This window comes from Cinclus cinclus, chromosome 7, assembly GCF_963662255.1.
Source record: "Cinclus cinclus chromosome 7, bCinCin1.1, whole genome shotgun sequence".
NCBI lineage: Eukaryota > Metazoa > Chordata > Aves > Passeriformes > Cinclidae > Cinclus > Cinclus cinclus.
In genome coordinates this window covers 17436200-17508288 of record NC_085052.1, presented here as the reverse complement: position 1 = coordinate 17508288, position 72089 = coordinate 17436200, and the positions used below count along the sequence as shown (strand labels likewise).

The following is a 72089-nucleotide window of genomic DNA, read 5'->3' as shown; positions in this document are numbered from 1 at the left end:
AACAATATTTAATTGAGCTATTTTTCATTATCATATTTTAATGACTTTGCACTGACAGTTCGCCTGCTTCTGAGGAAAGAGCATGATGAAGTCGTTTATTTCCCTATTTAGTTATTGTTTGACAACATCATCTTCGATTAAGACTCTGCTTTATAGCACATTAATCATATTTGAATGAGCAAGGGGTATAAATGTAAACATATCTCCCATCCTCTGTGTTTCCCCATGTCCCTGCATGAAAGCAGGCTAAACAAATGCTTGCATCTATTGTCTGTTTGCATAATGGCCAACAACAAGGCTAAACACCAGTCCTCAGCAATCTAATTGTCACCACCCCTATCTCACCCTTGCACCTTTCAGGAAGAAGTTATGATCTTCCACTTCTGAATGCTCAATAATTGTCCCATTTATCTCAATTTGCAGTTCAGTCTTTAGGCACCAATAGCCAAAATGCCATTTTTTATTATTTTTTTAAGCCGGTACCTACAATGCAGTGGTAAAAGGAGATTTTCATTTCCAAATAATAATCAGTTTAATTTGTCCACATATGACCAATGATTCATGTTCAGATTTAATAATCAGGATCACATAATCTGATTATAGGAGAAATAATTTGTTTACAATCCCCAATTTACTGTGGTGAATTCCATTATCTCTCTTCAGCCATTGGGTTTTAAGAGATACTAACATGACCCTAGGGAACAAAAGGCAAGCTATTATATTTCCTACAATTAGATCTTTGCATAGTCTTAACCCCAAGCACCTAAATAAAAAAAAAATAAAAAGAACAGCATGCAGAAAAGCCCCATAAATAAAAATTAATGCATAATTGTGTTCAAAAAATGGTTTGCAACTCTGTGGTGGATGCCTGAAGAGTTACAGGGATCCATCTCTGACAACTGCAGGACTGCTTCTCTTAGCAGAGCATGTGCACATACATATGGACTGGATATGGAAAAACAAACATGGAAAAAAGAAAAAAGAAACAAGGAAAAAAGTGAGGAGAAGGAAGAAAGGAAGGGATGGAAAAGCCTGGCTGTGGAAAGCACAGTCGTGGCAAATGGCATTTATTGGATCATATTAAAGGTCTGGGAATTGCTCTGCAGGCTCTTTAGCTGCCTAAATTAAGTGTTTAGAAAGAAGGAGAAAGGGAGAAAAGTTGAAGAGGTGCAGAAGCTTTGTTCCAGGCAGCTGGGCTCCCTGCAGTTCACTAACCCCACTGCTCGACACTGGTCATAGTTGCTTTGGAGAGTCACGTCTCAGCTCTTTTCTCTGCACCACGCCCCCCCTCCAAAAGCAAGGAAATGGATGTGCATTGATGTAATTTAGTACCTTGGAGACGCGGACAAATTAGTGTAGAACATTATCACTAGTTAATTATGAATGACCGATTAATCAACCTAATCTAATATTCCACATTATGTTGATGTTATTAAAGTGCATCATGAAAATGACAGATCGTCTTCATTTGCGTTCTTTGGCCAAATGTGCACTCTGCAGTCATGATGTCAAATAAGAAAAAAAAAAATTAAAAAGTTTGCCAGTTTGAATAGCTGAGTTCAGTAATTCCCCAGGATGTTTACCTGCACCCTGGCCTCCGTGAGGTTGATTTTCAGAGCCAGCTCTTCACGAGTGAACACATCTGGATAATGGGTTTGAGCAAAAACAGCTTCCAGGGCCTCGAGCTGATGGAGGGAAGGAGAGCAGAGATCCGTAAGGGATCCATGAGAGATCTGACCACCCCACAGGGGTGTCTGCTGGGCACGGATGAGGATGGGATCTGCCCTGCAGATGGGCAGGCAGGATGGGGCTGGCATGGCACGGGGCATGGAAGCAGGCAGGAGCAGGCAGGGAGCAGGCAGGGAGCAGGCAGGAGCAGGCAGGAGCAGGCAGGGAGCAGGCAGGGAGAAGGCAGGAGCAGGCAGGAGCAGGCAGGAGCAGGCAGGGAGCAGGCAGGAGTAGGCAGGAGCAGGCAGGGAGCAGGCAGGAGCAGGCAGGAGCAGGCAGGAGTAGGCAGGGAGCAGGCAGGAGCAGGCAGGAGCAGGCAGGAGCAGGCAGGGAGCAGGCAGGAGCAGGCAGGAGCAGGCAGGAGCAGACAGGAGTAGGCAGGAGCAGGCAGGAGTAGACAAGCAGGGGGCAATGGGTGCAGAGGCCAAGGGCAGAGAGCAGCGGGCTCCTACCTGCTGCAAGGTGAAGGTGGTGCGGTTGCGGCGCTGCTTCCTCCGCAGGAACCCGTCGTCGAAATCGCCGGCGGAGTGACCTCCGAAGGGGGCAGCGCCTGCGGGGCACAGAGAGCCGCCTTAGGGGCCGCAGTGCCCGGGGGCACAGAGCCGGGGCACGGACCTGTCGGGCGGGCAGTGCTGCCCCATCTCCGCTGTGCTCTGGGGCGCCGTATGGTTCTGCCTCCCGGAGTTCACCCCAACCCGGGAAAACAACATTTTTCGGGCCAGCTGTGCTTTAAAGGGACGAAGAGACGAAGCTTTGACCGAGGCGTGCGGCCGGCAGCTCCCAAAGGCCCTGCCCGGGTGCCGAGGGAGCCCTGCCCGCAGGGGAGGCAGCAGGACCGCTGGCAGGTTCCTCCCCATGCACCCCGCGGGAGCGGCCGAACCGGACCCGTCTGCTCGCCCTGGCTTCTGGAGGAGAACGGGAAGCTCGGGACAGGGCAGCTCCGGGGGTTTGTCCCCAGGCAGAGGTCGGGAGAGGGCAGATGGATGCCCACCGGGATGCCAACCACGTTCCATGGAGCGGAGCCTGGCCTTCGTGGCTCTCCCGGTCACACATCGTCCCTGCGTACCCGTGTTGAAATGTGTCACTCCCTTTCTGTTCGCTGACAAAACAGGCTACAAAAACCACAAACAAAACAAAGCAGACCAAAAAACCGCTCAAAACTTAAACCAAAGAAAAAAAAATAAAAACAAACCCCCAAAAAATAAATAAAACAAAACAAAAATAAAAACCCCAAACCAAAACCCACACACGAACAAACAAAACCAAACCAAAATAAACCCTCATGGAAGAGAAAAGTACCCGAGCCCCCGGAAGCGCTGCTGAGTGTCCCCATGACCCCACTCGCAGACCTGACCCTGGAGTGCTCTGGGGTACGTGGGCTGGAGGTCATCGCTCATCTTGCAGCATCATTTGGAAGATAAACACGGCCCCGAGCCCTCTCCCCGCACATGTGGGCCTGGGAGAGGCTCATCCGGGAATAAAGCACTGTCCCTGTGACCCCCAGAATGCGGTCTCTTCCCCGCGGCACCGGGACTCCCCGGCTGCCCAAACGCTGGCCGGACAGAGCATTTCTGTTTCAGCTTCTTTGGTTTGATGATGGGCGGGTGGGGGGGATCTGGACAGAGGTGTATTTTTTCTTTTTTTCTTTTTTTTTTACTTCTGATGCCCAACGCTATTTTCACCCTTTGGCAGGACAGATTGTCCTTTCCTCCCGCCCAGCTGCTGCCCAAGCCCGGGAGAGCGAGGGGCCGGTCCCGGACACCGCCGGGAGAGGCTGCAGCCTGCTCCCCGCCGAACATCCTGCTCGGGCCGCCGAACACAAGCACCGGCCCCTCGTGCCACAGGAGAAATAAACACACAACAAACAAACAAGCAAAAACAAGAGCACTTTTCCAAAGCTGTCTACCAAAAAGTTGCAAACAAAACCGCCAGAGAGCTCGGTGGCACCGGCGGGAGGGACCCTCGCCCTGTCCTGCCTAGTCCGGCTCCCCTGTCCCGCCCGGAGAAAACTTTGGGGAGCGAATATTCCAGCCAGGACGCACAGACCGGGTCCGCTGAACCTCGGGAGCTGTGCTTAAAGAAGGGCTGACCCTCCCCCGAAGTGGGATGAAACAGCTGGACCACTTCTTCCTGCCGCGCCGCCGCAGGAAAAGCCCCTTTCTGGGCGGGTGAGGCCCGTGCCAGGAGCGGGGTGGCCGGGCCAGGGGGTTTTACGGGTCGCTTTCCCCGCCGTGCAGCCCCGGGAGCGCCCGCCGGGAGCTCCGGGGATGCTCCGCGCACTACTACTGCCAGGGGGCCCTGGGCATCTGCGGGGGTGGGTGACACCGGGAAAGCCTGAAGGCTGCTAGTTTTTTTAAAAAGGACATCAACAACAACAATAATAATAGTAAAATTTAAAAAGTCTCTGACCAATAACACAAAGAAAAACATCCTCCTAAATATTTATTTTCCGCCTTTTTTTTCCTTCTGTTGTACCTCATTTTTCCCCATCCTCCCGCAGAATGTTTGCAAAATAGCATTAAAGATTTATGCGGTCCCTTTGGCTTGAGGGAAGAGGCGTGATCACGTCCTGAAAGTGTCCCGATTACAGCCATGACATCAACATCTGTGCTGGGAGGGGAGAAAAGCATCTCTCTCTTAGCCTGAGGCTCAACTGCGGGATCGCTATCCACAGAGGGGAGGCAGGTGGCAAAATGACAGGGGTGGGGGTGTAAAACCAAGCCCTTTCCAGCAGGCATTCAAATTAAAAAAAAAAAAAAAAAACCAACAAAAAACGAACACGTTAAAAAAACAGTCATGCAATCCTTCTTTCCTTTCTCTGACAGAAGGGGAGAGCTAGGAGGGGGAAGGGGGATAGGGTTGTATTTTCTTGAGGAAAAAGATGCTGTTTAGTTGTCTCTGTAAATTTGCATCTTATCCCAGCACGTATTTGCACGCGACAGTCGTGGCGCAATTCCGGTCACAGTTTCTCCCTCCGTCCCTAGCGCACCCCCCGCCCACAGACACCTCGAAGTTCATCTGCTGTGCTTAAACATCTCTGTGCGACAACACTCACCCTCTAGTTGCGGGGGGCAGTGGAAGTAGAACATGGCCCTGCGGCTGGGTGGGCGCCCGCTGCTCGCAGCTGCGAGCCCGACGGCGGCCGGGAGCGGGACCGGGAGCGGGACCGGGAGCGGGACCGGGAGCGGGACCGGGAGCGGGGCAGGGATCGGGGCAGGGAGCGGGGCCAGCCCGCGGGGCTCCCGCGCAGCCCCCGCACCGACGGACCGGCACCAGCTCCCCGGTCGGGCACCGCGATACACCGCCGAGGTGACTCCTGCAGACCTGGAGACACAGAGGGAAAGAACGGAATAGGTGAAGAGCCAGAAGAAAACACCTGAGGAAACTAATTGACAACCCTAAAGCCCATCCCAGAGGAAGAAGAGAAAGTAGTGTCTAACCCTGAGCAACGAATTAAAAAAGCCAAAGGCAGAAAACTCCGTGGTTGGTATACAGTAATCAGAATCGGCAAAACTTTGTTGGGTGTTTTTGTTGTTTTGTTTTTTGTTTTTTTTTTCCTGCCCAGAATAGCAGACTGTGCCTCACTGTGTTCTCCCATCCATCCATCCATCCATCCATCCATCCATCCATCCATCCATCCATCATCTATCTATCTATCTATCTATCTATCTATCTATCTATCTATCTATCTACCTACCTATCTCAAATATGCCGTTACGGAGCAAGTAGTTACATAAAGAAAAAAAAAATGTTTGTAGGTAAGATTGAACTGCTTAATAGAAAATCTAAATTATTCTGCCTAAATTAAACAGCAATAAAACCTAAAAGCTGCCTTCTTTTTAAAGCATCTAGCACACTGGGAGCCAATGTCCTCAGCAAGGAAAAAAACCCCAAACAACAATTCAAATTTATATGCAGTCATATTAAAAACAAACAGACAGACAAAAAATCCAGAAGGTACATTAATATAGTAATCCATACCTAAACCGAACAGAAGTAAAAATCACCGGTAAGGTTTGGGGTGTTTTGCTTTAGAATAAGGCGCTGTGAGTTGTTGGCTGCAGAGACAGAAGGGCTCTGTGGAGTTCTGGAAGTGGCCAGATGTCTTTATATCTGTCTACAGCATGCTCTGCCTCTCAGCACTTGCCTTTATAATCTCACGCATAATTGGCCTTAATCTGATTATTTCCAGCGCTGTCTACAGTGAGTAACTTGGATAGGTCTATTGGGCCCTACAAATGGCCCACGTGGTGTGCCGAGCAGGGGGGTGGAGAGGATGAAAAGAAAAAAAAACCCCGTAATTTCTCAGCAAACGCCAGGAATGTGAACGGCAACAACACAGTCCCATTATTTTCTGAGCGCTGGCGCTCCGGGGCTCGCAGCCCCCCGCGTGTCCCCCCAAGGGCCGGGGTGCCCCCGCCGCACCGAGCGCTGCCCCGCCGCCCGCACCCCGGCGCTGCCGGAGCGCCCAGTAATTGCCGCCGGATGGGTTTTGGGGGGGCCGCTCTGCACACGCCTCGCCTTTCCAAGCGATCGTACCACGGCAAAGTTTGATTTTGTTCGCAGCGAGGGGTCTCTGGATTTATGCTCGCTTCCCGTCTGCAAATGATATGCGGCGGGACCCTTCGCAATTACTTTTAAAATGCATCCGAGACATAGGCTCAGCGGAGAGAGATGGCCCTTGCCTCAGCCCGGGTGAAAATTAGACTTTAAAGTACCCAGATGAAATTTTCAAGTCAGGGACGCGGGATTGGATCAAATCACATAAACTGCAAAAAAAGCAAGTATAATGGCGCATAATTGGTTCTGTAATAGCATTACACAAGGATAATAGCCTGTTATGGCCCCCTGCACATTAAGTGCTTCCCTGGCGTAAAGCCTTTATGATATTAAAGGGGGAATATAATGATATTTTGGTTATTAAATGCGTGTAATTAATTTATGCACCACTGAAAATAAAGTTGGTATTATGACCCACTCAAGATGCATCAGAAGATGTAAGTCAGACAACTGTTGATAAGTTCTGGTGTCTATGTTTCGTCTAGACTGCTGATTTTATTTTGGAACAATTGCTTCTCCGGCAGACTACACAAATTTAATATTTTATAAAGATTGTAATGTTCTGTGCAGGAAGGGCGAGCAAATCTACACAGGCTCTCTTAGATCTGATGGGAGTTTAAAGACAGCACATTCATACCAGAGCAAAGGAGATGGATACAGGCAATACAGGTGCAGAAATAGTGATTTTGAAGTGATGATGTCTTTGGAAAGTTGATTCTGTGTATATGATCTCATTAAATAAACACTAATAAGCCTTAGAAATATCACCTGCTCTGTCTTTTACATTAGGCATAGTTGTGGAAATTCCCCCAATGCATATTCAAGTTGAAGTTATGTTTCCATTCTGTGAAGCATTATTTTAGCAAAGCAGGGCAAAAAATAATTTGACTGGAGATACAAATCCGTTTGATCTGATCGTATCTTATCCATTCCCTTATAATTTTAGCATAGTAATAACAGATGTAGAAGGTAGTCTTCATGTGTTCTTTATATGTTTACATGTCTACAGACACACTTTTAGGAATATCTTTGTTTGACAACATATATTTGCTCACCATCCAGGCAAGTCTCTGAGCAGTAAAGTGTACTATGAATTGAGATGGCTTTTACAGCACCATGCAAAATCGAAGAACCAATGTTCTGAATCTGACTGCACTCGATAAAATAGCAGCACAAGCTTTAGGTCAAGTAACCTTAAAAAGAAGGCCATGACGCAGGGGTGCTGCCTGGATCTCCCCTGCCAGTCTCTGTCTCCTGAGCTTTAAAATCCACACAGGGCCAGTACTGCAGGATCCCTTTGCACAGAGACAGATGTGCATTTTCCTTTTTCTCTGACGTTGGGAAGAGAAGAGTGAGATAGTGTTTTATCATAAGAACCCCTGATAAAATAATAATAACTTCATTATGGCGCTCTCAGGCCTTGCTCTACTGAGGGGGCTGCATTGCTGTTTTGGCTCCAAGGTTCACTTTCCACAGCAGTTTGAAGCCTGCAAGTTCAGCGTATTACAGGAGGGGGAGAAGGCGGAATGGAGCACGGGGAAGGGCTCCAAGTCTCTGCTTTTTAAATTGAAGCAGAAGAACGCTGAGCAGGTCGAGACTCAACTTTCTCCCACGGACCAGCAGCTGCAAAACAAGGAGATAACTAAGCAATATATAATCCCCCACCCCTCGCCAGCTCTGTGTCTGTTTAATTTTAATGTTTGAAACGCGGGGCTGACATAATTAAAAGTTAGCGCTGGGGCGACCTGGGCGCTACTCTCGGGCGGACGGAGCCCCGGGGCGGCGGCGCTTCAGCACCACGGAGAGCGCCCGGAGCTCCGCGCCCGGCCCCGCTCCGTGCTCAAACCCCGCTCTGTGCTCAAACCCCGCTCCGTGCTCAAACCCCGCTCTGTGCTCAAACCCCGCTCCGTGCTCAAACCCCGCTCCCTGCTCAAACCCCGCTCTGTGCTCAAACCCCGCTCCGTGCTCAAACCCCGCTCCGTGCTCAAACCCCGCTCCCTGCTCAAACCCCGCTCTGTGCTCAAACCCCGCTCCGTGCTCAAACCCCGCTCCCTGCTCAAACCCCGCTCCCTGCTCAAACCCCGCTCTGTGCTCAAATCCCGCTCTGTGCTCAAACCCCGCTCCGTGCTCAAACCCCGCTCCGTGCTCAAACCCCGCTCTGTGCTCAAATCCCGCTCTGTGCTCAAACCCCGCTCCGTGCTCAAACCCCGCTCTGTGCTCAAACCCCGCTCCCTGCTCAAACCCCGCTCTGTGCTCAAATCCCGCTCTGTGCTCAAACCCCGCTCCGTGCTCAAACCCCGCTCCGTGCTCAAACCCCGCTCCGTGCTCAAACCCCGCTCCGTGCTCAAACCCCGCTCCGTGCTCAAACCCCGCTCCCTGCTCAAACCCCGCTCCGTGCTCAAACCCCGCTCTGTGCTCAAATCCCGCTCCGTGCTCAAACCCCGCTCCCTGCTCAAACCCCGCTCCCTGCTCAAACCCCGCTCCCTGCTCAAACCCCGCTCCGTGCTCAAACCCCGCTCTGTGCTCAAACCCCGCTCCGTGCTCAAACCCTGCTCTGTGCTCAAACCCCGCTCCGTGCTCAAGCCCCGCTCCGTCCCCCGGCCCTCCCTGGGGAAAGGCTGCGGACAGAGCTCTTCTGCGTCCCTCCGTATCCCCCAGCTGCAGGCGCCTTTCTGCGAATCTGGGACCACAGAGGGAAAAAAAAATGAGTAAGCTGTTTGGGATCATGTCTAGTATTTCTCTGGTACTACTTCTGATTCAGCTACCAAAGGCAAGCACTAAAAACAGGAATGAAATAACGTACAGAGCTACAATATTTCAGGGAAAAATACTTTTTTTAATGTAAAGTGCTTAAAATCTCCATCATAAGCTTAATTTTTATTACTATTATCAATACTGTAGTTATTACTGTGACTATTGTGACATCAATACTAGTTACTAGGCCTGCAAGAAAATGTCCAGGTGAGTATAATTCTGGATAGACAGTTTGCTCATGGTGTCTGTCTTAGAGCAGAACTGTTCCTCTGTGTGCTGCACACACAAACAGACCTCATCTTTCACCCATGAAAACAAAACCTAGGGCTGAACCCCTGAGCAAAATCACTGAATGGATGTTTTCCTTGGAAGAACTGGGCTTTAAGGGGATCATACGTGAAACTCAAGGAACAGCTCAGTTTGATGAAGTGGCTCTCTTGCCTCTCCATGTCCAAATGCTTCCTTTCCCATGATCCTCAATACCTGACCACAGAAAAAGGCTAGCAACTAAAAGGTTATTTTACCCTAATTCATGTGCAGTAAAATGTATTTTCCAATTAACCAAATTTGCCGATTTGTCCCGCTTGGACACTCTTATAATTTATAATGTAAAAGTGTTCTTTCTTTATCTAAAGACCAAGGTGACTGCTTTTAATTTTCTGTAACCTCTTTACACTTGATGTTCACCAGACTCATAATGTTAATTGGCTTCATATACGGATCATCAGTTTAATGAAGGAATAAATCCTATGTTGCTTTATGTCCCTCTGTTTTAACAATGATTGCTTTAATGAAGAATGTGACGTGTTTGAAATCAAAGCTGCAGGAGACATTAGAGGTTTTGTTTTTTTCTTTTATGATGACTGAAATGCTTATTTAAAGCTAAAACCATGAGGGTTTAATATTTCAAGAGCTTTTCTTGAAATATTTTTCCATGAAAAATACTGAGACATTCTTCACCAGAGAACTCTTTCTTTGCAATTATGGGCAGAGACTGAGAATAGCACAGTCCTGCCATATAAACACCCCAATTAGGTTATGAAATTATCTCTAAGCCGATTTTATATCACTGCAGTTTCCATTCAGAGTGTAAGTAAAACTCCCCGTGAGTTACAAGTAGTTATGCCTACCTAAATAAGGAGTATTTTGGGGTAACTAATAAACCTCCTCGTCAACCTATTATATTTTCACTGTTCATGGGTAGATGAAGAAATGTACAGGGGAGAAAGAATTGTCAGTTCATACACAAAAGATCTAGATTGCTGTAGTCTGTTTTACCCCAAGGGAGTTTTAGGATTTCAGGGGCAAGGGTAAAATGTAATGAAACATGGGCTCACAGGGGTAAGGTGACTGCAAATCAGAGCCTCAATTAGGTCAAGCAGCAATTAGACCCAACTGCATGTGCTGGTTATAGTAGCTACAACAGGTTTAAAATGTACAAAGCAAATGCATTCTGGTAATTGAACTTTTATGTTCCCGGTCCCATTTATAATGAAAGTAAGCCTTCCTTCTCATTCTTCCCTCTGCCTTTAATGGAGACTTCATATACTGATGGTATGCATATACTGGTATATATTTTCTTTTCATTTGAGAGCTGTTGTTGACATTAATTACATGACCCTTAGATAAAGGAACATGCAACATCAGAGAGGGAAGTCTCTGATCAGAGCCTGGGCAAGGGCTAAGCAACAAATTGGATAGAAATTTCATGACATGGCAAAAGAAGTGCATGAGACAGAAAAGGATATTAGCTTAAATTACTTACCACCGAGAAGTCATTCAGTATGCCAGGTCTGATCCTATCCTATCCTATCTTGTTTTGTTTATGTCCTGGCAAGTGTTATACTCCTTCAATCCAGGTCGCAAAAAGCTTCATGTAGGTACACGCAGACCTTCACCACTGCCCTCTATATAGCACTCTTAGGCACAGTGTGTATGCTTCTTTTCAGAGCTGGCCAGGACCCTGTGAGCACCCTATGAACAACCCATAAATCACTCTTGCCTTCCCTCTCAATGGAAAACAAGAAGGTACCTTGTGGCACCTCCAGTGGCACACAAGATCGGTCTGCCAGGAGCCTTCCTCAGTATTCACTGTTCTCTGCCTGGAGCTATGCCTTTACCAAACCTATGCTTAGCACAGCCTGGATCTCTGCAGGATGAGGCAAAGCAACACCGGTTTTCAGGGGGATTTTCTGGGTTTTTAGTGAAGATATAATAAAAAGGTGCTTCTTCCTGGATAAAACAAATTTTCTAACCAAGAGTTGTGAATGAAGACTTCCAAGGGAAGGTCTTTCAGTCTATGGCTTTCAAGAACAGTTACTTGGCCACAAACACTGGGTCAGTGCATTCAGCAGAAAATTTCATACAGATGAAGAACTGATTACAGTGTGGATCACAGTAGAAAGTTTATACAGATTTTTAAATACAACACCAGTTTGTGCTGCTTGACAATTCCATGTAACCTGATGGTTAAGCAAGCAAGGTTTCTGTGAGCAGATCTGAACCAGCTTACTGTGGTTTATGCCAAAATGCTGCTTTGTGTCACAAGGCCTGAATGTACAGCATCACCAAATTGGGGTTTCAGTTAAAGTTCACTTATTTCTCAGTATCAGGTCATTTTCTCAGGGAAAATCTGCAGCTTTTGTTTTCCACAATAAGGCAGGCCATGATCTAGCTCTGAATAAGGGTAGTTAGTATATGCATGAATCTAAAGCTGCACACTACCTGTGACAACAGAAAGTGTGCAGTCTCCCTTATTCTGGGAATAGCTTCTAGCAATAAACCCAATAGGAAGAAATAAAAACATTTTATTGTCTGCTTTAATGCACAGTTGTCTCACCAAAGCAAAGGCAAATTCACACCTACTAACTACTCTCCTCCGAGGTGAGCTGCACTCCAGGGCAGGAGTGAAGTGGCCTAGGTGTGACATACTTTTGCACAAAGCCATTGAAATGCACCCTCTGGACGTGGCAATGTTCTCACATTAGCCCAAGCACTCCATCTCAGTTCCTGGAAAGTTGCACCATCCTCTGAGATGTACCAGGAGTGAAGCTGCCTCTGAACATGAATGCATGTGCATATGGGTGTACATAAGAATGAACCCACAGGTATATATGCATTTGCATGCGCAATCCTGAAGGAAGGGAATGGTGAAGTCTGAAGGGTTTGGTACCTGTGGGGAAGCCCTGGAATTTACCACAGACACCCAGTCACTCCTCTTTCCCGGAGACAAGCTCCAGGACTATGAATAAATACTATCCTCCATGGGTCTTTCAAATAATTGCCCCATTTCCTACACCAAAAACAGGAACCATAGTAATTACCCCCGGCAGTCTGGAAGAAACACTGAGCATTCCTAGAAGATTGCCTCATACTAAACAGCATTTTCAAGCCTGCAGAGTGCATAGAAATGAGCTTACAGCAATGCCGTGCTCCAGCTTCCTCAGGGCAGGCACACAGAAGTTTTCTCTTCCTCCCCAGCCCATCCCCACCCCCCAACCCTCCACCCCCCCCCAAAAAAAGGAAACCACTTCAGATCAATTTCCCCAAGCCTATCCACTCTGCCTCACTTGTTCCAGGACATCCCCAGCATATCCTTTCTCCTGCTTCAGTGTCAAGAAGCATCTATATTTTGTGAAAGGAGCACTACAGAAGTCCCTTAAAACAAACATTTCTACAAACAGGAGACCACTCTTGTGAATTTGTGCCCTTTACCATTGGCTCTCTCCCACAGCATACTCAGACCCCACTGCCGTGTTGTCAGGACAAGGCTTAGTGCTCTCCCCACCTTAGGGAGCAGAGTGTGACTGCACATCCCTCACATGCCTGGACCACCTCAGTTCCAAACTCAGACCAAACGCTTTGTCATAGGGCTGAGCACAACCCTTCCGCTTTACCATGAGTAGGATTTTCTTCGTATTTTGGAATTGGAAATTTTACATGTTTCAGTTAATGAATCTGAAGAAAAATCTCCTTTATTCTAAAGCAAAACAAAACAAAACCAAACCAAAAAAAAAGAAGAGCCTAGTTGTGCTTCATTGTTATTCTAATTACAAGTTGTGGTGTAGTGTAAATTTTTTCCCTTGGCATTATTATGAACCTCATTTCCTTACGAAGTCCAGGATAAACAATTCCAATATATTTTGTTTTAATTATCAGGGTTTAATGGGGCATAATAAGACAAAGTTGAGTGGTGCAGAAAAAAAAAATAATTTAATGCGTGCAAAACTATCTAGTGCTCCTAGCTTGCCTGTGCATATTTCACCTATTGTAGGGCAGCACTATGTTATCTGATATTCAGTGTGCCCATTATTTATTTATTAATCATACTTGCTTTTCAGTAGAAATTTTGCTTTTTTTTTTCCCCCATGGCATCTGAAACAAGAAGAAACACATTAAGATATCCTGGAAAAACAATGGGCAGTTCTCTGGGCTGAGCAGTGAAGGATGAAGCTGATACACAGCTGATGGTGCTGGAAGCATTTGTCATGCATGGACAGAAGATGCTATGCTGGACACAAAACCTGCTTCTGCCAATGCACTCCAAATGCTGCCAGTAAAAACTTCTGGCTTCAGTTCTTAGGGCCTCTACCAAAAGAAGCAGAGATAAAACGTCAGCTGAAGTCACCATTCAGAAATAACCTCGTCCAGACTCTCACTGTAGATACATCCTGCCACTCTCAAGGTGTGGTTCCTACAGAATTAAAATACCGCAGGTACTTCTGCAGTGAAAAGTGCAAAAGAGCAGCGTGAGAAATGAAACAGTAAAAAGAGATCCTTCATGGCCCTCTGCGATTCCCAAGGTCCCTTTGGCAATGGCACTGAATCCCATGGCTGGGTGTGGCTGATGCAGCAGTTAGAACCACCCTGCTACGGGATTTACATTCCACTTTAGCAGGGCAGCCACATACCAAGATCAAAATGCTTTCACTTGAGAAATAACCACTGGATCTTCCCTGAAGGGAAACATGTCTATGCTCCTTATCTGTTATACTCCTTGAGGCACAGGACTTGATACAGTATCCACTGAAGTCATTGGGAATGTCCTCTCTTCTGGAAAATTATTTGATTCACGACTCTAGGAAAGAGGTTCAAATACAACATATGAACCACACCAATGTTACACTTATTTAAAAATTAGCATTTTATATATTACACATTAATTTAATGTACCCCAAGTGTTTGGGTTTTAAATAAAATAAATTTATTACAGATATCAATATTTACATAAAGAAAAACATTACATTTTTTTCTTTTTTTTAAAATCTCATTAGAGTAAAAAAATTCTCCATGAAGATTCTGCCCATGGAAGATGTCACATTCTGTAAGAGGCCAGCCTCCTTCAACGGACTCATCTCACACACTTGACCAGGCCAGTATCTAGCATATCCTCATGGACCTCCACAGCTTCATGGGTTTCTTTCTTTTTGCTAACTCTCGAGATTCTGACCCAAGCTTAGGATCCCACAGAACAGCAAACACACAAATGCAATCTCTGGTGCCACACACCCAAACAGCCCTTAGGAGACACAGAGTTGCAGCCCTGAGTTCGAAGACATGTATGCTGATTCCCAGACAGATACTGGCCCATGGGCTCCTTCAGACTGACTAGCAAGTCCCTTAGGGACTTATGAGGAGGTCTCTGCATTTGGCAGAGCTGCACAAAGCTCAGGGGAAGAAGTCCATTTCCTGGTAATGCATGATCTGCAAGTGGCAGAGACCTCAAAAATTAGCTCTGGGAAAATACTTACCCTGAGAGCTGAAAGTAGGACTGCACATCCCCACTAGAACATGCAGTCACAACTGATTAAGGCTGTGCTGTTCAAGACACCTGCATCCCATCCTGGATTGAGGCAGGATGCCATGCCTGCTAAATCACTGGAAATTCTGAGCCTTGGTATACAGAACAAGACCTTAATTTGAACAGTCAACTTAATGTGTTTCAATTCCTTCATGTAACAAGTTCCTGATTTTAGTAGTTTCCTTGGTGTACGGGTACTCAATGAGCTCTTCATGGAGGCCTTAAAGTCCTCAGCTCCTCACAAGCCAGTCACCTTTCCACACAGCCATGGTGAGAGGAGAAGGATTTGAAGCACAGTTTTTGTCTCTCCTGCCATGTAAACTGAAATGCCATCTCCTTTGGTATCTTCAGTGGCAAATGGGGAACTGAATCCAGGTGTACACCAAATGCAGACAAAAAAAAGGTCTCGCTAATGACAACCACACCTTGTTGCCACCATGTCTTTATAATTTTTAAGGACAACATTTTGTTTGTCATCAAAGTAGAGAAGATTGAGGGACTTCAATTCATCTGGCACACAGCAGGGCATGCTGACATCTTGAGACAGTTTCAGTGTATAAACAATGGACTGAACTGTAGCATGGTTTGTTGCATTTAGACTTTCCCCCATAGGGAAGATGCAGGATCCTCTGCAATAAAATGCATTGTATCCACTTGGGTGAATAATCCATCCTGACCAGCCAATAGCATGGAAGTCTACATAGAGCTCCCTTCGGTGACAGGCTGTTGATGAGCCTCTGGCAGCAGCGGCTGCGGCAGCGCGGGGTCTCCTGCTCATGCTGGCACTGCTGCTTTCCATGACACCAGTGTCACGAGAAACACGTGAGGCTTCAGATTTGGCACGGCTTGTTTCTGATTCTGAAAGGAAGCTCCATGTTAATATTAACAAAGAAAGTTCATTTCCTAAGTACAATATTCTGCATGAAAGTCTATTAAATAAATCTACATCAAAGTTTTCAGAGCAGATTTTAAAACAGCACCTAACCTGTGAATGTACCAGAAAGAGTGTGCATTCAATTGCCATTTCAGCCATACTTCCAAATCTATCAAACCTTGTGTTTCACTTTGTGTCCTGGAAAAGGCCCAATTCATCAGAAACGGAAAAGAAAAATGCAGTGATCTACCAAATATTTTGTGAACTCCACAGTCCTTCTTCAAGGCTGAATCTGGTCAGAATGGTATTAAGTGTCTTCATACAGCCACTCCTACCATACACATTATTCTGGGCAGGGCTACCAGAGGGTGGAGATCACAGCCTTTTTCTCTCCAGTATTCTCCCAGGAACTCTACCCATCCGCTTGCAAAGCAGAATGTGCAGTAACCTGGTAATGTGTAAAGTAACATTGTAAAAAATTTTTGATCCTAAAAAAAACCCACCACCAGGTTTACAGACATTGCTAAGGAATGAAGCCTACTGACAAAAGGATGCTTTCTCAAAGTATCTTCTGAGAAGCCCTGAGGTCCATGGAGATCCATGGAGACAAGCTGAAACTCACTGATATGCAAAACAATCTGTGTGGTCACTGACCACTAAGCAGGGACAGGTCTGGAGAGTTTCTTCGTTAAGAAATTTCTCAATCCTGACACAGTATCCCGTGAAGAGCATGATGCTCATTAAACTGGATCTAGGATTTCACGATTTATTGTTATTTGGAAAACAAAAATAAACAGGCCAGGCTCATTTTTATTTTAATTTTTAATCAATTTCACCACCTACTTCTTAATATAGTCCTACCTAGCTTCTTTCTGATATGCAAATACAAGCGTTTTCAAGAAAAGTCTGGAAAGCTAGAACAGCGTGATTTTTTTCCCCCTCCTTCAAGCTTTTGCTCTTTGCATTTATCAGGCCCTAAAATCCAGCCTTAGCTGATTTTACACCAAGGCCAGTGGGAGAGGTAAGACACTGTTTTGTATTTTAAGGCACTAGGGCGTTGTCTTTGATGAAAGCAGCCTTTATACACAATGCTAATTAGTCATTGAAGTTAAATAGGTGCTTAAAAAACATGCCAAGGACAGAGAAGTTCAAACTGCTTATTTAACAACCTTTTTCACTCTTAAAATCACACTTAATGACTCTACTTACAGATACTTTACCAGAATTTTGACAAGAGTATTCCGGGGTCATGGAGTTTTTTTCAGCATAAACCTAACATACAATTTTCACGCAAATTTCACCACCACAAAAATAATATAAGTAGTACTTAAAAAATAGAACTCCCACCTCTTTACAAACTAAATAAACCAAATTCCCCTTAGGATTAATGAATATTTCTGGCACACACAGTGCTTGTGAGGGGAGGGTCAACTTCGGATGCTGGTGACATACTAACAAGTACTATCAAACCAAATTTTGATCACTGACAAAAGCTGAACTTCGAACCTGTTCAATACTGCAAGTAAATAACTGAGGTTAGGTCTACATGAGTTAGCAGGAGGTAACAGAAGATGAACAGGCAATTCATATTCTAGAAGTGCACTTACTTGCAGCAGAGGGTACAAAGCTGTGAGACCTCCGTTTGTTACTGTTAGTGAAGAGGATAAGGAGAGCATTTCTACTCTCCTGAAAAGCACCCTGGCTCTTGGCAAATGTAACCACGTCGTCTTCCATTCCATTCTTGGAAACACGTGTCGTCCTTATCCAAAAACCATGGTTGGAGCTGCTGTTTCCAACCCACTTGGAAACCTGGTGAAGACAGGGAAAAGAAAAAATATTGTTTGAATATTCTAACTACAGCATTGTGATTATGCAACATTTATATTAGAAAAAGAGAATAAGCAACAAGCTATGAGAGCATAAGGACATATAACAGAAGTGAAATAACTGTATAGCTGAGACTCCATTGAGTTTAATATTTAAACCAGTAATTTGGCACTTAAAAATGCAAAATAGTATATGCATTCCCCAAAGCTACATTTGCAGAAAGGTAATTAATTTCATAGAATTTACCAGTGAACACTGGAGTGTAGAATTAATATTAAAATAAACTCTCTCTTTCATAAATTTATTTTTCATAGCAATCTCAACACAGTAGTATGAACTCTCCAGACTTTTCATGCCATTAAGACTCCTGTAAATCTAAAAGACATGGCATTTGAAGAAATTCACAATCAAGCAAATTTACTTATCTAGTTGTTGTAATTACACACCAATAAATATGGCCAGGTCATTCTCTAGCAGGAATATCATGACTTGAGACAGAGCTCCACCAATCATCCAAGCATGCTGTTCAGTCTGATCATAAAGCTTAGGCAATGAAAAACAGTGTCCCAGAGTACAGTTTTAAACCATGTGTGGGCTCTTTTGTTATGGAAGTGCATTCACCTACTTTTATAATTTACGAAACAAATCTTGAAGCTCACAAATACAGGAGTCTATGGGGGAAGTTGAATGACAGGCAATGCAACCATGATAAAGTCCAGAAACACCACACTGAAGCATACTGCTGTACAGAAATGTTGCCAGAATAAAAAGGAGAAATGAAAATCTACTCCTAGTACACAGCTAATGCCAATTGCTTTGGTGGTTCAAGGACAAACACAAGGTTTTAACCACAACGAACTATTTGGCCTGACTTCCCTCTATTGACTGGTTTTGGGTTACTCAATTCCCACCATGCTTGTGCTCCTAGCAGCTCATAAACACTTCTTTAATTCAGGTAGCACCATGTGTACCCATAAGGGTAGCGAGAAAGCTTCTCCCTCTGCTGCCGACCTTCTGTTTGAATTGACCTCAAAATCCAGCTTAATGGCAATGCTGGAGTTATAAGGTGACACCCTAAAAGTTTAAAAAATAAAACTAATTCAGACTTCTCTGCTTACTGTCTGTGTGACGTTGAACACTTCCCAGCCTTCTCCGTAGACTGACAATAACCTTGATGCAATGAGATGTTTTTTCTGTGGCTTATTTTCACACTCCAAGAGCTCATACACTTCCACCTAAATAACAGCAATACCACAAAACCGATAATAAATTAATTTGATTGTTCTTACAGCAGAATAGGAGGATGAAGATTATGAAGGCTTCTGTTACATCACAGCTGTAAAACCATACTGTCATTCTAAAAGATGTAAAAAGTAGATTTTGGACAGTTTAACAGAAAAATAGTCATTGCTACACACATGTACTTTTAGATGTGTTCAGGATACCAGACTATAGATACTGAAATATACCCTGATATAGATACTATATTCTGATATATAGATTCTGAAAAATATCCTGACCCTCCTTATCCTATTTTGAACACCTGATACCATCAAAGTCTTCTGTTCTTCCACATACGTGTCTTCAGGTTTGCAAAAAGCCCAATCCTGCCCTTTGTCAGAAAAACAGATACATTTAATTTCCTTACCCGCCCTGTTTTCCCATCAATCCCTGGCTTCTATCACCATTTTTCGGAGCAGATAAATTTCAATTCGAATTTCGAAACATCTCAAATCCCAGAAGAGTACAGTTGATTTGGTATAGGTCTGACATTGGCATTTTTAGGGAATGCTCATTGCCATAGCACAAAGGACAGCGTACTGCCAAAGTCAAAACTTTGCATTACTTCTCTCCGTGCTGGAGGCAAAGAAAAAGTGAGGATAACAAAACAAAAATAACAATAAAGAAGGTTTGTGTGGTACGTAGTTGCGCTCCTTATTTTCAGCACTAGTAAAAAAGACAGCAGAATTAAGTGTTTAACTATTTCCCCACTTACTCTGCAGATGTGTTGCACCTCGGACCTTTTGGACCGACGTGTCCTCTTGAGCTTGAAGACCCTGAACTCGGCTTTCAGCATCTGCTCGCCCTTCTCCATCGCGCTGATGTCGAAGTAGAAGCGGTGCTGGTCCACGTGAACTGCAAAAGACCCTTCTTTAGGAACCACGCCAGCCCCGCCGGGCGTGCGCCCGCCCAGCGATCCGCGGGGATTCACCGCGGGCTCGGCCCCGCCAACCCGGGCCCACCTCGGTCCTCGAAGCTGCGCACCACGTCCCCCTGCAGCAGCCCCGGGGCGCGGGTGATGCCGTTGGCGTCGGCCACCTTGTTGAAGAGATCCACCATGAACTGGGGCGGCTTCTTGCGGGGCAGCACGTCGGGCGGCAGCTCCTCGATGTCGAAGACCTCTCGCAGGCGCTGCAAGGCCGCCGCCAGCACCTCGTCCCGCGGGTCGGGGCGCAGGGGCAGCGCGTTCGCCGCCCGCAGGCTCAGCAGCCCGGCCAGGCACAGCCACAGCCACAGCCACAGCCACAGGCACGGCGGGCGGGTCGCCATGGACGGCGGCGCGGGCTCGGCCCGGCCCGGCTGGGCGCGGCCCGGCGAGTGCGCGCAGCGCCGGTCGGGGCCGGCAGCCCTGAGGGCCGAGGGCCGCGGGAAGGGGCGGCCGCGCCGCGCCCGGGCCATCAGCGACGCTTAAGGACTCAATGGGGCACGGCCGTGCGCTCGCCGGGTCGGAGCGGCCGCCGGGCCGGCTCGGGGGCTCGGGCTGCCGGGGAAGGGCCGGGTGCACCGCGCTTGCGAAACCCCTGTCCTTTAAATCGGCCGTCTACTTTTTCAGCCGAAAAAGGCTTTGATTTGGAGACCGCTGAGCCCGTGTGCCGTTTCCTGTCCTTTTAGCAGCAGTGAAAAGCATACTGGACGTGGGCTTGAGCTTCTGTACTTCCCTGCCTGAGGAACGCGCGGGATCCCCGGTCCCTTCTCCTCTCACAGCCTGAGGAATCGCCGCTGGGACGGCCCCAGTGCCGGGGGCTGCAGTTCCCCAGGCTCAAACTCGGGCCCTACAGCTGCCCAGGGGAAGGAGGAGGCTTCAAGGACAGAGTCCGGGGTTCTGCTAGTGCAGAGCAGCAACAACAGCCAGGCTTCGAAGTATTCAGGGGTAGGGGCAGGAATACACATTCCGAAGAGTTATTTTAAGGTTTAACTATTTCCCAGAGTTAACCAACTTTCAATAATTTGCCTTTTTTTCCACCCATTGGTTGATGAAGGGGATTCCACACCCCCCCCCATCTCAAAGAAATACTAAAAAAAACCAACCCAAACGAACCCACCCCAGCCCTAAGGATCCTGCACAGTCATCCTTTTCAAGGCAGTTCGGCAACTTGCAGAGGAGCAAATAGACCTTCCTGATGTTTCATGCAGCAGTGCCTGTTCTGCTTGTGCCACACTGCACTGGGTTCTCTTTCCATGCAGGAAAGTATTGGGAGGTATTTTGTGGAGCAGATAAAAATGTCTACTGGCTCCTCTGCTTAGCCACACGATGTAAGACAGGAGTACATGCATTGAGCAACCAGGTGGACCTATAGGAGAATAAGGTGGGGACAAAGAGGCCACAGCTCCACACAGTCACACATTTTCACCCCATGAAGTGCAAAAGACTAGTGGAGGAAAATAAGAAGCAGTGATGGGTTAATCAGACCAGGGTAGAGAATACTGTTGCTGCACATAAAGCTTCAGCCAATTTTGATCCTCAAAATTCTCCAGTTGTCTTCTGGGACTGCAGGTATCTCAGCTCATGCCTAACAACAGTGCTGGATAAAATAATACCCATTCAGCTACCTGCTTGACAGCTGGGAAAGAGACTAGTAAGATCGGAGAAATCATCACTAAACTGTTTTACAGTCAACCCTAAAAAGCTTTGCTTCCACTCCACTGCTTCTTCACATGCTTATCACAAACCCTACCCTGCCCTTGGGTCTCTTCATTTACTCCCAGTATGCTCCCTAGGCATATACCTTCATTTTTATTCTCAGGGTGCTGCTTCCCGACATTAATGTCTGGGAACACATAGCTAGGGTTTCCAAAGAACCTTAACTCTGCCCCAGCGGCAAAGATTTATGAAAAAAATCCACTCTGCTTAATATAAGCTGGGACCACAAACAACGAAATGCCTCTATCGTAGTGCAACTACAGAAATTTCAGCCTACAGTTAGCCAAACGTAACCCACTGAGTGCTGTGTTCTTTTATTTTCATATTTCTGATTAGGCAAACAACATAATGAAAGCCTCTCTCCCTATTCTTTTGTAAGACTGCATGACTCACCAATTATGTAAGCCTTATGCAGGAGCTGGTCATAGCTCCTCTGATGATTCTAAGTCCCGATTTGCAATTAGTGCAAGGCTTCAACCTCCCTGTTCTGTACAATAAAAATAGGTTCTCTCAACTTACGTGTTGTGAGCAGTGTGGCTTTGGGAGCCCAGGAAAAGCTGTGAATCTGTAGGGAACTATGATAGACAGTTAACTTAAAATTTTAGGTGGATTCTCTAGAGTTCCAGAGTTTGGCATTGGCATTGCTTTCCTTTCTCTCTCAAATGACTGAATAAACAGCTTGTTGGGTCCGAAGAGCTGACAATCACCTGGCTTTCACTTATAATGCATGGGTAAGAATGGGGGTATTTGTTATACAGCCTGTCACATCATGTTTGATGCCATTGTGGTGAATATAGGATAGCAATGTTGAAAAAGCATGGTTATTGCATGGTATCATTAGTGGGCAGAGCAAATTTGGGAGCCTTCATTGTGCATTTCAGAACTTGATAAAGTTTGGACAAATCCAACCCTCCCGTTCAGAAAGGAAGAGCTCAGGTCAGAACACACCCTCCATTCTCTCATTTGCGTCTCATTAACATGAACAGTAAGAGCCCATGGGTAGAGCAGGCTGGCAGTTGCTTCTTAATACAATTGCCTGACACTTCCTAAGTTTTCTGTGCTGGTTCTGTAGCTCCTAATTTAATGACTCACTACAGGTCTATTCTCTCTGGGGAAAAGAAGATTACTTTCCTGCTCTGTGAATGAAACAATGATGCTCTACTATCTTTGGATTTTTTCAGGCAGGGAGCAAGAACATAAGGTGTTTCACTCAGTTCCATAGCAGCTTAGGCCCATTTGAAAAAGAAAAGAGGAATGGCCTTGGCATGAAACACGTCAGACTCCTCTTTACTTTTAGTGGTAGGAGAGGTACCAAAACCACGGCAACCAGAACAAGTTTAAGAATTACTAAGGAAAGCTTCATCTACTAAGTCTCAGCTGAAGGCATAGGACTGTACCACATCAGCAGTACTGTGTGAAGTAGGAGTGATGACATCACTCTAGAGCCTAGAATAGCAATCCCGGGAGGGCTGGGTAGATGGAGAGAGCCACTGAGTTAGTAAGAATTTAGTATGTTCAGCATTTAGCCTGACTGTTGGAACATGGACATTATAAATGGCCCTAAGTAGCAAAGTGTTTTTACCACGTATCTAATATATAAATACCTCTCCCAGAGGAGATAAACTCCCCAATGCAGACTTGCCAGCACATCCTGACTCCTAGACATGTGCCCTATGCAAGCCCTTCAAAAACTGCACTCTCAGCAATTTTGTATGATAGTTTTGTGTGAATTAGAGTTCCTGAATTAACGATCTAGACAATAAAATTCCGTATTACTTGTTTTTCCAACCAGGACTTCTTTGTACTGTGCTATTGTTTCTTGAAGTTTTTTTGAAGGACCTGAAAGATGTATTGCTTCCCTCTAAAGACTATCCATCAGATGGAGAAACCAATGCAAGAATTAATGTTGCATCCAAAGCTACCCAGAGGTTTATAGCAGGAAATTGCAGACATTCAGAAATCCCCTCCTCCTAAAAGACCAAGCACATTTTTAATCATCTCAGTGACTATGTCACCCAATGTAAAACATGAGGAAAAATTAGGAAAAATTTAGTAATTTCTTAGCCCATACATTGGAAATAAGCTGAATTTGGATAAAGTTGCTAGAGTCCCTTCATTCCCTTAATATTTAAAATTTTCACCATCTTTATATATCTTTTGAGAAGGCACATCCACCAGCAGCACAAGAGACATTGCATCATTCTTCCTTGCTGAATCACTGAGATGCAGCTGTTCCACTGTTCTTAACACCTCCTCCAAGAGAGAAAACTGCTTAAGCTGTAATGACTGGATTTTACATATGAATCACAGCAGTATGCAAAAAGAATTCAAGTTAGATATTATCCCACCAGATTAATTATTCATCTACCCAGTTCCTTACTTTAAAAGTAAAATTATTTTAGGAGAAAAAAAAATAACATTCAAGTTTGTCCCTTCTCTTACAGCCTATTGAAAGGCAGAGGATTGCAGTAGTAGAAGACAGTAACATTTAGCCAAGTTTAGCAATCTTGGAATCAAAAGCAGAGCTGACCTTATGACCTGAGTACAATTGTCTATAGGTGACTGTCACCTGAAGTCAAAACTTGCAAATGTAAACCCCCACTTTTTTACAGCTTTATTTGGGAGGATGACATTTATTATCTGCAACAGACTCAATTCCACATGGGGCAGCCCTTTGAGAAGAAGCTGAGCCACAAACAGAAGTTAGGCATTTAAAAATACCGTTTTAAATCACCATTTCTAATCAGTCTATCCAGCCAGCATCTTTCATTTCTTTTGTGGTGAGTCATTATAGTCCACAAAAGTCAAAGGCCTACAACCTTTAGCTAAGGTTGTCAAAATTTAGTTCTATACCAGAGATGTATTGGTTGGCTATACATCTTCAGCAAAAGGGTGAACACAGGAGAGTAAGCACCAGGAATAATGTGAAAGGAGAATGGGATGGGAGGACAAAGGAAAACATCATCATGAACAAGGTTTTTTTACCTCCCCCTTTACAAATATGGTTTGAAACCAGAAGGAACAATTATGATGTTTTAACTTCTGCTCTTAAAGTATCAATTCAGCATGTTTTACCTAAGCAGTATACACAGTTTCCACAACTGCTACAGAGTAATCAAAGTTTCTACTATTCAGCTTTCTAGATTTTTATTCAAGTGCATTTGTCTGCTCAGCTGTGTGGATGGTAGGTCACATCCCACAGTAGCATGGTGCTCAGCTTTTAGTGTCTTTACAGGGAAGAAATTTTCAGTAGTTCCCTGTGGTATGCTTTTTTAAATTTGAAGTTTATAATCACTGCTCTATGCTGACATGTCTTGCCTTGGTAGGATTTAGTGTTGTTTTTTTTTTTCCCCAGCTTGATTCCTAAATTAACATCTGTATTTTGATTTTTCTTTATCCCCTCCTTTTACTGATGTAAGAAAACAAGAGATAAGAACACATGCATTCCACATGAGTGGGCTCTGGAATAATGAACAAATAAAGTAGCAACTATCCACTACAGCATTGAGTACTTGGAAACTGAGACAGATAAAATACAAGATTTGTTTGACTATGCAACACTGTTATTGAGGAACTGCTTCAGATATTCTGTGAAGATGTGAAAGGAATTCACTTTACATAGGTAAAGCTAACCAAACAAAAATCATATGTTTTATGGAATAAAGTACAATTTTTCTGAAATAACTCTTCTATAATAAAATTCATAGTAGCTATATTATATTCTATAACTTTTACCTATAGATCAGTCTGTAAACCTTTAATCTCATATACTTTTGAGATTAACTGCTTACAAATATTTTTTTAGTATTACATTAGTACTAATTCAGTCCTCAAAGATTTTCAACAAATGCAAGTACTGGGAAAAGGATAGTTAGGATGCATAATTTTAAATTGTATGAATAATGGAAATATAAGTAAAGATAATATGAATTATTTGGTCAGTGCATAGCATCCATGAGAAGATGCCTCTCTGCCCACTCTTCCCAGTGCCAACAACTTCTAGAACACACTTTCATTTTTCCTTTTTTAATAAGTCCATAAAAGCCAAGAATTCATAAAATGTACATGCAAATCTATTTACATTAACAGATCAAGAATCTGCAAACTCTCCTTATTATACAGGAACTACGTCTTTAAAATTGGGAGTATAAATAAAACGGGACACCAAAACCAACAGATAAAGTGACAACAGCAGTTCTGCTGACTGCTGAATTCCTGGTTTCTTGCTGGGATAGGTAGAGATGCATGGGGACATTACACACATATCAATTCAAATTCCCTACAGCTTTGAAGATGACAGAAAAATCTGGTTGTTTTTACTCTTTTTCTAACCCATTTCAATTCATATCAACAGCAATTGCAGCCCAAGTTCCTTGTTTCACTTTTTCTTTGAAAGAGGGAATGTAAATGAACATAAATGGGATCAGAGAAAGAGATGGTAGAAGTCCCATTTTCAAATGCTAGTAGGAGAACAAACGAATTGTCCACCCTGTCCAATTCCAGCTTCTGAAAAGCCAAGAAGCATCACTTCTTGCAAATCTCTATCACTGAGCAAAAGAAGAAAAGCCATTTTAAGTCTCTAAAAGGTTTCTTATTGCAAAGTCTGTATTCTTGCTTCACCATTCATCTTTGCATATTTGTACTTCCATTTAAAGTAAACAAGATAATTTCACAGTGAACAAAAAAGTTAAAAGTAACTCAACTTTCCATAGCTTAGGGATAGGAAAAACATTAGGCATGTTTAACTACCCCTAGTTTAAGCCATACAGTAATTTAATGTTGCTGCAACCATGTGGTTTTCTTCTCAAAATCTGTCCACATTTTCCACCTTAAAATTTCCTTGTGTAGCACACGAGTACCTTGAAGACAGACTCAATGCTGTACTTGGATTTTCTACAAATAACTGGTATTAGAACTTACCCAACTGTCAGGAAACTTTAAGTTTTCCCTACTCATAGAAGAATGACATGTAACTTCTATATATGATCCAACTATGCCCAAAAAGGATTATGGTGAGTAAAACACAGTGACACTCTTCTCAGCATCTCTACAGTGACCCTCTCAGCAGCTAACACCCCAATCTAAGTTAAGGTATAAAATTTTAAGTGCTAGGAGGTAACTGGACATTAATCACAGCGAGACGTATGAACATTTAATGAGATTTCAGTTTTAAGTGCACAACCTGTGACAAACATAACAGTTACTGTCACCTCCATTTTAAGGAATACAGTAGAGGGAGCACTTGCCAGTGGTGTATGAGACTGCAACTGGCTTGCTGATTATGGTGTTAATAGGTGTTCTGGAATTACAGTAAGTTTTCCATAATTTTCAATTGTCAGTTAACTCAGTGTCCTGACACACTTTCCATTTTTTGTGATTAAACCTCCATGGCATTAGAATTATTTCCCAAGTTCGTTAAACACTACAACAAAATTCTCACTACTGATGAAAGCTACATAAAATTATTCTGACGTACTTGTCAATACAAGTGAACCTCTCATGCTAACTACTGTCATCTACCCCCATGCCCTTTTTTTTCCCCTCTTTTTTTTTTTGATGGCACACTTGTGTGCCCTACGACCATTCAAGTAATAAACTGAAAATCAAGGAAGCAGTTCTCTGGAATTTCACAGAAATCAAAGTCTTTCAACCCATGGCAATATCCATGTTTCTTACTCTAATAAAAGCTCAGCATATGTTTTTCATCCCATTTATATTAAGATTTCTTTTGAAGAAAAGGTGCTGATACTTTGTATTGTTTCATCTATGAGGTAGATGGCACTTTTATATAAATAGTATAAATCAGAAATTAAGTTAGCTTTAAGCCTGCAACAAGTCCTGCACCACTGACTGTTCAAGGCATTAATTAATTCAGGAATACAAAATACTTTCCAAGTCACACAATGTCCCTCCTATGAGAGGAGAATGGTGGTCAGCTGGACACAAGAGAGGTGCCTTCACAGATCAAGGGTCACCGGAATTCTGGCTTTAGCCTCCAGACCCCTTCCCCGTTTGGGCTCCTGTGGAAGGTGCAGATATTGCGGAGCAGTTCTCTGAAGACACAGGAGTGCTCTGCAGGCAGCTTGGACTCAAATTCCTGCAGCAGCTCCCGAGTGCTGGCCTCGCCGTCCGCGCGGGCCTGGAATGCCAGGAAGTTGCGCAGATCCACAAGCAGCTCATCGTATTCTGTCGAACCCTGGACTGGGGCGGGTGCTGGCTGATGATTCTCATCACCCTCATTCCTTGTCTGTTGGGGTAAAACAAGGTGGTTTCTTGCCCTCATACGAGCTAGTAAAGATGAAGAGTCCAGAGCACTAGATGACGATTCTCCAGATTTTCCACTGAAGTGCTCACTGGAGCTACACTTCTTTATATTTTGTTTCCTTACTGTATCTCCATCCTGCAAATAAACATACAGACTCTGGGTAAAGTTGCACTCTGAGACCCACAGAATCTACTCAACAAAATATGCCTGTTGTTTAGACTTAAATAACAAACACTACCACTCAGAACTTGGTCATCTGAAATACACAATAAAGAGGTGATGTATTCTGGTCTCAACTGTAGAACTTAGGAAGCAAAACAAAAGCATTGCTGGTCTTGAGACAAACAAACAAAAACACAGTGCAATTTGTGACTGCTGCATCTAACTAGACTTCATCAAAACAAAAAATCAAATTCACAGGTAACTAAAAATTCTAGAATCCTTCACAATCATACAACAAATGTGCATGACACATCTACAGTATAAGTCAGATGTATTGCATAAATCATAAAACTGTGCATATATCCGCTATTAAAACAGAAATGTTAGCTTGTGTTTCTTACCTTGTGCTTCTTTGCAGGTGATGCACAAGTGGAATGTGAAGAAAGAAGCATGGAGTTTCTTTTTTGACCAAACCGACTCCTAAAAACCCATGAAAGAATTAATTCCGTGAAATATCCTTCTCAAAATGACTAGGACACTTTTTTCAAAGACAGAAGGGTTTGTGTTTTAGGGTTCTCAAGAGCCCTCTGCTAAGCTCTCTTCCACTGTGCAACAATAATGCTTTCTTTGTACTTCAGAATGGACTACCTAGGCATGTAATATGCTTTCATGTCTATATTAAATATAAAACATGCAGATGACTTCAATGCATGTTACTCCAAGACAAAACATGTAAATCTTTAACATCCTAAGCAACTCCTCTGTCTCTGGGAGAGCAGAGTGAGAACTGAACTCACTTGATTCCTGATGGTGCACCTGCAAGACCACTCGTGCCTGTCCAGGTTGGCACACCAGAAGCAGCTCCTAAACACTGCTGACGAGAGAGTCTTAAGGCTCTCAAGGCGTCCTGGGCCACTCTGCTCGCTTCTGCTTCCTCTAGCACATGATCTGGATTGGAAGCATCCATAATGGCATCATGCTTCATAACACTGTGTACCCCTAAAACCAGAGGATACAAAAGGTGAGGGAGGACATCTCTTAATTTATGAGAAAATCAAACACTTTTTCAGTGAATGCCACAATGGCACTTTTCCTTCTTCAGGTTGATTATATTAAGCACATCAGTGTAGTAATTTCTAATGAGAGAACCCCCTTCTTTATCAGTTAAGTAATCAATCTGACAGCAAATCACTTCTGGTGTGCTGATGAGGTCATTATTCACAACAGACCTGGCAATTATGTGGGCAAATTGATCATTTCATTGTTACGGATAGGAAAGACAGAAGTGAAACCCTGGTGTAAATGAAGGTTGATTATATCCTGGAAATATCCAGGAGAAACACTGCCTATACTTCTATACTCAGAAATGCGGATCTCTCTGAACAGTTTGTGCCAAGGTAATTAGCAAACTTCTAAATGGAATTAAAGTCAACTGGAATTAAATTTAGATTAAATTTTAACACTGAACATTTTATGTTCTACTAAAGTAACAGAACAAAAATGTTTTGTATTGTAGATCTAACCAGCAGAGTAACAGATCTGCTCTTTCCCTCATTTGCCTCTGTTTAGTACACACCCAAACAACAACAGTTACCTGATTTTTTGAAAAGTTTTTGCAAGACATAATCATCATTTTTCTTTGAGTCTTGCTCGTCACAGTTCTCCCTTCTGTATTGCTTTTGTTTGACTAGATGAGGAATGCGCTTTCCTTCAAATTTGGCATCTTTGTGATGTTTCTTCTTAGACTTATCTTTGTGGCTGTCATGTGACAGCATATCCACCTTGTGCTTTGTTTTTGAGATACACTTGTAATGATTATTATCAAATTGCCCATCTTCAGTTTTAGCATCCTGGTTTTCCCAAGAGCCAGCTGCATCACTGGTAAGGCTGAGATCCGTCCTGGCATCTGCATGAGCTGCTTCACATCCTTCAGCAGCCACCATGGCAGTCAGACATTTGGCATTCTCTGAAGACCCTGCACTGCATGGCGTCGACTGGGACGTGCATTTGTCATCACTTTCCAAGCATTCCTCCTTGCTTTTATTGAATGAATTTATATCAGTAGCAGCTTGTGCATTATCTTTTGCACAGCTATTTGGGTCAAAGGCTTCCACACTTCCCCTGGTTTCCTCACTCATCTCTATTGCTTTAGAAGGAGAATCTTTCATGTGTGTGGTGGAATAGGAATTGGAGGATTTGATCTTCTTGTGTAAGCTATTTTCTGCAAGATGGACATCACGTTTAGAAGTGCCATTATGAGGTGGCTTTGGGACTTGAACATCTGAACCAGTACCTGAGGGATGAATGAAATTAGTTTCCATTTAATTAACAATTAAGACATTTTTTCTTCCAAACAAATAGGAAAAAACCACGTACCTGCAAAAATTGCACTTGTTTCGGTCCCCTGAGACACATCTGGGCTGTTCAGAGTAAATAGTTCATAAAGGTCATTGGATTTGAAGAAGCGATTCTGCTTGGGGTCTTTCAGCACTCTGTTTGTTAAGAACTGTTTGAAGATTTGTCTAAAAGAGAAAAAAAAGTATTTTGTGCATGAAACAATGTCTAGCTATGTTTAAGTACTGAGTACAGTACTTAAACAGAAAACTATAAGCACAAACATTACCCTGCAGAACAATTAAGCAGTGGGAAGATGATGTTAGTTTCCAAAAGACCATCTTGAGTTAGTAACTTTCAAATAACCAAGTAAATTGCTAAACACAGGGATTTATTATTTTGCAACAACCCCATAACACAACAGGTAACCACCATCCTGAGATATCCTATGAGGCATCCTTTAACTAAGCAATAAATAACTTCACAGCTCGAACTTTTTTGTCCATTAAAATTGAAAAGCTTGCATATGTAACAATAAAACAACCAGAAAGATCCTGAAAGAAAAACAAGAGCTTTTTAAAATGACAACATTGTATGGGTTCAGTTGACTGGAGGAAACAAAAGCAGCAGAGTAACTCAGTCTGATGGTGATGACTGGATGACAGGCACTGGAAAAGGGGAATCAGACTTGTGGCTGAGAAGAGCCCACCTGCAGAGAACCAAAAGGAACAAATCTGTAGGAGAACAAAGCTGCAAGAAATCTTCTAGTACTGGTAAAACTGCTTCTGCGTCACATTTGTACTGCACAGTGCCTAGAGCAAAAGCTGTTTTATTCTGTACAAAAAATGCATCCCTAAATGAAACTGGAAATCAGTTCTCTTCGACAGTTTTTATCACACTTTTGGTTCTACTGACATTAAGCAGGGAAACTATTTTTAAACCCAGTGGTCAAAAGCTAAGTTTTCATTTGCAGGCAAGAAAACACAGGAAAACAGAGAAGACAACTTCTTAAAGTTCAAGGTCCACTGCATTGTTCTGGAAAGAAATGAATTTCTGATGGCTGTCCTGACTATTAAGAGTCTAATTCCTTGATGCAGTCAGACTTGTTCAAGCAGAAGTGTGCCAGAGGGATGCAAACCAAACAAGAGCATATGCTTTGCGTCCATGTGGCAAAACAGACTAAAAAAAGGCATTCAGTAAGTGTGGGAATTTCATTATTTAGAGCTTTTTGTTCATCTGAATTTTCCAAGAGGGTATTTCAGTTCTGGAGAGTGAAGTCTAGACACAGGATTCCCATATACAATCGTCTGGAATTCATGTGAGCGAAGCTAACTACTGAGAAAGCTGAATGGGAATGCAAACCAAAAAGATTTCATTGATTCTGAAATACAAGCACATTAAAGGCTTTAGCTACATTTTGGAATAAATAACATGAATATGACTGGTAGTTATTGGGATTTAATTCTTTCACTTTGGAATGAATTGGGAATAAAATCAAATTGGGTTTGCACAGTAGTAAATAGATATATGTACCATATACATCTTGATACATCCCAAGGAGAATATAAAGAACTTGATGATTTGAATCTGCATTTCAGACTTGTTGAGTCTCATGTTCTGAATAAGGTGCTCACTGTTTTCTGTCTATGCTTCATACTCTGTTTTACAGTGAATTCCAGATGTGCTGGACAAAGCTGCTGAACAGACTGTTAAAGTACACTTAGCATACGAGCCTTGCAGCTAGGGATGGAGCAGTACAGCTGGGAGTCTAGTATAAGAAAAAGGTTCCCCATTTCTCAGAAGTAACTTCTGGAAGTTTTCTGGAACATGCCCATCATGACCAAGGTTGGGGATTACAAGCAATGGGTGCACATGCACAGGTATGTGACTGCTACACCACTCTGGATTTGCTACAAAGATTCTCCTGAGCATGCAGCTGTATCCAAGAAATCGTTCTGACTGACCTGTGGTATATCTTCTCCTCAATAGTACCTGCAGTGAGCAGCCTATACACAGTCACCTCTTTCTTTTGGCCTATTCTCCAAGCACGCTCCCGAGCCTGGAACACAAAAGGTTTGGTTACCAGACATGAGCCTCTCAAATGTGTCTGACAGAGTGGTAGCACTCTTTCAAACTTAGTTTGGACATTTAACAAATACTTCAAGAAGTGGTAGTTCTAGAGCATAAGATTACTAACTCAGCAGGAGAGGAAAGAGATCTAGAAAGTCTTGTAACTGTACCAAGAAATCTATGCAAAAATTATCAATAGCTTATGTTAAAATTGGAACTTTTACCTAGAATATGTACTTTATACAGATTTATTCTAGAAAGAAGTTTCACAATAGAGCTTTAATACACTCCTTTCCTTTGAACTTTTCTTCTTTAACTTAAATCTTTCCTACAAACATCTTGAACCAACCACTAATACAGAGCACTCTAAGTCAGACACTTGCAGAACTCAGAGCTACATAGGATTTCTATAAAAAAGCTTTTTCCTCTCAAACTTGTAAGCACCACATAACTGCTGCATGATTTGATAAATCAGAGTCTTATCCCACCCTGAGATAGTGAACAACTTCTAAAAGCTTAGAGCAGCTCTCTAAGGTCACGGCTACATATCATTATCTAGTGAGAAAGCCAATTTGAGCAGCATCTGTTCTCCTTTTCTCACCCTGCACTGCCACCACCAACAGTCCTGCCTGTTCAAGAGCTTGCACAGCTCTTTCCCTTCAGAAGCATCTGGTTTATTTCTTTTAAAAACATAGGCCATTTGAACTGTTTGTTTAACTGCACGGTAACTGACTACATGAATCAACAATACTGAAGAGTGGTAAGGTATAACAGCATATAGGGGATGTGGTGGGAACCACTTAAATTGGCTTTGCCACAAACGTAATCGTAATGTGGAGCTGCACCCTAAGTGATCATTGCTGGGAACAGCAACTTAGGAAAGAGCAACATAGTGCTTTAACACTATTTGAAGAGATAAGTGTCATTTCGTCTTCAGTTTTATTTCAACTTAGCTGGTAAATGAAATGTAATAAATCAAACTCACCTGTGTGTCTACACTGGGATTCCAGTCAGGATCATAAATAATAACCCGGTCAGCACCAACCAAGTTAACTCCAATGCCACCAACACGGGTCGTTAGGAGAAAAAGAAATATGGATTCGTCCTGTGACACAAGGGAGAATTTACTAGAGCAAGAATTACCAAAATGCAACATTAAAATATAATTATTTCCTGGATTATTGTATCAGCATTATATGCAAAGGATGCCAAGAGAAGGAATACATTTTCTTGCTCATCTAGTATTTATTTTGACAAATAAATGTAGTCTGATCTAAATTTCATTTACTGTCATCCAATAAAATTCCTTTTCCCCCTTCTCAAACTTGTTTCTTTCCTAAGCAGAAAACCCAATTTAAGTGTGAAATAAGAGATTACATTTTCCACTCTCTCACAGAGATAGGAGTTTCATTTCACTGAACTCCCCAGTTTTGTGTCTCCAACATGAAGTAGAATACTTATAACCAGAACAAAAAGGAATGGAAGAACTCAATCATATTCATTAATATGTGTTCATGTGTGGGATGGAACATCTCACCTCATTGTATTTTGTTACAAGAGGCTGTCTGGAAGCTACTGCTGTGGTGCCATCCATCCTGAGGTAGGAATAGTTTCTGTACCTCACAAAGACTTCAAGTATCTGCATCATCTGTGGTGATGGAAAAGATTTAATGAAATCCACACATGAAGACTGAGCATGTGTGTGACGAAGCTATAGGAATTTCTGGTACTAATGCAGTGTCAATCAAAAAATTATGATATTGAAAAACTTGAAACTTTCTTAAATGACAGAAAACCAACTTATGTAAATGGAGAAAAATTATTTCACAGCTGAATGCAGCAGAGTTTTTGTGCTTGGTTTGGAAAGCCCAGGGCCATAGCTTTAAGACAATTAAACAGACTGACTGCAGCATCCCAAGGAAATCCACAGAAGGAAGACAAAACTGCAAGTACACAGGGAAAGCAAATTAAGGTCACTGCCTATGTATGCCACTGTCCCAGAGGGAGTGATTCTGAGGATCAGACCTGCACAGGCACTACACAGAGCATGCAAACTGACCAACCCTGAAACTACCCAGCAGGGACAGCCTGGTAGCATATGGGCACAGCTGATACAGCTTGGACCCAGTATACTGAAACTGGGCCACTGCCACAATGCTGTGTCATTCCAGTAAAGCTGACTGAGTTTGGTCTCTGATTATTCCGAAGACATCAGTCATTTCAGTAACTTTTTCAGTAAGATATTTATTTTATGAGAAAGACACTACAAAAGGTGGTTCTACTTAGAAGTTGTTTGGAACTCACACATTTTAAGTAATAGCAATAGCTAAAACGAAAAACAATTAGCTTATCTTACCTGTCTGGACTGAGTAAAAAACAGCACTCTGTGACCTTGCTTGTGCCATATTTTCAGCAAGGATTCTACCACTATCATTTTTCCAGAACGTTTCCAATATCCAAACTGATTTGGATCCTCTGCTTCAGCATCTGGCACACTCTTCAAAATTCTGGGACTATCAGCAACGAAGTCAGGGTGATTGCAAATCTTTCTCAAAGTTGATAGTCCTAAGAGAATCTAAAGAATACCAGAGAAAAGCATTTATATTTTCATGACAAATATTTGTATTTATATGGGTTGTGGACAAGAAAAACAGCAATAGATAATCCACTCACCATTTTTTTTTTTAATAATGTTTTGATGCTAATACTTGTTTAAGGGAAAGTTTTAGGAAAAATCAGTACAAAAGAAAGAGATTTAAATTTTATGCACTTGTGAGCCTCTTCTGGTGACAACGTTAAGAGAATTCTACAGTAATTTCCCTACTAGTAAAACCAGTCCCTACCTGGCTGTAAGGTCATAGTTTTCTTACTCAAAAGGAAAAATTCCACCAAATTGTTTCTTGAAATTATGTCTTTCCTTCCAACTCCTACCATATTAGCAGGTAATTTAAGACAGACCTTGAGGATAGTCAGTATACCCACCAGAATGCATGATAACAAAGAATATGGGAGTTAACATATTTGAACAGACTTACAAAACTGAAATTACCACTTTTGATGCCATGTTACAAAGGTTCTATACAGTTATTCATTCAACAATATTACAAGTGCTATTTATACTTCTGAATATTCTGAAAAATGAATTGCTTGAAATTAATTTTTGAATTTGAAGCTTGAAATGAATAGCTTGAAACAGTGAATCCCTCAATCTTTTAGCACTACAAGCTGGATAAGCCTGCCCATAATTTATGGTTTGTTTTTAAAATGTTGCTTTTCAGCTGGGATTTGCTGTTTTCTTCATCACAGAATATCTAATAAAAGCATTGGAATTTACTGTTCAAAATTCTCAGATCCCTAGTAAATATGATAGCCCATTCTGTAGCATCTTTAAGAAATTTCTGCAGATAGTCTTGCACAAGCCATCTCTAAAATAACAAGCTCCTTACAGTAATTTACACTGGGATAACTAAAATGGTTATGCACTTGAAAAAACTTGCCCACTATACCTTTGTGAGATTTGGAAAATTAAAAAAAGTCAAAACACTAGTAAGTGTTCTTCGTATGGGACTGCAATATATATGGCTGTGCTGACCTTACATCTGATTGGAGACACTGGGTATGCAGGTAGAATGGATTTCACAGTTCACAAGACAAGAAAATATAGCAAATTACACATTGCAGCCAACACTTAATACCTCTCCCCCAACAAACAAGGGCTAAAATGGAAGGGAGACACATCCATCACATGCATAAAAATGTCAAACAAACCAGTTGTGGGCAACATAGGAGTCACAGGGAATAGCAGATTCCACACAGGCAGCAGCAGCCAGCAACTGCACCCCAATTACACCTTTCACCTGGTCACAGCAAGTTCAACACTTACATTGTGAGGATGGAGGCAGATTTTGGGAAGTGACTAGTAAGACAGTAACAAGGATGTTTGCTATTTGCTCTGCTTTCTGTTATTACTGTGAAATGATCAACTGCTGCATAACAAAGCTATCATACCTGAATTGTACTCTCAGGACTAACTATGCTTTTCCTTTGCTTCACTCAGGCCATTAGTTAAAAGCATGCATACTGTTACCTACAACAGGTCCTCCAAAAAGCCAGAATTTGTTCCCAAGATCACAAACATATTGTGAAGCTCATTCCATTCCTACTTTTATCTGGTCATGTTACTACATATGGATCACTAACTCAAATACATTCCATCTAACATTTCTGAGAAAAAAACCCAAAAAACTACAAAAGCTGAACAGAGAGCAATGTGTTTGCTTCCCTTATTGCTCAGAAACCAGCTAGAAGAATGCAAAGGCCATTCCATGATTTTATCCATCAAACCTTATCTGTCACTATCCTTATTAATGCTCACCTGCATGTCTCCATTGAGAATCTGGTAAACTTCTTTAGAGTTGATGTAATTTTGATAGATTTGACGCTGCTCCTCTGTCAAACGGCAAAAGAGGACCTGCAAAATGAATCAACCACTCAAACCCAACCTGTGTGAATTTCAGAATTTTACCACGTGCTACAATAAAACTTCACAGATGTCTGACATACTGAAATTCTAAGTTAAAAGACACTGCATAGAAATCACTAGAAATAAAAAAAAGGAATTTTTAGAGAATGAACATGATCATTACGATGAGTTTCATCAGGTTTTATGTGCTCTTTCCCAGTAGTTAAGATTTTCCCTCAAATCACTTTAGTTTTGGAAGTGCTGCCATTTTCTAGTTTTAATGAGGTAACTGTGCAACGTTAGCATTCTCTCAAAGCTATGTTTACTATGAACTCTTTCCATTGTGTGTCTGTCACATCCTTTACAACTTGCATAATCTTAGAAGTTTAGCAGACGTGACCTGTCCTGTCTTTAGACCTTAAGCATGAAATATAATGATTTCTCAGGTGTTCTGATGGGCTAAAATGGAACAAAATCACTTCACTGCATCCTGCAAGGCACCCAACATTATGCTCTAAATCAAACTGAAGTAGTGCCCTGTGACTGACAAGACCAAAAATCAATTTCATTTAAACTATGATCACATTTTTTAGATTAAGGAGCCCAGACTCTTTAATATCTAGACGTTAAAAAGTTGGTTAAAAATAGTATATAGAAATTCACAAATTGGTTTAAAAAATATCATCAGACTGCAAACACACAGTATGGCCTATTTCTTTATTATGTACATTTTAGCACTGTCATACAAAGACTAACATGGCCACTTCTCTTTTAAAGGGAGAAGACAAGAAAGGAGTCAGGACAGATCATGAAAGCCTGAAGCACTGAAACCTGAAGAAGAAGCTAATAATTTCTAGAAGTGAGTATCTGTAGGAATTCCAGTTCACTAATACTTTCAACCTCTTCTACTTTGAATGAAAATGTTTTCTAAAAAAACACCAGCTTGCAGTAAAGCAAACAAGTTTCACACCACAAGGCTAGTATTTTGAAAATTTATTATAAAAGTACAGCCAGCTAGCTTGCAATATGAACAACTGCCAGCAAGTATTTCCCCATTATTTTAATTCATTTGCTAAATTAATCTTTCTATGACAGGAAACAATGCTGAATTGCTTCCTGCAGTACAAAAGGAAACAGACAGACAACTCATTTCAATGCACTTGAGACCTAAGGGGACAGTACTAAGTAGCTCTGACTACACTTCATCTATCCTTTACTTTTTAGATAAGTGAGCTCATACAAACCCTGCCAAGACAGCAGTAATTTAATACTCAGTAGAATGGTGAAAGAACATGAATCTTGAAAGATCTGAACATAATTTTTAGTTAAACCAGCATTTTATCTGCTACTAGCACAAATTATTTCCAAATAATTGGGGAGTTTTGGGGAGGCAGAAGACTCAGACCTAGTAGTGAAAATAAGCAAACCTGTTCATTTTTATCTGGAAGTGAAAGGCTCATTTTTACATCAGCCTTCATTCTTCGCAGCAGGTAGGGGTTTATGGTATCCCGTAACACACAGGCACATTTGTAAGCAGTTTTTACCTGAAAAAGGAAGAAAAGGCACAAGCTGTATTTTGATTCTTGATATTAATTTTAGCAACTAGCAATAGGAAAATCCTAATAAAATTCGATGGTTTATTTTACATGGATTTATAGTTACATGTTCAACACCACATGAATTGCATGTTAGCAACAATAAAACTGAGTAAGTAAGGCTTCCTCAGATACCCTAGATTTTTCTTCAAAAGAGACCAAAATAAGATATTTAATTTAGAAATCCAAGAAGTAAGTGAGAATAAATCTGTACAAAATCAACATGCTTATGAAAAAGTGCTAATACATATACTGAAGATCAAAAAAGAAGCAAGGGTGGTTACCAGACAGTAAGTGAAGGTTAATGCTCACTTGAGACTTCAAAAAGAAATCAGTACAAGAAAACCTCTACAATCACATAAACTAAAGGTCACTCTGGCTCTAAATGGAGCAATGGTTCTATAAGGGGTAATGGATGTGTGAGATAGGTATTAACTGTAATAATGGCTCAAAATATCTTAATTTGTCTTAAAGTAAAGCAAACAATATAATAAATTATTGATATATAAAAACAATTGAAAGGCCAATGTAGCAAATTACTAATACTTATATAAGAGAAGTACTTAAACTTGAAAAGAAAATGAAACGTCAGTAATGCAAGCAAGCAAAACATTACAAACAGTAGTTAAAAGGATACAAGTTTAATAATATCTATATGAAACTTAGTCTGCAGATTATTATGCAGACCATTTATTTACTATCTAGTTAAAAACAGAAAAATATTTAAGCCATCATCAATACTGAGAACCACAACTACAGAGATTAACAGACAATTATTCAAAATAATTTCCCAAGTAATTTTTTTGCTTTCAAAATTAGTTTATCTACTTCCTGACTTTTAACATGTGATTTAGCTTTTTAAAATAAAAACTGTTTTCAGACTGGATTTAAGGATCCCTCTTACTGCATAAATTGCCAAAGCTTGATAACAAACAGGAGAGTTCTATTTAAGTAAATCAAAATGTGAGATCAGTCACCTCCCACTCCAATTTGTTTATCTGCCTATCAAAGAATACTTCTAATTACTTAAACTTTAGGGCTTTTGACAGGAGAACCTTGTATATAAGCTGCACTCCTGTATAAATGGAACAGTCTCAGTTGAATGATTTTTTTTTTACACAACCAGCAGTAATTCACACACACAGCTCTTGTTCTGGTTAGTGTCTAGAACAGACAGCATTAAGTACATTTAGAAGTCACACTAGAAAGAACAGTAACAGTAGGAACAGTTTCCTTGAAGCAAAATGATATTCTGGATGCATTTACCTGGACAGGAGAGGCATTGCAATATCCTCCCATGGTTATTGGGACAGAAAACTGCTCCATGAACACAGGCAGTGTTCCCAACTTTCCTGGGAATATAAAGTCAAAGAGGGACCAGAGCTCCTTTAGGTTATTTTGCATAGGGGAGCCAGACAAGATGATTCGATGGGGTGTGCGGAACTATTGATAAAAACCACAAAATCAAGAGAAAGTTATTTTCATGGTTCCTGGTGTATCCTGCCTCCTGTCTCAGAGGATATTCAACTTCACCGTCAATAAATTCTCATGTCAAAATATGTGGCCTCACACTCATGGGAGAAAAAAAAAAAAAAAAAAGATTTCTGCAATACGCTGTTCATAAACTGTAAGCAGAAAATTCAGACCAGCAATCTGACATTTATCACTACTGGCAAATTACTGTGCAATTTAAAACGTCTATTTTTTTTCCTCTGCAATACCTGGGTAAATTTACCCATGTAAATTCATTAAAATGTTAAGCAAATTAAACAGTCAAACATGGACCATTGTGATTTATGCTTTTATTCCTTATTAATGATCAAACATATATTTTTATTATAAGCTATCAGATATTGGAACCTCCCTCCAGGGCACATAAATTTATTTTTATAAAGTACCTGCTTGCATGCAAGTGTGACTGCAGCATTTGGATTTCGGATTTTGTGACCCTCATCCAGAATGACATAATGCCAATCATAGGTGTGGATGTTGTCCTGCATCAGTCGAATGTATGAGTAAGATGTAATTAAAATTCCATGGCATGAAGCAATTTCCTGAATTAGTTTCACCTAAAAACAAAAGGTGCACATTGTCTGTGAAACAGAATCCTCAGACTTCCACACATAGAGATTTGCTGTCCAAGGAACATATAAAAAGTATTATAAAAGCAGATCTATAATTTACTTTGCAAAGAAAATAAGTATATGCAAGATTTTGATTATGTGATTCTTAGCTCACCTCTCAAAGAATTAAACACTTGAATACTGTGTTATAGCAAATTAGAATTTACCAAAAGCCTGGTCAGAAGGAAACAGTGTTTTTTATTTGCAATTTTTAAAAGGCAATGTCTGAAAAAACAAACATTTGCTTTGATTAAGGTAATGGATTTCTTCAAGTTCTCCTATATTGACTTCACAGATCCAGCTTTGTGTACTGCAAGCAAGATCATGGATGTTAGAGGAAAATTAAACAAGTGAAATACTGAAAAACAAATACAAAAATCTATTTGCTTAATCCTACATTCTGTCTAATCTTTCTTGTTACAGGGTTAATAGAGGTGCTATCAGTCTTCAAATTTTGCGCTTCTCTTGTAAGCCTTAACCTTCCCCCAAGTTTTTACTAGCCTTTATAGCTGCAAATTATGTAGGCCAGGAACAGTCTATATCACTTTTGATAGTGTCCAGGACTCATCTTTATTGCATTTATCCTCCATGTATAAATCTAGAAGACTTAAACAGCAGATGATGGTAAGGGAAAAACAGAAAGTACAATAGCTACAAAATTTGCTAAAGGAAAGACAAACCCTTTATTACTAGAAATGTCTTTAATTAAAAAACAACCCACAAAAAATAATTAAAAACAAATGGGTTTTTGACCCATGTCAAAAACTCAGATGGTGTAAAATTACTTACACACACACACACACCCCAAGAGTCAAAAATCTCTTTTTAACTGTTCAAGAATATCTGCTTTCTGATTATCATCTGCTGATAAAACCACAACAACACATTATTTAATGTTGGTATTACGAGTCTCAAGAGACTATGCAATCTTTAGAACAATCTGTATTACAGACAGTGTAGGATTTCTCTGCAGGTGTGGACATCCAAAGCCTAATTCTATCTGGTACATTATCCATAGTCTGCAACTTCTCTTGAGTCTCAGCAATGGTCTGTCATAGAATATTGTAGACATCTCTACCCAAACACTTAAGACAAATCATCTCGGGTGATTTAAAATTAAAAGCTTGTAAAATATGTAACCTCTCCTAATTTTTGCAATTAATAGGGTATGTCTGCAATTAGCCTGACTTACAGAATGCTACACTCTTGTCATTAAAAGATGTTTTGTGAAAGTGCTGCTGTTATTATGGAGGCTCAAGAGACCAATCCCTCCTAGAGGGCAAACAGTGGACTGGTAGAAAACAACAGCCATAAATCACGCTGTCAGGTAGCAGAGAGAACAGAAGTGAAACACAGGCACATGAAGGCCATTCATTGTAAACACACCAAGGCAGAATCCTAGTCAGGATTTACTGAACCTGTAATTAATTAAAGTTTCCTTCAAGCTAAATTTTTAATAAACAAGGATTTGTGCTGACAATGAAGAAATAGAACACCACAATTTTATCAACTCACACTACAACACTTACTAAGTCTCATTTTACTGCATTGGGTACTTTTTCAAGGTTGCCTTCACTTTAGGTGCAGTTCTTGGAAAAATTCTGAATATTTTAAAACATGGTAACAGATCTAATATTGGACATAAACTCTTGAGGGTGTGCTATGTTATAATTTAAGCTATTTTACAATGTATTCTTTAGTCCACAGTTCTTGTTTTGTTAGATTAAGGCATATCTAAATTTTAGGTTTTCTTTGGAAATACACTTCAATGAAATATTTCAGGTCATGTACCGTTACACTAATTTAAAAAAAGTGTGCTTGAGAGAGACATATCCTACTAATGCCAGATTACACAGCAGTTACCTAATTTTTAAATTCTGCACTCCAGTCTTTATCTGATGCCAATGAAGAGAGGAACATGTGAGTAGATTGAGTAATTATGAACTTGCATTTTTGTTCAGCACAGTACTTCAGGCCTTTACAATTCAGAGACAGTATTTCCTCCCAACCTTGGTGTGATAAGTTGATGGTGTTGCCTTGTCTTCACTGGTGCACATGAGATGTACAAAGACTGGATGAATTTTGGCAAGCACCATTTCTTAAGGCTAAAAGGTTTATGATTTTTTCTAAGGACATATCTCTATGCAAATGCTTTTTTCCTGTTGGTACCTCAATGTACCTACAAGTTTGTTTCTGAAGGTACAAAACCAGGATATTTCTTTTTCTTTCATAATATTTTAAAAATAATTAAGAGGGCCTGAAATCTTATGTATTATGTATTTAAAATGGTAATTTTCTTAGACATAAATGTGCATGTTAAGACTGAACTTAGAGAAATAGACTAGTGATAACTACAAAATTCACTAAACCTTTGAGGCAAGGGTGAAGTCAGAGATACTATCTAGTCACTTATCCAACCATATATCATTTGTGAATCAAAAGTGCATTTTGTAGTAGGCTTATCACCATCTCATAACCAACCATTAGGTCTGAGGATCCATAAATTCAACATATAAAACCTCTTTATTATTTCCCTGCCCCAACAAAAAATCCTAAATGGCACCACGAAGAGGCTTCAAAAGAACACATTATAATGTTTAATAATGTAAAAGTTGCAATAAAAAGAGCTAAAGCACTTATTATTACATATTTAACAAGAATGCTACTTCTTGGAGCACGATACTAATTTTAACTGAGTTTGGTCCTTAACTCAGAAATAGAGCCTTTGGCTAAAATACAGGTTCCCTATGCAATCATGCCAATTACTGCAGCCTCTGAAATTTATTTATTACATGCAGATTATGTACTCTACTCCACTGTGAGGCAAGGAGGTCTAAAATTATCCACGTGTAAAGTCATCCTCAAACAGATGCTTTCACAGCTGCAAGCATCATGAACTTGATAATTACTTTCTAGGGCTGCACTGTGTGTCCTGCATTTGACCAGAGTAAGGGAATACAAAGTTACAGATTTACAAATGCTATGTGACTAACATCAGAAGGAATTGTTAACCTCACTGGTACCTGTTCCAAAGATTAAATAATTAAAAGTTCAGCCCTGAACTTAAAAAAGACAGCCTACTTCCAAATGTGATGTTAAACAAGATAACCAAAGTTCAGGTTGCCTCTTACATTGTATTTGCAAATTTTACAAATGCTCATGTGCCAACAGAAGTTTTAAAACAACAGGACAACCTCTTGGCACAGAAGGCTTTTTTCCAACACTATATAAGTCTTTTCTCCTTACCTTCTATTCTATACCATAAATAAAAAGCACTTATGATATATTACATTTACTTCTTTTTTTCCTCTCATGCTTAGAGATCTCAAAGAACTCAATGTTTACAGATCAGATTTGAGTGTAAACATTGTAGGAGCTTAATAGCATAAGACAGCACCACAGGACATTTAGCCACAAATGCTGTACACCTTGTTCAAACTGAAAGCTGAAATTACAGGGGAAGACTATCACTTAAACCTGGTTCACCTACTGCTCCAACTTAAGCACATTTATCATCATAGAAGTGCTAAATAATCTTCTGTAATCACAAATAATAACTTTATAAAAGAGCAAGTTTTACATTTCATCTGAATGCCTTAAACAAGCTCAGAAGTCTTGGAAATCCCTCCAACTCGCTACTGTGTCTTCCTTTCATCATCTAAAATACCAATCTGCCTTCCCTTATAGATAGCTGAAGGCCTTTAGTCATAGTCTAAGAAATTTACACTTTCCTCCTTTACTATCAAAATTTTCTACCATTGTTATATAAGAAAAGGAATAGTCTCTCTTAAGAAAAGAGTGGTAAGTGGTTTCTCTGTAAGAAAAGGAGTGGTCTCTCTTTTGAAGCTTTAGGATATGTTAAAATCTACACAAATATGACAGCAGAGAGATGTCTCAATGACTGAGCAGAAACAGGCTGACACAGCCAATCTGGTGCTCACAATTCAGGCTGTTATTTCACACTATTGTTGTGAAAATCCTATAACTGCTTGTAAAGAAAACCAAAACAGACTGGTAAAAAGGTAAAAAACAGAGAGCCTTTCACTTACCACATTGCTCAAAGTCCATTTGTAACAAGAAAGAAGTGTCACTAACTGAACAGATGTAGGAAGTATTGCCTAGAATCAATTTATGGTGAAACAATCAGAACAGATGTCTTCCCTACTCTTCACTGTCAAGTGAAATACTTCTGTGGGCAACTCTGAAGCACTGGGGGACAGGCTCTTGCAACAGGGCTTGTGTACAAGGTACACCAGAAAACGCCTATTCATAAAAGCACAGGATTTCACCAGTGTTGAAAGATTTAGTATTTGCTAAGATTTCAGGATTCCTGACAATGTTATGATAAAAATTACATACATCCAACTCACCTAAAACATCAACTTAAATTTTATCAAATGAAACTTCAGCTGCTGTCTGTTTCTGCTATGAAATACTGTCTTGCCTTATGGGAAGTCTGTCATTGCTTAAGCCTTTTTCTCCAAAATTCTCATGCAACAGTTTTACAATTAATTTTTCTTCCTTAGAAATCACCTACCCCTCTTTCACAGACTCCAGAGAACAAGCTGCAATACTAGGTTTTACCACAACCTGCTGGCCAACCACTACAGGATAAGGTAGTCCTCAAAATCCATTAAGATCTTCACTGTCTGATATTCAGTTAGTCTGGAGCACAATAATGCTCCTCCACTGGTTCAGAAAATTGTTGTCTCTTCAGAGGCTGAAATAACCTTTCTCACACCAAAGCTGATAAAGTTCCCCAACCCTCTCCTGGAGCTGTCCAGCACAAAAATCTTCTCATTTGGCTTGTGATAAACTGTGATACACAAACAGAACAGGTGAATCCTGGATTTGTCAATTAATTCCAAACAGGCCTGTGCAACACTGAGACTACAGGTGAGTAGGGAGTTCGTTTTTGGTTAAGTAAAATTTATCTCAAAGAACTTATGTAGTCTAACTACTATTTTTGTATTTATTTATTTAACTTACTTATTCTTTCATGTCTTATGCCAGAGCTTAAGGGCAGAATGGGCCCTGGATGAGTATTACAAAGTCAAGATATGCAAAAATGGTCTTCTGCAATGCCATAGATTATCAGCAGATGGAATTGTTCTAAGATCAGAACTAAAGTATTCATAGAACAAAAGTATATTGAAAAGAAATCCTAGGCAGGAATATATCACCTGTCCTGTATTTTATGTGATATACTTTCAGTGTACAAGTGTTACTTATGCTAATTTATTAGTAGCAACCTTTTATGGCAGGTGTAAGGGGAAGAAGAACAGGAAACTTGGATTTTTTTCCCTTACATTAGCTTGCTCTTCACTGATTAAGAGGCATCTAGGAAAAAAAACATGCATGAGGTTAAGACCTTATCAGCAGTGTCACTTGTTTAAAGCACTGTTGCAGATCTTAGAAGATGAGGCATTAGGTTCAGTTCTCTAAATCTGCCTGGAAATGCTTGTATCTTTTGTTTTAAGTTGTTGAATATGCATTTGAAGGATGACAATGGGAAGGTGAAATCTTGGAAACCTTTCTATTCCTGCAGATGGAAACATTGGAGTCAGTCTGTCAAGTCCATTAATTAAGAAACAGCCCAAAATAAGCACACACAATTTAATTCAGGAAGACGCGCGACCATGTTATTGAGGTCAACAGACTTTTAGGGCTTGAAAACACACCAAGTTAATTCAACAACAGGAAGCTATTAGCACATTAGACTGTGCTACTCCTTTTTTGCCATGTACTGTAACTGCATCAATTACTTCAGAATATGTTTAATCAAGTCCAATTAAGCACCATGTAATCTCAATGTTATTACAAGAAATTCAATAAATATTTAAAGAGAAATTTAAAAATGCTTTGCTGAATCCTGAAAATCCATTTAAACATCTGAAATATAAGGCTAGGGGGAAATAAAAATCTAAGTTTTCCTTGTTTTGTTCCTGCAAGGCACCAAAGTTTGAAACTTCAGAGAAGTCAAGGCTTTCCAACTTAAGAAACAGACTAAGAAGGCATGCATATGACAAAGAAAACTGAAAATCAGGGCACTGCTTGAAACAATGAAAACTAAAAAAGTAACTCTGCCATTAAGAAAATGAGACTAAGTGATACCAACTGACAGCAACTAACTGAAGAGAAATTGCCCATGCATGCAAAACACATTAAATATCAGATCAATGACAGAGTGATGCAAAGAAATGCAGCAAGAGAATTCACAAGTGCTACAGGCATTTATCTGTTGTACAAGCAGTCTTGTCATAAACTCCTAGCATGGAATACAGAACAAGGAAAACTCAAGCAAGAAAACTGTTAATACATTTAATTTGTTCAGGCAAGTCTCTGTCATAATGTGCACCCTGTCATTCCCCTTTGAGTCCAGTTTACTACCAAATCTACACAAGACAATGAACTTTTGGTTCTTGCAATACATTCAGAGAAAGAGCACAAGCTCTTTCCTACACAGAAGCATTGAGCAACAGGAGATTTTCTTTTGCTAGTGACCAAAAAAAAAAAAAAAAAAAAAAAGCCTCAGGAATTCCAAAAGGGATGTCAATCATTACCTTACTCTTTGTATAAGAACCAGTTTCATGAAGCACAGCAACTCTAAATGGAGGCCACCAAGTGTGGAATTCTTTTACCCACTGATGCAATACAGTAGCTGGACAAACAATCACTGTTGGACCCAATCCCTGGTACCTAAAACAGGGTATTCAAGGAAAAAAAACCCTTAATGTGAATTAAATAATCTGTATTAAGTGGATCATTAAAAGACACACATATTAAAATGACACACTTTACGGTTTAAGTGGAATATGAGAGCTGTAGAAATTAATAGGCAATTTGTTTTCCTTAAAGTCTGATTTTTAAAGGAAGATGAAGAGGGTACTGCTAAAAGAATCTGCTCACTGAACAGTTAAATAGATGCATCTATCAAGCTAAACAGGAATAGAAAAGCTCAAAAAAATAAGGCATAAGGGAAATTCCTCCTGTGATATTACAAATCAGGTTTTAGTGACTGCTGTTTCTATAAGTGAAAAGAAATCATTAACAAGCAATTATTTTATTACTTCTATTATACAGAATGTGTAGCTAGAGTCTCACAAATGGACTTAGGCACAGGTGTTCTGTTTCATGTTGGTAATATACTGTACTCTCATCACCACAGTTTATTGGTAAGTCAAGGACTCTAAAGTGGCAGACTGTATCATCCATGGAAGTTGAGATCTGAGCTTGGCTCGTAAGTTTCTTATTCGTAATTATATTACTGCTTCTGACAATTATGAAAGAGGTCTGAAACAAAGTCTTTCTGTATATGTACAACAGAGCTGCTCTTAAGGTTAAGAAGGGAAAAATCCCTTGCACACCAGCCAAATAAAAAAATCTGCTGCCAAAAATAAATACCAACTATACTGTAAGAAATATATTAAGTAGTGGTTACTAGCAGTTATTTTCCAAATATATTTGCTCTTTTAAAAATGGAACAAAGTGACTTTGCAAACAGAGGCAATAGCTTCAGTTATCATACACTGATCTATGTACTATCCTATGTACTATTATCTATGTACTATCCAAGTGACAGTAAACAAACAATGCGGAAGATCACAGTATACACACACTGACAGCAATAAAGGATTTCTCACCCACCAGCAACACCCTCCTTTAAAAAAAACAACAAACCTTTTAATGTCTTCAGAAACTACTGACATGAAGAAATAATATTCTTTATTAAAGGTTTATACATATGCAGAACAACAACCTGGATGTTGCTTACTATGAACAAATACTATAGCACAATCTTACATGGACTGATTTAAAAACTCCCTGCAATCCAAAGGGAAGTAAGAACTTGAAGACATGAAAAATAGTTTCAACTACACTATGAATCCAAATAATCACTGGTAGTGCTTTTAAAAATACCTACAGCAAAAAAGTCAACTTTCCCAGAACATACTAGTTTCTCACTCTTCATGGATAGTAACACAATACATCTATTTATTCCCCTGGTCTGTACCACACAAGCACACACATAAGGTCTATCCAGACTTTTCCCCCCCCCCTCAGTTTACACAAAGAGTTCACACCTCCTTGGATCAATTTTCAGAAACTCTACTTCCCCTCTGCTTGGCTGTGTGAAAACTCTTCTGTGTCTAGTCTGACTCTAACCACTTTCCGCTAGCCAACATTTTATTATTCTCTTGAGAGCTTTTATTTATTTATATAAAAGAGTCATCTAGCTCTTCCAGTCTGAGCTGTTTCACAAAACTAAACAAATCACATACTTCTGCTTGCTACACTTAGGAAGCATCCTTCATTCTCCTAATCACTGCAACACAACAAGATTTGCTCTGCTGCCCATCCAATTGATACCTGCTTTCCTGAACAAAGGGGACACTTAAAACATTCAAAACCAAACTCTTAATAGTGCCTTGTAACAAGGCAATAACACTGTCCTGTTCCTACTCCAAATATATTGTCATACTGTATTCTGTCCCACTTTCATAGCTGCATTGTACTAATAGCTTATGGTCAATATCACATATGGTCAATATATCCAAATCTCCTTCTTCTTCTGTTGCTTCTTGTTTATAAAGCCCAAATTCACAAATACCCTTTATGTGTTGTTATTTAATTGGATGCAATTAGAATTGCACATAAGTTCCTGTTCCCGCAACTTACTCCCAAGGAAGAGGAAACTGTATTCATACTATATTTATAATCTTTAAACACTCAAAATATTAGCATAGGAAAACATGTTTCATTATGTTCAAATGTTGCCAAGGACTGGCAAATCATGCTTTCAAGCTGAAACAATAACTAAGCCCTGGTGAAAATAAGAGAAAGGGGCAGCAAGAGCAACATACTTTTTTCTGGGGCAATGGGTTTTTATTTACCTAAGCACCATGGAAATTAATCTCTACCACTCAGAGACTGAGCTGTTTATGTCTCAGTATCCTGAAGAGCACAGTAAATAACCAGTGTATAAACTTTCTGTCAGTTTCTCATCTGATGCCTCAAATAAATGAAGGCAAGTCTGTAGCGAAAGGTTTTTGTTACACACCAAGGTAAGGAGACCCAAGCTAGGCTGGAAGATTCTGACAGGGCTGACAACACAACTTTGTTCCCTCCCAGCGCTGGCTTTGCAGTGAGGCTGCCCAGGAAGTCTCCTGCCCATCAGACTACACTCTTTCTACTGGTTACCAGCATTGCTGCCTTCTGAGTCCAAGGGAGGCAAACACTTGACTATGGAGAACGAAGCTGCTTAGACTGACTGCCTTACAGCACACGAGTAAAATCAGAGCAAGCTTCACCAATACATTAAACCTTGCTTCCTCCCACAGAACCACTATTGTGATGGACTCAACGACATGCACCAGCCAAAACATGAAACTCAACACTTCAACTCACATGCAGAAAGAACACTGCAACTTAGGTGGGCAAATCGATTTTAGCCTTTTCAAAGTTTTACTGTAGTTTTGCACTACTTAACATGTCAAGAAATGTCCCTGAAGGATTTCCATCAACTCAGCCTCCCAAGTGGGGAAGGGAAATAATTTGCACAGTAGCATTCTTAACCAGGCAGCCATATTAAAGTTAATCAACTGGCCTGAGAGAAGGACTTGTGGCTTTTTTTTTTATATACATATTAAGCTTATAGTAGGAAGCAACCAGAGAGAAAACAGGAGTATTTTCTCTTTAAAACATGCCTCTATAGAAAGGTAATTATTTTTGTTTAGTACAGTACTACGATAGTTGCTAAATTTCACGTTTACTTCGGGTAAACAGGTCAACAGAAGTAAAAAAATCTAGTACTATTCATGTGTGCATTTGCAAATCTGAGAACACAAACAAGTATATCTTGCCAGTAATTCCACCTATGAAGAGGAAATTTTAAAGCATTGTTCAGCAACAAAAAAACATAAAATACAAGAAATGGCCAGTCACACTAGCATATGTTTTAAAAAGCAGCAACAACAACAACAAAAAAAGCAGATGGAAATTCCTCTGTATATTACTGGTTTTACTCTTACTACTAATTTTTGGCACAGATAATTCCCTGCCCATCAGAAACTCTAACTTTCATTGCAAATCAGCTTGCTACTTCCTGTAAAACATTTACCTGGTGGCTTGCCAGAACAAATATTTTAATGTAAAATTTAATAAATGGAACTAAAGGTATTACATCTAATTTAAAATTCCATATTGTGTAAACTATTGATATTAATGTAATTGAGTTTGTAAACAATCCATTTGTGGAAGGTAACCTTAGACACTGTATTGACCCAAAATATCTAGCGTGGCTCATCTGCAAAATGAAGCATCAATGCCTGGAATTCATTAAAAGTGTTACATGTTTAATTTTTCCTGCCCTACAGCTCCATTGTCTCGTAAAATTTTTCCTTTGATGTCCCCCACTAAAAGAATTAAAGGAATATTGTAATTGAAATGTCATTAATAATTCACAGGACCCTCCTCCACCAGTAATACATCTGATGAAATATTAATTGAGCTCCACAGACTGACAGTCTGCAGAGAAGCACTTGCCTGTAATTTGAACCACGAGTCCTCATATTGCTGTAGCTCAGACCTGCCAAGAAGGCAATTATCTGAATGGTCTTACCCAATCCCATCTCATCTCCCAGAATTCCTCCTGCCTGCTGGCAGTGCAATTCCCAAAGCCACCTAACACCTGTCTGCTGGTACCTAAAACAAGGAAAAAGAAGATGGCAAATGTTTGATAATACAGATCATAACAGAAAGTACTCATGAATTAATCATTTGGCAAGGTTCTCATACCAGTTACTGTAACATGCTGGATGTGTGTTTTACATGAGTGTTGTATTTACTAGGTCATACATTTTTGATGCACTCAGACATTACATGTGACTTTTGTTCTTTATGCAACACTAAAACATTTCTAATTAAACTGACAGTCATTGTAATTAGAGGGTATTTTATTTCATATATATTTTAAGTGCTAAAAGCAACTTGGAAAGTTACTCTTACGAAGCATTATCTTTTCAGAAAAGACAACATGCAAGCATCTAGCAAATAATATTATTTGGAACATATTCCCTGAAATGAAGGAAAAGGTTGACTTGTAAGTGGTACAAACTACATACTCCACTGCAAAAACTGATCACATGCTTTCTTTAAACATAAATTTACTTAATAACATTTAGTCTCTTTCAATGAAGAAAAAGAACAAGGCTAAAGCAATAGAAACTATTGCAGTGCATGGGATACAGCAGGGAATTATGTGAGAGCATCAGGGCAGTTTCTACTCCCAGTCCTTCACTGGAAGTCATAAAATACGTTCCACTTAAAAGAAGTAGACTAGAAAGCAAGATTTATGACAGCAAACTGAAAAGGTGAAGATGCTGGACTGAGAATCACTTTAGGACATACCTTTTTATAATTATATGAAATAGTGAGACCAGTAGGAATAATGTACCATGTATGGGGATTAAATTGAAAGCAAAAGAAATAAATGAATATCCTTATCTTTGAATCATATTAAAAAAAAAACCAAACAAATGTCTCAGCACCTCAGTGCATTGTAACTTACAGGAAAGAAAGATTACTGATAATTTTCTTGATGACACACATTTCTGGAGTGCAGAGCACAGAAAAGAACAAAACACGTTTTTAAAAATAGGGATTGTTCATTTTAGGTGATTTCTTGTGTGCATTTCAAAATCCTTTTCCATCCTTGAACAAATAATATTTAGGACTACTGACAGCTAACGACACTAGTGTCTACAAAGTACTATTAAAAATCAATTTGTGATGAGTTCGGTATGGATTTAGAGACTGCTAAATGGAGACAAACAAATGGCTTGAGTAGTTAAAAAAAGCTGATCAAAGAACACATCTAATGTTTCAGACATCACACTATCTGCTGGTGTCTCAAAAGCATTATGCCATGAAGCCCTTAAGAAACCCTTTTATTAGAAATTAATTCACCTTAAAATGCAGCAATCTATAAAACAACTATAAAATGGCTCACAGGATTAGCTATAATTGGATTAAGATGCTATCATTACTACATTTTACAAAGACAAAACATCTTCTGAAAAACATTAAAGAATTGAAGATAACCGTAATTCCAGTCAGAAGGTGCTCCCCCAGAAAAATGTTCCTGGGTTCTCCCCCAGAAAAAGCATGCCTCTTCAGAACACAACCATTCAATAACCTCCTAATAGAAATTTGTATTATTTTTTAGGATTACATACAGAGCTGTAAAATTACATGAATTTAAAAGCATATTTCTCCCTCTCCTACTTTGTCCTGAGAAAGTTTCACAATAGATAGTTCAGTTTGTAAAAAATTCTGCTCCATGGTTATATAGAAACATGAAATGCAGGTGTGCTTCCTTTGTATGATTATATAAACACACAATAGCTGTAACTATTCAAAAGTTAAAGGAACACATCCTCTTCCATTTTTTTGTGGTCATATGGGAAGATAATTATTTTCAACCTTACACTTTTATTGCACCAATTTTTATGGTGGGTATTTTTTGTTTTTTAGTCCAGAAATATTCTGGAAGTAAATAAAAGTGCTGCTGGCCATCCAAAATAGTTGTTTTGTATTTCACAGGAGCAGCCATGCTGTGATGCATCCCTCTAAATTCACCACAGTAGATAGCAGAGAGTTCAGATGCATTGTTGCAGAGACAAAATTGTGTTTTCAGATTTATCAGGGAAATCACACACTGCAAGCAAATAGTGAAGAAGGCTCTTTTCTTTTTCATACAGAGAGCATTCTTTCAGGCCTAGTGCAGATAGAGTAAGGTGATGTTTGCAGGTCTGCTCAGTTTTGTTCCACAGCACCATCAGTGTTATTCCTGCTCAATGTTTAGCAAAGCAGACAAGTGTGCACAGAAGAAACAGACTCCACTTTAACAGGCTCACCAAAGAACAAACCTGAGGGTCTCCTATTTCCAGCATGAGCTAACTTCTTTGGAATTTAACTATGCAGGAAGATCACTTAAAGTACATGCTATACGTGTCTTTGGGTCAATATACTTCCATGTTTTGTACTAAACTTGCTCAGAACTCAACAGTTTAATGTCTATTGACTATGGGCTTTCCTACACTGGAGATTTCAGCATTTAAGTTACAAGTCAGACAAATCATTCAACTCCATTGATCTTTCTAACCACTTAAGAAGTTTTGCCAACTGACTCATGCTTGCAGGGATACCCTTCATTAGTGAGGCTTGCATCTTCAAGATTAATTTTTAGTGACTGCTCTATTTCATTTCCCTTCGGGTTGCTCAGACCACACATCTGTCCTCAAGACAAATACTTGTGCAGTACCTTCACATAAACAACTGGAGACCACATATTGGCTCTGTATGGTCCCAGCAACCAAGTCATTAATTCAAGCCCATTTCAGAGCTAGTGCTTTCCTTCTGATGACGACAGGACAACAGTAATAATTTCTTTGAGGTCAAGACTAAGTGGTTCTCTTGGAAGGGATACCACACACGCCCATTATAAACCAGGGCTTTCTCCAACAGTAAGATTTCAAGAGAGTTTGCTTTTGAAAGGGAAGATAGTTTTCCTTCTGTGTGAAATGTTGCCAACAAGACTGAATTCAAGCCCATTACGCAGGAAATTTAAGGAAGAGATTATGGAAAAAATTAACTGGTCAGCTGCTATCTTGTAATTTTTTTTTTTTTGAGATGAACTTGAAAGCATCACTGAGCACCATGTTTCAAAAAACTGAAACAAAACAGTGATGTCAAAATCTGAAATTAAGCACTAAATAACTAAATAATGAGTTGTTGAGAGTTTTCCATCTACCAGAGGAATTAAGAATTCAGTCTCTATATTTTAAAATTTCACCTGGCAAAATGTTCGAGATTATTTCATAATATGAATTACAAGTAGCTACTTTGAAAAGATTTTCAGTAGTCACTTAAAAAAAAAGGTCTCCACATTTTTTACTGACAGAAAATTTCACTTCATTCAATCAGAGAAACACCATATTTCTTGTTTTCTTTTATCACATCTTGCCAACATCTTATGTTTCAAAGTAAAGTTATTCTACCACTTCACACCTGAATTAGGAGCAAGCATGTATCAATAAAAGAAAGCATTTATAAAAATAGACAAGGAGAGTTTCTCAATTCAAAGTTTAGCTAATACACATTTACAATATCCACATCAGCCACTTATCACCTGTATATTCAAATGATCGCATTTTGTGCTCACAATAAGTTAATTTCATTGAAGTTTGATCCTGAAATCTTTTATAAAGAAAAAACCCTACTGAAACAATTGAAGCAAAAGTTGAGACATCATTCGCTGAAGTAAAACTTACAGCAAAGGGCATCTGGAACTCACCATGAGTATTGCTACTAATATTATTAACAGCATACACTGGCATAATACTGAAATAAAGTATACAATACATACTTAAATAGCTTTTTGAAGAGAAATCCTGGTACTTTGAAACCCTCTTCAAATTCAACATCACTTTCTTCAGAAAGCTCCTCAGCTGTTTGATGCTCTTTGTCCTTCAAACGTTCCTTTTGCCACTTCCTGGAGTTACACAAGGATCAACATTCAATTACAGAATGGAAAAGATACCATACAAAAATTACACTGAATTTCAATCAGGTAAAAAAACCCAACAAAAACTCATGATTTAAAATAGTAATCCTTTGGAGGAGAGAATTATGCAAGTAAATGCTTGAAATATCTGATATATTAAGGTACACTATAAAAGGTACATGTTTTATAGCTAGTTAAAATTTTCCCTAGACAAAAATACTGATATAATTGAATCAACAGTTAAGAGCACAAAAAACCTGGCAACTTTAAACTCCTAAATTATCTTCCCCTACCCCTCACCCTCGCCAAAATATTGATCAAGTTTAGGTATTCCAAAACTATTTTACTGATTTAACCAAACACTTAAATTTAACTTCCTTCTTGTAGAGAAATGTGAACCGGTGTATAATCTTATCAAGAAGACTCAGTTGGAAGCATCACCATCTTCAGGGTGACATGCTCTCAATCTGTAAAGCAGTCATTATGAAGAGAATGAGTTTTATGAGGTTTTGAAATTACAGTGTGATTTGTGGTTTGCAGCCTCATCTTTTTAGGACTCCAGGCACCTTAGAGAATTACCTTCCCAGCCCATCATTCCCCCACTGCTGGAAAGGTACCAAAGGATCTTCAACATTCCAATGAAATTATGAACTTGTGTTTCAGTGACCCAAACCCATCTGCCTCTAATGGTGAAGTGTACTCTAGCTGGCTGTGTACTACTCAACAGCACCTCACTGACAACTTGGGTTTTGCTGGAATTCTCTCCTGAAAGTGCCGTTTACTGCAGGCACATTGAATGTGGTAGATAAACTGGCGAAATCCCTACAAAAACTGGCACACAAGGTACACAACAGATTTAAAAACATCCATATGCTACTGTTCTGAATGCAGTGCAAAAGCAAGCTTCCACTTAATGGTCTCTGCATATCTGCCAAATTTGTTTAAAACCACTTGTGTTAGGAACCAGAGAGCAGGGAAGAAGTTTCAACACTTCACTTACAAGCAACACAATCATACACTCCTTCTCATGAAAGAAAGCTCATTATGTGATGCTCCTAGATGGACTTTTCAGCAGTACCTTTTGAGAAAACACGTCAAGTCTGTCTTTAGGAACTAGTCACAAACTTGGTATTGTTCTATTAACTCAAAAGATTCACCACCATCTCCAAACACACGAGTTACAATCACTGCCAAGAATGAAAGCACTGAAAAACTAAGACAACACAAGGCTGGTCAGGTTTAGAAAATCAGTTTCACTGAAGCATATTTTGATCTCCTAAGTCAAGATGTCTTCAGAAGCAAAAATAGTGATGGAGAGAAAAAAAGAGCATATACAGGGAAAAAATTAGGTGGACCAAGACAGTCTTTAGTTTGCTGTTTAAAACTGCTGATTTGCTAATATTTATATTGGATTCTTATTTCATTACATGAAATCATGAATCCAGCTAGGTAGTAAAAAAGAACTCACTAAAAATACATGAAGTGTCAGTGTTTTCCTCTTTTATAAACCTATCCTAACAGGAATGGAAACAAATCTCTATCTTAGACTAGCAGTCTGCTAAATTACAAAATTACACTCATGGTCTGGAGTCTAGCAGGCAGATATGATACATTCTAGAGTCACAGCAGAAGAATGCATTTAAGTTTCTTCAGTACTACAATGTTATGCTACCAAGGTACAGAGGGTCTTATTTTTCTGAGTTCTAGAAAAAGGAATTCAAATCGACAAATGCTGAGAGTCATTGCTTCAGACTGCATCACTAACTGGAGCTGAGACATGCTAGAACTTGATTATATCATCTGACTGGGTTATGACAGGACTCAAACCAAGGAAGGAAACTCCTACTTACAACAGTAAAATCAAAACAACTACAAAGCTTCCAAAGACACATCTAGGTAAACAATCCATACTAAACACAAGCAGGGCAATAATTTGTACAAGAGTTTGCTATTAATTTTGTATTCCAAAACAAATCACCACCAGCCAGCGCTGGAGCAGCAGCCTCCCCTGGGAAGGAGCAGATTGCCCTCTAGTGTGTATTGGGAAAAGTAATCCAGAAACTACCAAGAGGGAACTCGGAGGTTAACTTGAAACTGTCCAGGAATTTAGGCACTTCACCTCCATATAACAACTACATTTTCTTCAAGAACTGTGGTCGACATTGGGATTTCTCCTAAAATTATACATGGAAAATATATACATCTAGAATTTGAACTAATAAACCCTGTACTTAATTAAAAAAAAAAGTTTCCTTTTTACATGCTCTGTTACTTCACTGAAGTATTACATCTCTTCCAAATATCTAGAGGTTTCCAGCCATCAATTATCAGCTTAAAGAAACAGCAGCAACTTGTTATCACAAGCAATTTTCAAAGTTTGAAGAAGCTATTCAGTTTCTGAAAGGCTGCGATCTTCATGTAAAACATACCATTAAGATATTCTACCCTGGAACTTCATTACTTTATTTCGGAAAGGGTAAATATCCAAATGGCTGAAACCATGGGAGGACAAACACAATTCAGTCTTCTGGTTAACCTGGCCTTGTACCTTTCCCTGGAAGTCAGACTTCGGAGGGAGAAATAGTGGTCATCAGCTTTGACTTAGATACACAGTAACTTACTGTCCTTTTGGTCAATATATTCCTTACACACATCAGTTAAACACCATTAGTATGCCTGAACAATCAGAAAATACAGGTTTTACTATATTGCCAAAGTCTTTGTAAAACAGAGGCATGACCTTTGAGAAATCTGTCTTACATTGTCCATTGTCACTGATATAATTTTATCCCTGAAAGTAAAGTATGAAAGCCATATATCATACAATTAAATTTCTTCTTAATATAAGAATGCATTCAGATACTAAGCCGATTTCCCACTTATTGCAATACCCTAGAAAGAAATTCTGCACCCAAAACAGTAATGAGCACAATTTGATTTTTTTTTTTTTTAAATGCAGTCAGGAACCAAGCTGAGTATTTAATATAGTTTGCATTTGTGACGCACAATATGTTTTATATTTTATACAGCTAAGAATCCCTTATAGGTTATTCTAATTTGCTAAATTGAAGCATTCAGTATTGCTTTTTTGATCTAACTTTTTATGGTCTATATGGGTGGATTTAATTGGTATGTCCTAACAGATGAAATACATGCAGTTAGTATCACAAGCTTCCATAAGTAAATTAAGACTGATATAGACAATTACACACTTGAGTTTAGAATGGAAGGTGCACTCAGTGAGTGAGAGAAAATACATCTTCATTTGTGTCCTGGCTTTGTCACTTTAAAGAGCAGTAAGAATGCTTTAAGAAAGTATCTTTCAGGAAAGGTAGTATTTAATCATTTTTTAATTTATAACTTTCAAACATGGAGAGATTAAGTAACTCAGATACATCAAAGAAAGCTAGCACATGAAAACTGATCTATGAAAACCAATTTAATTTAACATGATTTTTTTCTTTATGAATCCACTGTTTTGTATACTGACAGGCAAAACCTCCTCCTACTCAACTGCCTGGATATCACTTGAGAGACAAGAAAAGCAGCAGCTTTCCTAGCCTTGCCTCTGTGCACTTGCCAGCAAAGTCAAACAAGTGTACTCCAGAAACTATACAGAATACACAAGAAAACACAGATACAATCTCCCATACTACAACAGGCACCTCCTTTTGAAGCAGCAGGCAGATACATACTGACTACTGGTATGGGAAGAGTGTACTTAAGACTGCTAAGGTTTATCCTGACTCCAAACTATTGCCTTATACTGACACCATACTGATGTCAATAATGTAACATATTAACTACATATAATCAGAAAAAAACCCCTTTTTCTATACTTATGCTTGCTGTTTTAATACATGTAAAGGAAAACTTTAAATAATATAAACAAAATCTTTCTTGATACTTTGCTGTTTCCATATCGCCCAAGCTTGAGAATAACACAAGAAAAACATGTAGCAATTTTTCTTGTTGAGAAAAAAAGGTTTACTTCCTACACATTTAATAGGCATTCAAGGTTACTATTGTTTTCTGCTTCTAGGTGTAATAAGTTGAAAAACAGGTGGTTCATTTTCATCCCTTCCATAGTCCTCAAATAAACTGTGCCATGACCCAAAGTGCTGGTTTTGGATGAATAAGAGTTAATTTTCTTCACAGTGGCTGGTATGGGGCTGTGTTTTGGATCTGTGCTGCACACAGGGCTGATAATACAGAGATGTTGATGTCATTGCTGGGCAGGGCTCACACAGAGCCAAGGCCTTTCCGTGCTGCCACGCTGCCGAGGAGGCTGGGGGAGACACAGCCAGCACAGGTGACCCCGACTGACCAAAGGGATATTCCAGACCAGAGGGCATCCTGCTCAGTACATGAAGTGGGGGAACAAGGAGGAAGGGGGGAACATTTGGAGTGATGGAGTTTATCTTCCCAAGTTACTTATCTGAGATGGGGCCCTGCTCTCCTGGGGATGGCTGAACACCTGCCCTCCCATGGGAAGTAGAGAATGAATTCCTTCATTTGCTTTGCCTGCATGTGTGGCTTTTGCTTTCTCAATTAAACTGTCTTTATCTCAGCCCAAGAATTTTCCAGCTTTTACCTTTCTGATTCTCCCCTGGTAGAGGAGTGAGTGGCTGTGTGGGGCCTGGCTACTGGCTGGGGTTAAACCACGACATCTGAGCATTCCACTGGGCAGGAGGCAACAGGTTTTGATCCCACCAGCTCCAATTCTGAACACTTCCAGATGAAGATGGTTACTACTGAGTATGACACAGACACTAGTAAAATGCCTGTTGACGGGGATCAAGTCTCTGAGACATTCCAGTACCATCCTAGAGACTGATTACCTAAGTCTCTGGGTTCTGCTGGCAATAGCCAGTATAATGGATAACTGGGAATGACAAAACACTAATTTTCAGTGAATATTTGAACTACCTCTAGGTGCATGACAGTATCCTATTTAGCTTACTCTCCATAACCCTGATGATCCTTGGTACTGTTCACTATTCTAGCAAGCTATGAATTCACCTTAGGCATTGACCCTTCAGAATGGAAGATTCTGTTCATCTGCATGTCTACACAGCAACAAGGCTCCAGTAACAGTAACTAGCAAAAGGGAAGACCCACACAAGGAAGAAAACCTGAAATTCCTGATAGCCTAAGCTGATTCTGCATAGCTAAATTTTACTTTTTCATGTTTCATTGCTCACACCTTGCTTTGAGTGACTAGGCCAAGCTCTGGAAGTAGCCTTCAGAAGGACAGGAAGAAGGCTACTCGCTTGCCTGGTATTTCCTACAGGCAACAGCTCTTCTCTGACAACAGTCTCTTGTTCTAGAGATGCTCTGCAGTCATGCAGTTAGCTAATTATCATGCTTTAACAACATCAATGTAGTTTCCCCTTGACACAGACCAATCTCTTGTAGTCCCATCTCTGAAAAGTTTTAATGTTAAGGAAACTCATTTCAGTCTCTAAGATGTAGGACTGAATTCATTGCCAAGCACAAGACTAGATGTTCAGAAGAATAAAGTAATCCTGAAGGACTTTCCTCTGCTTCTCTCACGGGTGAAATATACCATAATCTCACCCATTCGTTTGCATTCAAAAGTAAAACTGACATGAAACACGATATAAATGTAAGCAAATGACAGCATTTCTACGGCATTCTTAATATGTTTCTTAATTCACTACATTTTATTTTCTCATGGCATTTCCCGTAATGAAGATTACCTGGGGGTGTCAGCATAAAAACATCAATGTGGACAGCTGCAGCTTAACAGCCACAATAACTGTAGCTATGAAATTTTTAAGAGATGTAGTGTTTTGGTAGCAATTACAGTTATTGATATTTCTAAAATTCATTTAGGCTTTTATTGTAACTTCAGTAACCAAAAGAAATGTAGTCTATGAGATGACTTTGCTAAGGATAAATTGTCACAATCTTAACGTTATTAAAAAACGTTTTTGAATGAATTTAAACTGTGTGAGTCATATTAAAACTTTCAATCAAAATAAATTACTCTTGATGAAAACACTGAATTAAAAATGATTTAATATTGGTCTACTTTAAATGTGAAGAATACAGTTTTATTCAATAAACCAGTAAATATTTTACCGATTAAGAATAATTAGTTCTTGATAATAGATCCCATAGAAAACATATTTCTTTCTGACCCTTTGGACATTGCTCAGATTACCCTCTTGCCAAAATTTCTATTCAAGAGCAATGAACTATGCTTTAATTTTGAAAAGCAACATCCTGGGATTGCAAATTGCCTTATATCAGTTCCTGATCGGACTTTGTAACCTGGGATGTGAAAATAAAGTTGGGCTCCTCCTACATGAGATTTCCTACCACTCAGAGCACTTCTGCTACCAGAAGATACTTCTTCCTCCACAGCAACCCAGGCTCTCACCACAGGAGAGATGGTCTTTATACTTTTACTTCTTGATTCCTTCTCTGACACAGCACCATTTAAATCCATAAGATTTAATATTTCAATAGAAGTGTAAAATTTGAGCCTTCCAAGCATTAATCAAGTTCCTATGCTAGGCTTTATCACTACATTAGTCACCCTTCACTGTCTTAATACATGTTCTTCCTTTCACTCTAAACAAGCTGTTCTCAAGTTCCATGATTTTCTAGAGGACTATATAACTACCTGAAGGATATTCAGTAAAGGTAACTAATTAGAAGTACATATGCCATCAGCAAGTTAATCATATGAAACTCAATCCCTATACTAGAAAAGAGACAACATGCCTGTGATCAACAACATGTAGGTTATACAAACTTCATAAATCACAGATTAGCACAGGTGATCCACAAATAAGGACCTATAACAAGAAAAATTTAACAGGAAAGTTCTTGTAATGAAGCTCCAAGTCTGACTCCTTCTGACTACCTCGTTTCTCTAACACACTCCCCAGCAGTCTGTTACAGCTATTGTTCTTCGCATGCTCAACATACTAATTTATTAGTATTACTAATAAAAATGTCTAGGACTAACCTTAGTCTCTGTTTATAATAGTCCACATCTCCATCATCTCTCCATCGCCTCACTCTGTGTTTCTCTGGTGTATGCTCTTCTTCCTCAGAGCTTGGAACAAAGTCAGCATCATTTTCAGCTTCTTTAAAACCCTTCTTCACCAAATGTTTTCTTTTCCTTGATAAACTCTTAAGTTCATAATCAGAATCATTCTCAGCAAGAGAAGATGCCTGTTCTTCTTCCTCTTCTGCTGCTTCTGGATCAAAGAACTCCTCATCTGGTACATACTCAGATTCTCCACTATCACCCTCCTGTTCATGCCTTAACTTCTTGGCCTCAAGATATTTCTTTTCCTTTGGAATCCTGGCCTTTGAATGAATCTGAAGGGCATGCTTCTGAAGCTCTCTCAGGTGTTTTTTTAAGCGCTTATCTGTTTTTGAGAGGGCTTTACCACTTTTTTCCTTTGTGGTAGCTGCAGGAGCCACACACTGAACATTTTTGGCTTGTGCTTTCTTCTTTGCTCCTTTGTGACGGGATAACTTCCTTCTTTCAGATGACAGCTTAGCTTGGTCTGCTAAGTACTTCTCAAAATCAGATGCTTCATTTAGTCTTAACTGTCGTGCCTTCCTCTCTGGCTTCTGAGGTATTTTGGTTCCAAATGGAGTCATCTGACCAGTTCGAATGAGCTCTGCCCACTCTGTTTCCTGAGCAGGCATAAGCATACTGCCAAGGGATGATGGACCAGGTTCTACAACAAAAGTCAGAACATACAGCATGCCTTTAACACCTTCTGTGTAACTAAATCACAGGAACAAGAGTGTTATGTGTACTATCAAAATGCAAGTACTTCTGAAACGACACACAGCAGCAAGAACTACCATGAAATTACAATTCCCAATGATACATGAATTCTTATGTACCACCTTCTTATGTACCACCCACATCACCATGTTCAGTACAAGAAACTACCATGTTCCCGTCCCAGCAACACTGCCCATTTCAATTTTATCACTGATTTTTCAGTCCTGCTCATAAGCTTGAAATTTGGTATTTTGATCACCACACCAGAACACAAATCTCACATAACACAGACTGTCCTACCATATGCTTCCAAAAAAAACCAACCAAAAAACCAACAAACAATAAAAGCAAAGCAAAAAACCCTAAAACCTGTCCTCCTAGCCTACAATACCAATATGAAGATGATGACTTTAAAAGTCGGATTGGCTGCACAGCACTCTGCCACAAAAGAGCACTTTCAGATGCACTTACAGTTACTATACACAAACTGTAACTGGTATTTGAAACCAGAGAAAGAAAAGCTCTTGCATTCAGGAAGCTGAAGGGGAATTCTGGCCTGAAATCTATTATTAGGGCCCAGAATTTCAAAGTAAGTTTATCAGAATTGCCAGCACACTTTAAATGTCCCATTTTAAAACACTGCATCTATCATGTTAAATGAATAATGACAGTGCATCCAGCATGAAAACCCCTCAATCTCCACCCCTTCCTGGAACTGCTCCATTTTGTCTGTTGAGCTCCACTCACTTCTTAGTTACATTTCAACACACTGGGCACCTGAGCTTTGCTCCATGAGCCCTCCAAAGAAAATAGGATTTTAGATGCTTTTCTACTGAGAAAAGTTAACTGAGGCTTTGACTCCTTTAAGTTTTGTTGAATCAGGAGAGAAGCATGAGCTTTGTGAGATGGGAATCTACTCCAGCCACATGTGCAAGGGTCAAACATCAAAGAGTTTTTCACCTCTGCAAAAAACAATGTAACCCAAAGGTGATGTGCAGACACCAATGGGACCCAAACTTGCCCTGCAGAATACTGCAGGTTACTGACTGTGGCCAAGTTTAGTTTACAGAGAGCAGAGAGAAAGAACACCTAGTAAAATACTGAGGCAATATATATCCTGCTCTGGAAGAAACCTTATTTTTAATTTAAAAAAAATCACACTACAGCCTGAAAAGAAGAAGCACTTCCCCCTTCCATTTCTAGTGATACTTCCCAACACTAAGAACAAACAATTTTGTTAATGCTGATTGATAGCATCCAGCATATAAAATGTAATTCGATCATGATGTTAATCATCTTTATCAAATTAGCTGTGAAAAAAATGTTAGGATTTCAATTTATTAAGCCCAATACTCTAATGTGCCTCACTCATCCCTACACAGCTGAACACAGATTAACATCCATTTTTTAAAACTTCCCACATGAATATGCCAAGATTTGCAAATCTGCAGGTGTACAGAGTAAGTGTTCTTAACTCTCTTTGAAAGCCAACCACTGAAATTTATTTCCTTACCAGCAAAAATCTTACAAAATAGCTTCCAACAAAAAAAAGGCATTCCATCAAAGTAGAACAGAACTTTCAGCCTTTTCCTATACATACCTTCATCTTCCTCATATTCAATCTCATTTGCTTCATTACCAAACTCTGTTAAACCAAGTATTCCTTGAAGACGTTTTTGTTTTGCTTTTATCTTCTTCAGCTGTTGCTCCTTCAACAAGAATTATATAAGTTATTTAATTTTTAGTCTGCTTTATAAATTTGCTAACCCTTTAAGCAACACTTGAATCAATATATTGGCAGTATTTTCAACCAGATTTTCATATTCAAATATTTACAGTATCACACTTGAGGGAAATAAAAAAAAGGCAAGAAAAGTGCCATCACAATACCTGTAGGGCTCCAACCACAGGAGACACACAATTTTGGGTGTCTGATTATCTTACCATATGTGTATAGTAAGATCAGGCTGTTCACACACACAGAATTCATGTGCACACTGCATTTTTATGTACATTTCTTAAGACCATTTTATGTGTTGATTCTAGTGAAGGAAGCCTATCAAAGCAGACTGCTGAGATGCACAGAGAACACCAAGAGATTTATTCATGATTACAAGATGGGGCTCATGACTACCAAGCCACAAAACACAGCTGTAAGATTTACTAAGATTTATTCATCTCCCCAGAAGTTTTGGAATGTTTCATTACAAAAGAACTGAAATTGTAAATCAGTCCAACATCCTGATAGGTGTTTGTACATGGTTAGTTCAGGAGTGGTGATGGCTAATTTAACAGCAAGAAATAAAAAGTGAAATGACTTCAAAAGATCCACGTTACAGATTATGTAAGAACTACAGTTTATTACTGCTATGAAAATCATTCTTAGTTAATAATTCCTCTGTTACACCATTTTTCTGACTGTAATACCCTCAACAGTGTATCTAGTTGTGATGGTATGATTCCTTGATGTTGCTAACTTTCATTTGTGAAACAAAACATTCCAACCAGTAAAACAAAGACACAGGTAATGTAACCTTCATATTTGTAACTCTTTGCTTTGGAAGTATTTCCTTACCTAGAAAGGCATATACTTAAGTAAAAATCAAATCCATTGCAAAATTATGACTTATGATTTTCAAAAGGAGATCTTTTTTCTTTTATTTCAAAGATGGCTAATAACAAACTTGCAAGGAGGTCTGAACTTCCCCTGCAACTAACATGTGCAAATCTCTTCAAGCAGCATAAAAATATGAGAATATTCTTTAATGGTAAGTCTGGTTTAACACATTTCTTCCTACCACTTCCAGCTACTTTTTTTCTAGTCCTTTGCCACTGCTCTGTACTGTCGTCATCACTCTCTTAATTAGCTGAATTATGAGCACAGTATTATTTGAGTTGCTGAAATTATCAAGGTTTAAAAACTACAAGTAAATGAGTCAGTGGCAAATGACCTAAGACTGGCTTCTGAGGGCAAAGGACAGCAAGTTTCACAGTCAGGTTTATCATTAGAGAAAGTATTAGGGTGAATTTCCAGCAGACACTAATCTGATCAACATGCTACATTCCTGAGTAGTAAAAGTTTCTCTTTTCTCAAACCTCTTTCTTCTTCACAGCTGTAAAGGTCTATTGCCTACATTATCCTGATGCCAGCTGGATTGCTCTACAGCTCCCTTAACTCACTGCTCTGGCAGAAAAAAGCTGCAGCAGTTCCTGACAAATCAATGAATTAGAGAGGCTCATGGAGAGAAACTGTGTACTGACAAGATACAGATAATGAAAGAGGGTTGAGGAAAAGAACACAGGGAAGGAAAAGCCATGAGACCTGAGACTTACTTAAACTACTGAATCATGCTCTAACAAGGCTCTGTCAATTCTCCAAATGCTACTGTGAAGGTTTTAATTAAATTAATGCAAATCAATCTTCTGAACAGGTCCTGGAACTTCGGTTTTATATCTTGTTCCAAAACTTAGAATACAAAAAAACCCCAAAAACCTAGCACTTTAAATTATTTAAATTACTATGAAACCATTTCAAAGGAAAAGAACAATTCTAGACTGACTCTGAACTACATAATTAAGAATTGTATCACAAAAACCAAACCTTAAGACAAAGTACAAATTAAATATTGTAAACAGGAAATTACTGTACTCCAATTACCTTGTTATATTTTTGCCGTTTTACAGAATCTAATTTTCTGTTAACATTTTTGTTGTCAGCAGCTTGAGGTGAAAGTTCCTCAATAATTTTATTTATATGTCTCAGAGATGTTGTACATGATCTGAAAAAACAGTAAGATTGCAATGAGCTGGTAAATTCTAGAAAGAAAAATAGCACATTCTCCATTCAGACAATTTAAAAATTCCAGGAGATTTAACATAATACTTAAAAAGGTAAAAAGGTAATGTTCTGAATAAGCATAACATATTTAAACAACACTGGAAATACTAAACACTGTAAAAAGTTGTACATCATAAAATGTTTTTAAACTAAATTTTGCTAATAGTAAAATTCCAGAAGAACGTAAACTGAACAACCACTGTAGTAATCAGTACTCATAAGTTACAAGTCTGATGACTATTCCTCAAAGTCTTCTACTAGAGAAGGTATCAACGTTACTTAAAAATTTGATTCTTCTAAGGTATGATTAAGCACTTCTTACAAACTTGTGATAAGGCTGTTTGGGTTGTAGGACATTCATGACATGGAGTCATCCAACTTACAGAAGGAACATAACTTGAAGCAGATAACCCCACAGAACATACAGAACTGAGGAAGTGACACTTTTTCTGACTGTAACTTTCATCAAGAGTATAATGCCACTCTCCACTACCCAGAAAACAGATGCATCTTGGTGAAGTAGGAGGCAAAGCAGAAAAAGGAGGTGCACTCTACCCTGCTGCCTTGATGCATGACTAGATTAGACAAATAAGAGCAATGAAGCATTGTCTGATGTGAAAAATATTTTCTTCATTTTTAAAAGGTGAGTGACTCCAAAGACTACACTTGATCAAGCACTTTCAAAACATCTTTTCCTCTTTAAGATTTTAAAACCATGAGATACCAAGTCTCATTAGAACTGTCAGCAGCAGAAAGGAACAGTAAGAAAAAACACAATTTACCTTAAATCCTCCAGTACTGACTCATACTCTTTTGATGCATTAGCTATTTTTGCTGCTTTATTCGCTTCATTAATTGCATTATCTACTTGCTGAAGAACTCCTTGCTCCAACACGTCCTGGTCGTAGACATCAACTCCTAAATCTTTGAGCTCAGCAGCATGTGCACTGCATGAGACAGACTGAATCTGCTGCCTGTTGATCTGTAAAAGGGGATGTGCTCTTCTGGGCACCTCCAAAGGAACAGCCATGGAAGTGGAAGCCTGGCAGTCAGAGTTGGGAATTCCGATACTATTACCCGCACCACTGTCACAAATGCCATTTTCCTGTTCAGTTCCCAAGTTCTCATCATTATGCACGCAATCATTGCTTGAAGTGGTGGCAGACTCTGGTTCTTGGATACCGTCTGGCAGGAGACTCTTGTGTGTTGGCATCTTCTGCTCAAAGGCAACAAAGAAGAAGCAGGTTATCACAAAAATATCCACGCATACAAAGCTTCCCATGAAAACCGTGCCCCCCCCCCAAAAAAAAGTAAGCAAACCGATAAGCATGTTTATGACAAATTATTTTCCAAATTATTTCAAAAATTTTTCGAATTATTATTCAAAACACCTGGTAGTCTACTTCTCCATCAGTTCTCCCTGCAGAGGCATCTTCACACAAACTTCCACAATCAACAGTGGCCAAAACCTCTCAGAGACAACTATGTTTAGCCCTCCTGGAAGAAGCTGATACGAAGACAAGTAACACGACGTGTAAAACTTACTCTCCTTGCCAGACAGTCAACACAGTCTTATATGTAAATGGTCATGCTCCAGAAGACTGTGACACAACAAAAACATGCAACTTAACATACCCAAACTCCAAAAGTAAACTTTTGCAAACAGTTTAAGACTTGCCATTGAAATGCATGTAGTTGGCCGTAAGCTTTAGTTTGACAATTCAGCCTTAAAGCGGAGCATAAAGCACCTCAGCTCTCAGGAAATTAATGCTGGACTGACTTACTAAGGCAACCCTGGAGCTGGTGCGGTTTAACAACCTATCCAAACACGGGAGCCCACGGATCTCTGTCCCACCTCACGGTTTTCTCCCCCGCACCCCGCCCCCCCCGCTCGGAACACTCCTGCACAAGGCTTGGTCCTGCATTCAGGCAACAGGTACCACACCAAACCGCACCCCGGGCCCTCCGGGGAACCGCGGGGCCCTCTGCCCCGCCCGCACCCCGCGGCGCTCGGGCGGAAGCGGTGCCTCTCCCACCTCTGTGTGCGAGAGAGCGCTGGGCTGGGACGGGCCCGCCAGCCGAAGGCTTTCTGCGCCGCGGCGGGCGGCAAAGCGCGGCTGCGACGGGAACGCGCGGGGCTTCGGGGGGCGCCGGCTCTCGTCGGGCACTGCCGGGCCGGGCCGGGCCGCGCTGCTCCCGCCGGGCTGTGCCGAGCCGCGGGCCCGCAGCGGCACTGCCGGGCCGGGCCGGGCCGGGCCGCGCTGCTCCCGCCGGGCTGTGCCGAGCCGCGGGCCCGCAGCGGCACTGCCGGGCCGGGCCGGGCCGGGCCGGGCCGGGCCGCGCTGCTCCCGCCGGGCTGTGCTGTCCGGCACTGCGCCTGTGCGGGACCGCGCGCTCCGCGCGTCACTTCCGCAGCGGCCGGGACGGGGCGGAGGGGCCGGGGCCGTGAGGGGCTGCCTGGGGCCGTGCTGGTGATGGGAGCGGGAACGAAATTTGTCCAGGGCTCTCGCCACTTCCTCTGCCTGTTTACCCCATCCTTCTGTCTCCCGTTTTCAGCGTCGTGGGACTCCCGCATCCAGCTCCCCCTCCTTTGGGCAGCAGAACTGAGTTTGCTTGCTGGCAGTCTTGGTCGAACTATGAGAGAATAAATATGTAGCAGAACACATAGATATCAATGAACAATTCCTAAAAATGTTGATGGCTTTTTTTGCTGGCTTCATTCTGAGCTAGAATTTCAGGTCCTTAACTAAAGATACTCCTTTTCCTTATACTGCCTTGTAATATCTATGAGTTTCAGGAAAACACAGAAAAGGTTCTCTAACACCTTAAAGGCCTGGACGTGGAAGGTCATCAAGCAAATAAAGTAGTGCTATGTTGATAAGCTCTTGTTTGTTTCCTTTGCTCTGAAATACGCTATTGCTGCAAGCATCCCTTATTTATTTATTTATTTATTTATTTATAGTATCATGACTACAGTGAGGAAGCTTTTTTAAATCTTCATTGCCACATTCTAAGTAGAAGGAGTGATGTTTTGTAACTGCTGAAACAATTCAACATGTGACATACAAAGTCTTTCAGCAGACTGAGATAGGGAAGGATAAGGGAAGGTGCAGCTCAGAGTGCCTCTATTTCAAGGCAGTTAAGAGACAGCTGGGAGGTTAGTGTGGTCTGTTGGAGAAGGGGAGTATGAGAAACTGAATATATGCAGGGAATATTTTGAAGTGTAATGCTTCTTGATTCCCTCCATGCTTGCCTCCTCTTCCCCAGGGTCAATTCTACTGGCATTGTTTTCCAACAGAAAATCTAAAGTTCAAGAAAACATTTTCCAGCAATAGGATCCTGAATAGGTACCACAGTGGCCTGGCTGCTTCTGCAACTTGACCCAAAAAACAGAGTTTACTGTATCACTGTAAATTTTTTGGTTCAAGCTCAACTTTTTTTCATTCTTTTCTAAAAGGGGAACAGGTTGTTGTTCAGAAGGCACCCAGGGACATTTAAGGACAGAGCAATGCCAAGCTGTTGTCAAAATTAAACTATAGCACGGAAGGATAGGCTCAATTTTCCAGAAACTGATTAATGAAGGTCAAAAGATAAGTTGCCCTGGAAGCAGAAAAAAGGGCTTTGTATTACGAGCTAGGATAGAAATTTTCAAATGACTGGCTGCTTCTTTCCTAAGCACATGAGGAAATGGAAGATTTTCCTACATGTTAGCAGACTTCTATGGGTTAAGAGATCACTAATGTCAGAGATGGTCATACTAAGAACAGAAAAAGGGCTATAATCCAACATTAAATATTATTGCCTCAAAGCAGGTACTTGCAAAACAAAACAGTTATGCTGTATCCTGACTGTGACTGCAAGGATCCCAGGCAGAGCTTGCTGATAAAAGATCCCTGTTGTGCTGTGTATATAAGGGCATATATGAAAATGGTGTTTCTGGGAGTGTTCTGAAACCATGATATAAAAATGTGGGAGTTCCTTTCGGCAGCTCATCAGTGACATCCATCCATGAAACACCACAGACTCTGGGAATAAAAAGCAAATTGTACAGCTAGTCTGGCCAGACTGGGTCAGACTCACAGGTCATGTCAGTGGAGGCTGTTTGACTGAAATCTGCTGAACCAGATCCTCCAGCAGTTGAAAATCTGTATGGCTCCATTCAGGTCAAAGCAGGGAGAGATCCCATAGGCCTTTAAAGCTTGTTCTGTGGTGGTGCATCTTTGGTCCATTGTACCCAAGCAGGGGAGATCTATCATTTCCCTCTGTTCTCAGGCTCACCTATTGCCTGGAATGGTCCATTACAAAAGCTGTAAAAGTACAAAATCTGTATTATAAGACAGAATGTCCTTGAAGTTGTATTTTCAGTGCAGCCATTTTCACACAGAAAATTAATTTCTAATGAACCAAAAGTTCAGTTCTGGTTTTGGCTACATACACATATAGCTTCTGATGTTTTCACATACCATGTATGCACACATGTTTATCTTTTGCTGAAGTATTTAATTGCATTTATGTTCATTTTGTTTTCCTGTTTTTATTTTTCTATATGTAGATAACTGCTTGCCACAGTGCAGCTACTTTACTAAACCATTGGCAATGTGGTTTCATAGGCGGGACAAGTTCTACTTGTTTGATTAGTTTTTTTAAATGTTGTAACATAGCCGCAGTCTTCACCCCCCCCTCATATGCAAGCATTAGTGATGCCAACTGTTGCTGGAGATGGTTTTGGCAAGTTTTGATATGCAGGTATTTTGCTCTTTTACTTGAACTAGCAAGATTGGCAAGTTAAACTGTGTATCTTCCCTTACAATCAGCCTTGTGGAGTTTCTGGGAAAGATCCTGGCAGACCATGTGAAGCAGCAGTTCAAAGCTTAGCTGCTGGATCTGGAGGAATGTGAAAAACTCCAACAGACTCCCACAGAAGCTCAAATAGAATAACAACTTGGAAGGGAAGCAATTTGTTTCTGTGACTCTGAATTGCGTAATGAAAAATTTGGTTCTGGAAATTATGGTCAGTGATTAGGGGGAAAGGGACAACGATTTAATTTTGAGTCCATATTTTTTTCAGTTTCCTGCTCTGAAGTTGTCCCTATAACTATGGTAAACACATCCCAGGGATGCACCCAGTATAACCAGTAACAACCTACAGTATCTAGGTGCTGGCTCCCAGCAGGAGATTATCCTCTCCAGCCCTTTGTGCTTGGGAGCCTGGCTGTGCTGTTAAGGTGTGATCTGCTGGCAGTTGGCCAAATCTTCATTCTTGCTTTTCAAGCAGGCCTTTCCTCAGATTTTGGTATGAATTTTGACATACTGGGGGCTAAGGAAGGACTTTGTGACCAAATATATTTATGGATTTTATTCTGAGAAAATGCTGTATTTGGACTATGACTGATCACAATGGAACAACCACACAGAAAGGCTTGGAC

The 72089-nt window shown here is 40.3% G+C and overlaps 3 protein-coding genes across 3 annotated transcripts in view; all 3 read right to left on the bottom strand.

The window, feature by feature from the left end:
• DRGX (dorsal root ganglia homeobox) overlaps nt 1-4817 on the bottom strand; it is a 16623-nt gene extending 11806 nt beyond the window's left edge. Inside the window, exons 1-3 of the mRNA XM_062496537.1 lie at nt 4784-4817; nt 2181-2278; nt 1584-1685 (exon numbers count right to left, since the gene is read on the bottom strand). Of these exons, the coding sequence (XP_062352521.1) occupies nt 1584-1685; nt 2181-2278; nt 4784-4817 (234 nt within the window). The remainder of the gene's footprint in view (nt 1-1583; nt 1686-2180; nt 2279-4783) is intronic.
• Nucleotides 4818-15251: 10434 nt separating this feature from the next.
• LOC134046342 (bone morphogenetic protein 2-like) lies at nt 15252-20093 on the bottom strand. Its single transcript, XM_062496715.1, has 5 exons — nt 19787-20093; nt 19540-19679; nt 18662-18778; nt 17324-17525; nt 15252-15700 (listed from the first exon to the last, which is right to left on the bottom strand). Exons 1-5 carry the CDS (start codon nt 20091-20093, stop codon nt 15252-15254), a joined length of 1215 nt encoding a protein of 404 aa, XP_062352699.1.
• A 5257-nt stretch (nt 20094-25350) lies between these two features.
• Nucleotides 25351-68821, bottom strand: ERCC6 (ERCC excision repair 6, chromatin remodeling factor). The gene is made up of 21 exons (XM_062496225.1): nt 68700-68821; nt 67446-67879; nt 66484-66604; nt 64426-64534; nt 62046-62772; nt 54905-55030; nt 51022-51180; nt 47040-47175; nt 40252-40422; nt 39620-39796; nt 38186-38302; nt 36672-36767; nt 34653-34871; nt 33834-33944; nt 33282-33401; nt 32191-32285; nt 30269-30414; nt 29487-30185; nt 28690-28891; nt 28294-28372; nt 25351-27865 (listed from the first exon to the last, which is right to left on the bottom strand). The coding sequence occupies exons 2-21, from the start codon at nt 67874-67876 to the stop codon at nt 27437-27439; spliced, it is 4470 nt and encodes a 1489-aa protein (XP_062352209.1). The 5' UTR covers nt 67877-67879; nt 68700-68821; the 3' UTR covers nt 25351-27436.
• Between the last annotated feature and the right edge of the window lie 3268 nt (nt 68822-72089).

Bases quoted from the DNA above. Each gene is read 5' to 3' on its own strand.
- LOC134046342 (XM_062496715.1), bottom strand. From the start codon at position 20,093: ATGGCGACCCGCCCGCCGTGCCTGTGGCTGTGGCTGTGGCTGTGGCTG. The intron at 19,680-19,786 runs GTGGGCCCGGGT...GGTCTTTTGCAG, and splicing joins GCGCAGCTTCGAGGACCGAG to TTCACGTGGACCAGCACCGC. The intron at 17,526-18,661 runs GTAAGCAGAGAA...TGTCTTCACCAG, and splicing joins TGTTCAACGTCACACAGACA to GTTTCCAAGTGGGTTGGAAA.
- ERCC6 (XM_062496225.1), bottom strand. From the start codon at position 67,876: ATGCCAACACACAAGAGTCTCCTGCCAGACGGTATCCAAGAACCAGAG. The intron at 66,605-67,445 runs GTAAATTGTGTT...CTGTTTTTTCAG, and splicing joins TCAGTACTGGAGGATTTAAG to ATCATGTACAACATCTCTGA. The intron at 33,402-33,833 runs GTGAGATGTTCC...CTTGTGTCACAG, and splicing joins TTGTAACAAAATACAATGAG to GACGAATCCATATTTCTTTT.